The following is a 72,089-nucleotide window of genomic DNA, read 5'->3' on the forward strand; positions in this document are numbered from 1 at the left end:
CTTCTCACTGCATATACAGTAACAATTTACTGAAGTAAACTACAAAGATGAAAGCTATGAGTGCAAAAAGAAACAGTTATGACTGAAGTACTCAGTACTTACTTATATACACCAGGAGCAACATGGATCCGGATCCACCACTTATTGTTTGGAGGAATAGAATCAATGGCTTCTTGAACACTGCGGAAATTGCCATGGCCCCACTTATCGACAGTAATGGTACGTGCAACTACGTTGTCACGGTTGGCACCATCTCTATTGCTGTAAGCCCTCGACAGATTGAAACAAATCAAGGAAGATAAGAAGAGAACCAAGATGTTGAAACATTTTTTCATTTTTTTGGGGTGGGGTTGGGGGAGGGGGGTTCGTTGGAACTTGGAAATGATGCTAGAGCAAAGGACTGGGGATGGTTGTATGTAGAGGCTAGTGTAAGGTTACTCTCTTCTGCTCTTCATATACTATTAAAGAATGAAGAGAATTAATCTCTGAAATAATTTGTTTTGGAAATGAGGTTGTAGTTAGTTGGCGGCAATGACAATTAATTGCCATATTTGATTGGTCTTCATTGAAAATTTATAGACGTGAAATGAGGAATTTAATTAATATTATGATTTGGGTCTCCACAAAATCTTAAACTATAAAAGTTAAACAGAGAAAGAAAAAGTCTACATTATATTTCGGAGAAAAAAGGGATTAAAAAAGGTACTTTTAGTCGATGAAGGTGGAAATTAACAAAGTTGTTGCTATATCTTCCTTTATCTCTCTACGTAGTTCTTCTTCCCCATAATAACGTTTAATTGAAACAGTCAATCAGATTCAAGCCGAGGAGATTATCCGTATCAAAACAATGTTGGATTGGTTTAAGTGCTTGATGTTAAAAAGGTGATATACAGTTATACACCATTTACAGAGTAGGTAGGTTTGTGATTCTGGCGCCTTCTAAGTTATAACAAACTACTAAGGATCAACCTACTGAGGTTTGCTATGATTACATGACAGCAGAGAGGTGATACACCCGAATAATAGTAATTCACATTTCGCAATATGTTTAGTACTTAAGTCCATGCCAGCAAGATATTCCATCTTTAGTTGTACTGATCTTCAACCCATATACAAGCCAAAGCACCATCTTGCACTAAAATTATTATACCAAAGCTCAGCAATGTAATGTCACCAGTAGTCCCTGCAAGAGCAGCATCCATCTCTAAAATAATGAAACACATTCCTATCCCTTAAAACAATATCTCGACTAAATATGTTGGAGATCAACTTTGAGACAGTGTGACAATCATGACAAACCCGAAGGTTCTTCACTATTCTGATGGGAACACCAGCTTCCATGCTGATTAGACCAAAGGCTATTGCCAGTTTCTCACTGTGATATGAAACAGCATGTTCTTTCTCCTCATCTTGTACATCAAACAACACGGGAGATGTATTTGGTGTGTATCCTACAAGTTTCAATCTTGATCTGATCTTATCTAACATTAGATAGATCTCTTCTATTCTAGGGTGAGATTTATCTCCAGCATAGAATTCATGGATTGCACCATGGACCTCAATTGAGCTACGCCCGGGGCTCTTCTTTAGGCCTTTTGATTTCATCAGCACTCTTACCCTCCTTGCATCATCCCACCTCCCAACTGTGGCATAGATGTTAGACAAGAGCACATAAACACCACCATCATCAGGTTGGAGCTCAACAAGACGGTCCCCTACATACTCCCCTATCTTGGCATTCCGGTGGATCCAACAAGCACCAAGCAGGGTACCCCACAGCACAGGATTAGCCTTCACAGGGATGGCTTCTAGAAAGGGCACTGCTTCTTGTAAAAGACCAGCACGTCCAAGTGTATCTACCATGCAACCATAGTGCTCCATTTGTGGGTCAATGCCATAAACCAATTTCATTGAATTAAAATGTTGCCTAGCCAATTCCACGAAGCCACCATGACTACAGGCACTGAGTACACCCACAAAGGTAACTTCATTAGGCCTCACCCCATCTCCTTCCATTTGACTAAAGAGCTCCAAGGCTTTCTCAGCATGGCCATTCACGGCTAGCCCTCCAATCATGGCTGTCCACGAGAACACGTCCTTGGACGCTAACATGTCAAAAATCCTAAATGCATTTTCTATGCTCCCACACTTAGCATACATATCTATCAGTGCAGTCCCAATAATGGAATCAACCTTCATCTTGCTCTGGTCTACGTAGAGATGGATGCTTCTACCTCTATCCAAGGCTCCAATATGTGCACAGGCCGATAATGCACTCACAATGGTTGCCCAGTTGGGTTTCAAATTAGCTTTCCTCATCCTGTCGAATAAAGCCAAAGCCTCAAGAGGACGGTCACCTTGTGCATACGCAGTTATCATTGCACTCCAAGAGATAATATTTCGTACAGGCATCTGATCAAACAAATCTCTAGAATTTTCTACAAGACCACACTTAGCATACCCGGCGATCAACGTATTCCAAGACTCTGCATTTCGAATGGGCATCCCATCGAAGAGCTTCCTGGCAGTGTCAACGTCACCAGACTTGCAATATCCACTAATCATCACATTCCAAGAAACAACTCCCCTTTCTGGCATCTCATCAAACAGTTGACGAGCCTGTGCAAGAAGTCCACAACTCACATACCCGGTCAACATCGAATTCCAAGATACCAAGTCTCTTTGGCAACTAGTATCAAACAACCTACGAGCAAAATCGGTCTTCCCGCATACAGCATACATATGAATAAGGCCATTAATCGAGAATAAATCGTAATCAACTCCGGACTTAGAGATGAAGCCATGGAGTTGCATGCCTTGTTCAAATGCAGCAAGATGGGCGCAGGCTTTGATTACGGAGGGGAAGGTGAAAGAATTGGGCTTGGCGCCGGACTTGAGCATCTGGTTGAAAAGATGAAGGGATGGCCTGGGAAAGGGTGAGTTGGCGTAACCTCGGAGGATGGTGTTCCAGGTGAAAGTATTTGGGTGGGAGATCTGAGAGAATATTTTGCGGGCGTAATGAATGTTTCCGGAGTCGGAAACTGCACAAAATTCGATCAATTTGCTCGCTGCAAAAGAGTCTTCGAATAGAAGATTCCGGATCATTTGGGCATGAATTTGCAAGAAATGGGTCATGGACGTGCATGATTGTAAGAGTGCCAAGCATGTAGGGTGGTTTGACGTTAACACAGAAATCAAATTGGGCATAAATGATGGTTCGCGAGAGGGTAATGATAAAACGACGGAAAGGAATACAGCTTACAGGTTACAAACATATATTTCAGTCGGGTCTGCGAGGTTTAATTCTGTTTTCCTGACCCACTACAGTCTAAACGGTTCTTACTCGGGCCAAGCGAGCGTCCAATTAACCCAGCCTATCTTATAAATTATTTTTTATAGGGTAAATTTTTATAGTTAATTGACCAAGTATACCCTTACTGTAAAAATTAATTAACGTTACTTGTACTGTTTTTAATAATTGATTAATATTTTCCTTACTGTTATTGTTCCGTTATAAACCAACACCGGCACTAGCATCGGTACTGACTTTAACGAAATATCTCATTGTCCCCTTTGGCACTGACACTGGCATCTCCGGCACCGGCATCCAAAGCTAGATGTGGATGTTTAGGCAATGACTTGTCAATCTATAAGCATGATCTCTCTACTCTCAGCTCTGGTTTTCTCTCAAAAATTAGAATGCCCTAAGAGCTCCGCCTCGTAGCTTGAAACAAGAATGGCGGAGAATAAATGGCATCGACAACATTCTATCAATGGCCACCATCGGCGTAGCTGTTTTGTCACCTTGTGGCTTTGTTCATCTTTCAAGAATTAAAACTCTCTAAGAGCTCAAGAAAAATTCTAGAGAGAGAGAGTCAAAGAGAGCTTGCTAGAACTGGGAAAGCTGGCACAAGCACCGACTTGGCGACTGGGAACTTTCACAAGATGTCGAAGATGATGATTGGAAGATGAGTTTCATCAACATATACAAGGGATCCCGCTACACATATTTCTCTCTTGTTAAACAAAATGTCGATTAATGCAAGATTAACTGTGATGTCAATAGTGAGGGAGAGAGAGAGAGATTTTACCCAATTACGTGGTGACCACTGTCATAAACATCTTGAGAGACGAGACCTATTAAACCAATGCTGCCTCCCCCATAAACCAAGTCAAGCTCCTGTCGACCTTAGCTGTCAGCGACCTTGCCTCTGAACTGAGCAGCAGGGAACCTGAAATGGAGAAGATGAGGAAGCTCCGGGGGGAACCCGGTGTAAATGCTCCGAAGCTCAAGTTAGAATCCTTCAAATGCGAGATAAAACCAGATAGCGCAAAGTTTGCATACCATGTTCTTGGGGGGTAGAGAGCCTTTTATAACCACCTCGCGCACTCACTCCTAGGCTTCTGCCAGGTCGGGTATGATTACTTCCGTGCTTCTGCCAGTTCGGGTGTCATCACCTCTGCTGGGGCAGAACCGCCACTGCTCTTTTTGTCGGAGCCGTCTTTGTAACTGGAGATGGCGGTGGCAGGTGACGGTGGCAGGTGGCCGTTGAAGTGCGGCTATCAAGCGTCAGATCCCAAGTCAGTCAGGTGCGCCACCCCTGGATACGGACTCCTTCGGTGTCAAGTACGGTGTTCTGGAGGCGAAGTGCTGGAGCGGTGTGCGAGGCAAAGTCTTGAGTTCGGATAGGGGAGTGTTCCGAACTGCCATGAGGCGGGCCAGTTCGGGTCACTGCTTTGTGTGGCTCGGGGTTAAAGGGAGAGTTCGGGCTCCTCGAAGGGAGTTCGGTCTCCTCGAGGGGAGTTCGGACAACTGGTTTCTTCCCTTTGGTGTTTGCACCCTGGGTACGTTGCTTAAGTGCCGAGCTACTTGTTTTTTGCCACATGGCGTGATTGCGAGGTCGGGCCAAATCTTCCTTCATCAATTGCCCCCCACTCCTCGCGCTAAGGGTCTTGCCCTGGCACGGGGAGTTCGCGAGGTGTCAGGTAGATTTGCCCTGACCTTTGGATCTTGGTTCTGATGGCGCGAGGTGCGTTGTCAGGGTTCCTTGGGTTTCTTCGAGCGTCCAAAAGGTGGGAAGCGTGTCGGCCTGCCTAGGCGCCGATAGATGTGACGGCACGCGCTTTATTTCAAAATTTCAAAAAAGCGTGCCACTTGGGAGGCGCGATAGCAGGCGTCTTTTCAAGTTTGAAAAAACGTGTCGCTGTCGCTTTTATTGAGGAGATGTGCGCTGACGTTCCGTCAGTTTCGAAAAGACGTGCGTCGGCGCCCTGTCAGTTTCGGAAAGATGTGCGCCAATCACGCCTCGGTCTCAGGGGACGTGCGGTCGGTGCGGCTGTGGGCCGTCGAATTGGCATTGATCTAAGCCGTTGCTTTTCGATCACTGTGAGTATAAATAGTGGGGGGGGGACCCCAGTTGCTGTCACTTCTGTGTTTCTCTTGACATCGCGTCCGAGTTTCAGCTCGCATCCAGTTCGCGTCCAGGTTTTTTCAGCTCGCGTTCAAGGTCTTCTGCTCGTCCGAGCTCCTGTGGTCTATAGCCTTTTTCCGGGTGAGTACTTTCCTGGATCCCATCTCACTCCCCGATGTCTAGCTTGGATAGCTCAGATAGTCCTTCTAGCGGGTCTGATGCAGGTTCTACGAACCAAGTTGCATCCCCTGACAGCCCTAGCGAGCCGGAGGTAGAGCTCGATGAAGAGTTCGAACTCGTAGGCTGAGGCACTTCGGGCAGTTTGGCGTCCACCTCTCGTCGGGGTCGGATGTTAGATAAGTTTGGTCCTTCGACCATGACGCCCGAGGGGCTTCAATCCCTCATTACCTACTATAACTTGCTTGGGGAGTACGCCTATTTCATACCTTCGGGTAGCTTTCCTTGGGAACACGGTCCTGATGAGATCGTGATATTCCGGGAGCAGCTCGCCGCGGGGCTGCGATTGCCTTTTCATCCCCTCCTTGTCAAAGTCTTGAACCACTTCGGCATGACGGTCGGCCAGCTTCACCCGAACTCCATTCGAAATTTGGTGGGGACAATCTCCTTATTTTGCGAAAAGAGCTTTCCTTTGGACTTGGATATTTTTTCTTCAATCTTGATGCTTAAGAAGCAAGTGGGTCCCCTCCCTGGGCATAGGCGGGCATACTACCTGTCTCCTCACCCGGGCTTTAAGCTTTTACACGAACTCCCCAACAAGGTCCCCGCATGGAAGCGGGACTATTTCGGGGTGCGAAGTGTGCTGGGGTGGCCGTTTCAGACCGGGTGGGGGATGGCCGCTCCTGACTCCGGGGTCACGCTTGACAAAGAGACGGCGAAGGGCCTCCGGCAATGGGCGCGGCTTGGGCTGAAGTGTCAACAGTATCTGACGGAGGCCAAGCTTATTGCAGCCGGCCTAAGCTTGGGTAGGTTCTTTACTTAGAGATTCTGTCTTGCTGTTTTTCTTGCTTTTTACTAATGGTGAACTTCTTTTCGCATGTGTGATGGATTCTCGAGGGACCCGGGGTGGGCACTTGTTTCAAGGCATGAAGAGGAGAAAGCGGGTTGCCAAGCGAACTCGTGCTGAGATGCCCCAGGATGCGGAGCCCGAGGTGCCGGACTATCCGCCAGAAGATCTGCCTAGGGAGCCCGAGATGGTTCCTCCAATGCAGGAGCCAGCAGGGGGCCCTTATGCTGAGACTACTTACACAGGGGCTCCTACATACTCCGGGTCTGCTCATACGCAAGCTGGGCCTTCGGGCTCGGGGGCCCCGGGGGATTTCAGGAGTGTGCTGTCGCCGACCCATGCTCTTCAAAAGAGTAAGGAGGCTATTTTCCTCGAGGAGGTCGCGGCATGGACTGATCTCCCTCTGCATCAAGTGGCCTGTCGTGCCGTTACCCATGCCATGGTGGTAAGTGTTCTCCTTTTTTTTTGTAGAGCTCTTTGGCTTTCGTTTTGTTGGTTCTTTTGATCACTTGGTTCCTTTTGGTAGGTGAATTCTTCTATTCACGCCTTAGCGGCTCAGGTGGAGAGGAGCTCGTGGCAGGTGTGAGCTGCCGAAGAGGCTCGTCGCACTGCCGAGGAGGCTACTCGTGTTTCCCGGATCAGGCAGGCGAGGTCTCAGAGAGATGCCGAGGCCATGGGAGTGGTGGTGAAACACATGGCGGACTTGAGGCTGGATCTGCATCATCAGGTCAAGTACCTTCAGGAGGACATCAGGGAGAGGACGCAGATCTTTTCTCAAGGTATCGAAGATGCCAAGAAGAAGGCTGTCGACGAGTACATTGCTTCGCCGGGCTTTGATGATCTGATGATGGATTCATACAGGAGGGGTTTTAATCTAAGCCGGTGGATGATCCGGAATACGTACCCCAAGCTCGACATTAGCACCATATCCACTTCGCGCATAACTCATGAGATGGCCAATGCTGCTGACGGTGAGCCAGACTCCGAGGGCGAGGCGGGGCCTTCGGGTATTGTTGAAGTGCCTTCTGATAATGAAGAAATAGCTTCGGGCTTGTAAATTTTTTTTTTTAAATGAACTACCTTACTTTTGAAATGGAATGACTTTTGGTTAAGTGTTGGTTGTTCTTTCTCCCGAACTGAGCATATTTTGCCGAACTAATCATACGTCCGATCTGTTTTCTATTCGGGCTACCGCACTGGCGCGGCCTGTTTTGGTGGTGATTTTATCCACTTTGCTTGGCAGTCTATAGGTAGTATCGCCTTAGGTTGACGATGTTCCATGCTCGGGGTACTTGCTTACCCTCTAAGGTTTCGAGCTCGTATGCCCCCCCGAGTGCTTTCTTTACTCTGTAGGGTCCTTCCCAATTTGGTTCGAGTTTTCCCACGCTGGGTTCGGGTACCATGATCTTACGGAGAACCAGGTCGCCGACGTGGAAGCTCCTCTTCTTTACTCTGGCGTTATAGTACCGAGCTACTTTTTGCTGGTAGGCCGCAGTTCGGATGTGCGCGAGGTCTCTTACCTCATCCAGTAGGTCAAGGTTGGTGCGTAACTCGTCTCCGTTTACTCGTCGTATGCTTCTAGTCGTAGTGTAGGCACTTCGATTTCCGCTGGAATTACCGATTCGGTGCCGTAGGTGAGGTTAAAGGGGGTCTCTCCCGTAGCGGTTTTTTCCGTGGTTCGGTGAGCCCACAAAACGCTTGGTAGCTCGTCCGCCCACAACCCTTTAGCTCGGTCTAGTCGTGCTTTCAGTCCGCGGAGGATGGCTCTATTCATTACTTCTGTTTGACCGTTTGCCTGTGGGTGTGCGACCGACGTGAAGTTCTGACGAATTCCCATACTTTGGCACCATTCTTGGAACTTGATATCCTCGAACAGTTTGTCGTTGTCGGAGATCAGTACTCGAGGTAGCCCGAAGCGACATACTATGTTCTTCTAAAAGAAGTTCTGTATGTTTCGGGCTATAACTGTTGCTAGGGGTTCAGCTTCTATCCACTTTGTGAAGTAATCTACTATCACCACTAGGAACTTTCTCCCACCTGTTGCTGGCGGGAATGGCCCTAGAAGGTCGATGCCCCATTGTGCAAAAGGCCATGGACTGGTGAGGTACTTGAGGTCGGCAGCAGGCTGATGGTGGATATTGGCATGCTTCTGACACTTGTCACATTTTTTTATGAGCTCGACGGCTTCTACCTTCATCGTTGGCTAGTAGTATCCTTGTCGAAGTGCCTTTTGAGCGAGGGCTCTGGCCCCCAGGTGTCTGCCGCACAGACCTTCATGAGTGTCGCGGAGTACGAGCTCGGCTTCGACAGGTCGCAAGCAACGCAGGTAGGGGAGCGTGTAGGATCGTCGGTACAACCATTCGTCTATTATGACGTATTTGGCTGCCTGGCGCTGCACCCTCTTGGCTGCATTGCGGTCCGCAGGGAAGGTTCCATCTAGCAGGAAGCTCGCGAGTGGGTCGATCCAGCTCAGCTCTGCTTCAAGGACGGGAGCGACCTCTTCTGCCTCATCGAGAATGTTGGGCCGAGGTAAGTCCTCTATGTACACAGTTCTCATGGCGTTGTGACTCGTGTTGGCTAGCCGGGACAGGGCGTCGGCCTCAGTGTTCTCTAACCTCGGGATTTGCCTGATGAATTGTGATTGAAAGTTGAGCAGAGCCTCCTTTACTTTTGCCAAGTATGCAATCATAGTGAGCTTGCGTGCTTCGTACTCGCCTGTAACTTGGTTAACCACGAGCTGGGAATCACTACAGATAACTACGTGCTTTGCTCCGACCTTGTGTGCTAGGTTCAGCCCGGCTATCAGTGTCTCGTACTCCACCTCGTTGTTGGATGCCGTGAACTCAAAGTGTAGTGCGTATTCCAATTTTGTTTCGCTCGGGCCGCGTAGCACTATTCCAGCCCCGCTGCCCTACTAGTTCGAGGAGCCATCTACGTGAAGGATCCAGGGCTCCTCATCCCAGTTCGCGTTTGGCCTAACCAGGAGAGATGCTACACTGGCTGCTACTTCATGGGGTTCGAACTCTATTGGCTTGGGAGCTCCGAGCTCGCCCGAATTGGGGATCTCGGGCTCGACTAGCTCAGGGGCTTCGAGGCTAAACGTGCACTCGGCGATATAATCTGCCAAGGCTTGGGCCTTAATAGCAGTTCTTGGCTTGTACTGGAGGTCATACTCGTTGAGTTCGATGGCCCATTTCGTCAGTCGACTGGAAATCTCGGGTTTGAGTAAAACTTGCCTCAGAGGTTTGTCAGTCAGGACGATGATGGTGTGAGCCTGGAAGTACGGGCGGAGTTTCCGAGCTGCTATCACTAGTGCGTATGCTAGCTTTTCTATCTGCGGGTACCTTGTCTCTGCTCCCTGCAAAATTTTACTAACATAATAGATGGGTCGCTGGACCCGGTCTGCTTCTTTTATTAGTACCGAATTGACCACCTCGTCGCTTGCCGAGAGGTACAGTTCTAAGACTTCGCCCTCATCGGGCCGGGCTAAGGTTGGCACACTAGCGAGGTAACTTTTTAGCTCGTCAAACGCGAGCTGGCAGTCTTGGGTCCATTCGAACCCTTTGCCTTTGATTGCTTTGAAGAAGGGTAGGCAGCGGTCTGCTGATTTGGACATGAAGCGGCTTAGAGCGGCTATGCGGCCGTTTAGCCTCTGAACTTCTTTTACTTTCCGGGGTGGTCTCATATCTAGGATGGCTTTTATCTTGTCCGGGTTGGCCTCAATACCGCGCCGGTTGACAATGTACCCTAGGAATTTGCCCGATGTGACACCGAAGACACATTTGTTAGGGTTCAGCTTCATGCTAAATTGACACAGGATTTGGAAGACAGAATCTAAGTCTTGTATTAATTCTTGTGAAAACTGTCTTGACGACCATGTCGTATACATAACATTCTATCTTCATGCCAATTAAGGGCTGAAACAGCCTATTTACAAGTCTTTGGAAGGTTGCTCCGGCATTTTTTAATCCGAAGGGCATGACCTTGTACCAGTACAGGCCAAACTCGGTTATGAAGCTGGTTTTTTCCTCATCGGACTGGTCCATCCTGATTTGGTTGTAGCCTGAGTAGGCGTCTAGGAAGCTTAGCAACTCATGTCCCGAGGTCGCGTCCACTAGGCGGTCAATCCTGGGGAGGGGGAAGCATTCTTTCGGGCAAGCTCGGTTCAGGTCGGTGTAGTCGACGCACATGCGCCACTTGCCGTTTGCCTTTTTCACCAGCACTGGGTTGGCTACCCAGTTCGGGTAATGGACTTCCCTTATGAAGTCTGCTGCGAGGAGCTTCTCGACCTCCTCATCGACCGCCCTCCAGCGCTCTGGGACTAAGTTGCGTTTCTTTTGTCTAACGGATCTGACTACAAGGTCAGTATTAAGTTTGTGAGTTATCAGGCCGGGGCTAATACTGGGCATGTCAGCCGCGGACCAGGCAAAAATATCTAAATTTTGAAGTAAAAAACTCACCAGTTCGGTTTGTAGGGGTTCCTCGAGGGAAGCACCGATCTGTAGTATGCGAGCTGGGTCTATAGCCGAAGTCGGGACTGCAACCGTTTCCTCTGTGGGCGAAGCTCGTTCCTCTCCTTGCTCCGCAGGCCGCTCCAGTTCGAGGTCGTCGGCCACCTTGGTTTTTCCCTTTAGGGCGGCAACATAACACTTGCGGGACTCGAGCTGGTCGCCCCGTGCTACCCCCACACCGAAGTCTGTAGGGAACTTCATGGCCAAATAGTAGGTGGAGACCACCGCCCGCAGGATATGCGTGATTGGCTACCCTATTATGGCATTGTATGGGGAGGGGGTCGCGACCACCAGGAAATCATGGTTGAGTCTGACCGCACAAGGTCATGTGCTGACTTCCACAGGTACTGTTATTTTTCCGAGGGGCCTGACTTCCTCTCCGCTGAAACCCACCAGAGGAGTGTTCGCGGGCTTCAACTCGCTCTTTTGTAACTGTAGCTGGTCAAATGCTGATTTGAAGAGGATGTTCGCTGAGCTGCCCGAATCTACAAGTACGCGTCTGACCTCGAAGTCGCTAATCCTTAGTTTAATGACGAGCACATCATCGTGGGGGTAGTGGACCCCTCGCGCGTCATCTTCCGTGAAGAAGATTGGTTCTTCGGTCTTCGATCTTTTTGGGGGGTTCCGTTCCTCGAGGGCTGCTTCGCGAACTGAAGTCCGGGCTGCTGCCGAGGTGCACCCTGCTACCACCGAACCTCCCACAATTACATGGATGGTTCCCCGAACTGGCCTCTCTTCCGGCGGCTGTCGATGCAATGGTTCGGCAGGTCTGCTGCTAGATTCGGGGGCATCCTTTTCATGCTCCCCTTGCCGACCTGCCTTATTGTTATTATTGTTATGCTGTACAAAATTTCTTAAGTATCCGCGATGGATGAGCCCCTCTATCTTGTCCCGGAGATTATTACACTGTTCGGTACTATGACCGTGGTCTCTATGGAAACTACAATACAAATTCTTATTTCTCTCGTTCGGATTTCCCTTTAGGCGAGGTGGCCACTTGACGTATGGGGCGTCCTTGATTGTCATTAAGATCTCGGTCCGCCTCGCGTTTAACGGCGTGTAATCCGTCCGAACTGCTAGGAGAGCCCGGAACGACTGGTTCGGCTTCAGCTCTCGGGCCGGGTTTTTTCTATCAACTGGGTTGGAGGGCTCGCCTTCCCTCTTTCTTTTCTCATTCCCGCTTTCGGTTCGTTGGTTGATTTCTTCCTCTGTCCTCATGAACTTGTCCACGAGCTTGAGGAATTCGGCCACGGTTGCGGGCTGGTTAGCTACCATGTGCCACTTGAACTCTTTGTGCGTTACTCCTCTCTTGGCCACCGCGGGGTCTAACCGTGGTATCTGTAAGCATGCTTCATTGAATCGCTTGATGTAGCCCCGGATGGATTCTCCTTCCCTCTAGACTACTCCGAAGATGTTTTCCTCTATTCTGGGGCACCGTTTGCTGGTGACAAAGTGTGCGGTGAAGACCTGCACGAACTGGGCCCAACATTTTATCGACCCGGGGGCCAGGTTCCTGTACCAAGTGTGGGCTACCCCCCTGAAGGTGGTGGTGAAGGCCACGCACATGCACGATTCACTGGCCCTGGCGAGGTGCATTTGGGATTGGAAAGCGTCAACGTGGTCGTTGGGGTCGAAGGACCCATCATACTTGTCCAAAGGTGGGAGCTTGAAATCCCTGGGTAAGGGGACCGCCAGGAGTTCTGATGCGAGGGGGGAAGAAACTGAGAGAATCGGGGCAGCTCCTACCTCGTCCGAGCTTGTCTCTTCCTTGCCTTTGAGCTCTGACAGGACACGGGTGGCAGTTCGACGACTTCGCTAGCGCCTTCGTTGTTGAGTGGGCCTGGTACTGGCGCTGCTGGCCTCTGTGTTGCCGAGCTCGATGGGCCCGAAATGCTGGTAGTCTGTTGCCAGGGCACCGAATCGGTTTTCCGTGAGCGGGAACTCGGGCTTGGAGCGCCGAGGTGCCGATCTTGTGGGCGAGGTTCCTGACCCGCCTGCGAGCTGCGAGGCGGGGATGATTTTTCTCTCTCTTCGGCCTGGGGACGAGGCCTGGCTGTTAGGGGGGTTCTGGGGCCGGGAGGCATTTCCCCGGTGGGGGCGTCCATCCTGTGGGGAGGCCTTAACCGGCCTCGGAGCAGGGTGCCGAGGTGGAAGTGGTGGTTGGTTCAGCGGCAGTTGGGGGAACTGCTGTTGATAGTGATACTGGGAGATGTTGTGCAGTACTTGGTGCTAATGAAGCTGGTGTTGCTGGAACTGTTGCATTTGGGCTTGCATTGCCCGCCATGCACTGCATCAGGTCGTCCAACCGATTTTGGCTGGTTGTCAGGGGGACGACAGTTGGTTCAGTGAAGGTTGTCTCAATAGGGGGAGGAAAGGGGATGCTCATGGCAGGAAGGTTTACGGGCGCCACTGCTTGTGGCACATTCAAGCTGGGGATCCCATCCACCGAGAGGGGGATGGTGAACTGTCCAACACACACCACAGGGACTTGAAGTTGTTCCCCGGTGGTGTTTGTCTCCGTGCCACGTCCGGCGTTGCTGGAAGAAGCCATGAGTGTTGGGTTTTTTTTTTTGAAGGAAAGAGGTTATGAGAGTTTAGAGGGAGGCTTTTTGAAGCTTTCCCACAGACAGCACCAATTGATGGTGCGCAATCCGGTCGGTCTTAGCTGTCAGCGACTTTGCCTCTAAACTGAGCAGCAGGGAACCTGAAACGGAGAAGATGAGAAAGCTCCGGGGGGAACCCGGTGTAAAGGCTCCGAAGCTCAAGTTAGAATCCTTCAAAGGCGAGATAAAACCAGATAGCTTAAAGTTTGCATACCATGTTCTTGGGGGGTAGAGAGCCTTTTATAACCACCTCGCGCACTCACTCCTAGGCTTCTGCCAGGTCAGGTATGATTACTTCCGTGCTTCTACCAGTTCGGGTGTCATCACCTCTGCTGGGGCAGAACCGCCACTGCTCTTTTTGTCGGAGCCGTCTCTGTAACTGGAGATGGTGGTGGCAGGTGGCCGTTGAAGTGCAGTTGTCAAGCGTCAGATCCCAAGTCAGTCAGGTGCGCCGCCCCTGGATACGGACTCCTTCGGTGTCAGGTACGGTGTTCTGGAGGCGAAGTGCTGGAGCGGTGTGCGAGGCGATGTCTTGAGTTCGGATAGGGGAGTGTCCCGAACTGCCATGAGGCGGGCCAGTTCGGGTCACTGCTTTGTGTGGCTCGGGGTTAAAGGGAGAGTTCGAGCTCCTCGTAGGGAGTTCGAGCTCTTAGTAGGGAGGTCGGGTTCCTCGTTGGGAGTTTGATCCCTTAGTAGGGAGATCGGGCTCCTCGTAGGGAGTTCGGGCTCCTCGAAGGGAGTTCCGTCTCCTCGAGGGGAGTTCGGACTGCTGGTTTCTTCCCTTTGGTGTTTGCACCCTAGATACGTTGCTTTAAGTGTCGAGCTACTTGTTTTTTGCCGTGTGACATGATTGCGAGGTCGGGCCAAATCTTCCTTCATCACTTATAATAGTGCAATCGGTTCTTGGCTTTTGGAATTTTCACTAAAGAGTTTTAACCCTATATCTTGAGGTCTTTGGAGGGTATTCATCTAATTATAATTTGATAAAATGCTTCACATTAATTAACCTGCAATTAAAGACTGGCTTTTGGTTTTGGCTAAGGAACAACCACCTAAGTAAAATGGAGAGATAATGGTATAACTTCTAGTGTTACTTTATGGAGAGGTAATGGTATAACTTGAGGTCTTTGGCTAGAAAAGACTCTCAAGAGGTTGACTTTGAATTCTGTCAAGATATCTTCGCTGGAGGAAGGGTTAAATAGAATAAGGCTCAAATTGCAACCGGCTAAAGATGCAGAAATTAAGGATGGTTCTGATAACCCAACTGATATTTCAAGGAAGCTCCAAAAATCAAATTTAGAGGCTGAGCAGTTTAAGGAGATGGTAGAAATTGATAAATATGAGGTTTTGAAAGCAATGTCAAAGATTGAACAGGCAAAGATGAGTGTAAAAACAGCTAAGATCCGATTGATTGCAGCCAGAAATATGGAGGAAGCAACTAGAGCAGTTGAAGTTGTTGCCTTTGTAGAGATCAAGGCTCTAGCAAACAACGAGAGCTCATCTAGGGTTTTCTAGCAAAACCCTGAAGGAGTAACACTTTTTTTTAAGAGTATTCTTCCCTAACCCACAAAGCTCAAGAAGTTGATGTGCGCTCAAAGAAGGTGGTAGATCATAGATGCCATGCTTCGAATAAATGAAGCAAATATATCTAAGATCGAGATATTAAAGAAGGTGGAGCAAGTAGAAGAAGAAATTAAAATCAGTAAAATAGCTCTTAAAGAGGCTTTGAACAAAGTGGAGGCTGCAAATAGAGGGAAGCTTGTTGTGGAAGAGGCTCTCTGAGGAAATGGAGATTGGAGCATGGTCATAAAAGATGCCCATTATACAACTCTACCAAGTTCAAGAACTCCTACCCATCTTACCATCGCAAAGATTCAAGGCTAGCTACTTGATCTAAATGGACTGAACATGAATATTGATGGGTCAAAGCCTATCTTGAGAGCAACCTTGTCAATAGGACAAATATTGAGCAGGAAGCTACTTCGAAATGGAGGAGAAAGATAGCATTGAGAAACCAAAGATGTCACTGGGTTAGGTGTTAAGTAAAAAAATGGTGTTTTATCTCCTCCTTATAAGCCTATTAAAGAAGGAAATGCTCATAAGTAGTTTTCTACGAAGAAGAGGAAGTTTGCATTTGCCCAGTTTTCTCTCCTGTTGACAAAACAGAGTAAAAAAAAAAAAAAGCAAGCACTTAAGTAACTTGGTTGTTTTATTTATCCATCAATTCTTTTGTCATTTTTGTCATTCTTTTATTTCCTTATAGTTTAGACAAATTATGGTTATTTCTTTATGATGGTCCTTTCCTTTCCGTAAGATGTTTGTCATACTGTTATATTTTCATATGTATTTTGTCATTTCTCAAAGCTGGTATAGAATGGTGTGGTGAGAATAGGAAACATAGCCTGTTGTCACCATTTTAATGTCGCTTGAGCTTGGGAAGGGGAGGAGCCGAAGAGCTGTTCTTGAGGCCTCATTTGTTTTTCAGTAAGTTACTTATCCGGGTAAATGCAGTTACTTAGGTAAATTTTTCTTGGAAAACACTTACCTGGGTAAGTGCATTTACCCATGTTTTTTTATTTCTCATGTAAATAAGGCGATGACCATTTTATCCATAAAATTCCATTATTAAAATGGGCATTTTTGTCCATTCAAATGTTGGCAACTTTCTCCATAGATGGGAAAATTATTTACCCACCTAGGAATTCATCATAAGCTTGAGGCAAGATTATCATGAGAGCTTGATTCAAGCAGCTAGTTGGCTCATGTCCAACCCAAGGGAATGAAGATGGACTTATATAGACAAAGCTCAAAAGTAAACACTTATATAGACAAACATATATTTATTTATACTTGTCCAATTTATGTTGATTTTATTTTACATTATTATTTTTATATAAATATTTGTTCATATTTTCTGTTTAAAATTTCTGAGTTCTTATTTAATACCTCTTTATTATTTTATTTAATAGAAATTTATTTATTGGTTGAATGAATGCAAGCATCAGAAGGAGGCCCTCCCTTAGAAGTTTCTTTAGATAATTTAAGACTTTACCATCAAAGTTGGGCAACTTGTTTAGGTTAAAGGCATGCTAAGACCTTTTCCTTTTTTTATTTTTGCAATAGGGGGCACAAGCCCAAGTGCTAAAAGCCAAATATCTAAGACCTTGTGTTTTTCTTTTGACATGATATCATCTCTTTAATGTTGTATGCCTCCTTATATCCCATTTATGACACCGTGTTTTAATATTTTAACCACATATATCAAATTTTCAGTTGTCACGTGCAAATCACGTGCATAACTACTAGTTCAATAAGAAATAAAAATGGGAAAGAGGAACCCATCAATTTGAGTATATTTCTTAAGACCAACACAACAATAATTCTGTAGAAAATAGAGTAAATAATTCTAGTTGTTTCTCGCCAATATATTTTCCTATTTTTAATTTTCTAATGTAGTTACTGAATTTATCAATCACGATTTCTTATGGACAACAATTGTTTCACTTTATATAGAAAGGGAGAGAGTTCAGATAATATTGAAGCATTCATGGAAGATAGCTAATTTAGTGGTGCTTTTAGCTAATTTATCGATCGATTTTCTAGTATTTATGGTTGGCTTTGGATCAGTTTTTTTTTAGCCATTTATAAACTGATCAAAATCGAACAAGCCAACCACAGGTATATATTAATATTTTATATTTTAAATATATTTTTTAATATGATAAAGTGGGAAAATTCCCATATTTCTTAGTCTAAAATATTATATCATAGGTTAAATTTTTAAAATTATCTTTTAATGATATTGTAATTTTTAAAATTTAAATTTAATTTTTAAGTTTAAATCTTTTGAACCGATCGATCAAACCGAAAATCGACCCAAACCGAAGCAGCCCGAGTCGTCCAATTTTCACTAATGGTCAATTGGTTTCGAGTGACCAACTCCCCAACCTAACTAGGTCGATTTGGTTGGTCAAACAACCTACAACTAAATCGAACCAACCTGTGAACACTCCTAATTTTAGCTAAATTAATATTTTAATCTCTAATAAATAACAATATTTTAACCTTCAATAATTATTGAACATTTATAGCAAAAATACACAATTGTTGAAAATATATTGATAATTAAAATACAATAAATACTAGAATTAGTCAGTAAATAGTGTAATCTCAAATAATAGTTTAACCTCTAATAAATATTAATCAATAAATTATAACAAAAATACAATAAATTCATTAAGTACAAAAAATTAAATAACAGTAGTTATTGAAAACTTTTGTTAAATAACAAACCAAAAATAGACTTATACGCAATCATTAAAAATATATTTATCACAAAAAAGACTGTAAATAATTACTGAAAATACAATAAATATTAGTTTTAGAATATATAAATATATAATAAATATAGATTAAGATTTAAATTTATAATTAATAAATATTAATTTTTTTTAAGTTATTTCCTAGAATCATTAATTGCTATAAGTGAAATTAGTTATTTATAATATTATTTAGTTATTTAAATAATACCATTATTTAAATTTTGAAATTTTAATTAATTATTTAATTTAACAATCCATAAAATTATAATTTATACCATTATTACATAATTTAGTTATTTTAACTACTTGAATATATATATATATATATATATATATATATATATATATATATATATAAAGTGGGTGAAAGGATAAATAGGAATTATAGATAATTTATGAGATAAATAGGGATTAGATATAATTTAGGAGAAAGTGGGGGAGGTAGTTTAGGAGAAATTTTAGGAGAGGAGATTATTTAGGTTATTGGGAATGTGTGTGTGTGTGTGTGAGAGAGAGAGAGAGAGAAAGAGAGAGAGAGATTTTAGGTAATTTTTTTATGGGGAAGGAGAACATCTCATTGGTTGTTTCAAAAATGACATAAAATAAAAAATTCAAAAATTCAAAAAATAAGAAAATTCCTAGACTTCCTCTACTCCACCCCCACCCCAACCCTAGTGGTAGGGTAGGTTCAAGGCGAGGCACCCATTCCCCGTCGGGATGGGGAATCCCCAAATTTTCCCCACCTTGAGGCAACCGCCTAAAATAATATAATATATGGATATTTTACAAATAGGATTATGGGCATTTGAGAGTATTTTAGGAATTGGATTATGACAATTTGGGGGTATTTTATAAATGAAATTATGGGATCTTAGGATTATAAGAGTATGAGGAAAACATAGAGATATTTTAAAAATAAATATTAAATATACATATATTTTAATAATTTATCATCGGGTTTGGGGAATTATATGCAAACCCCATCCCTAATTTGGGGTAAAAATATTTTCCTTGTCCCCACTCCATCTCTACCCCATCCCCATTTAAGAATTGAGAAAACTTGCCTTGTCAAGGGTAGGGCAGTGTAGGGCCCTAGTTTTATAGGTAAAATTTCCATCCCTACAATTCTAATAATTTTCTATAACTAATTAACTAACAATAAATTATAATATTTTATGATAATTTTCAAAAATTTATTGAAATTGCTATTGATTAGAAGTAATGTATAGTAAATTAATTATTTACAATAACAATAAATTAATATAAACTATTTACTTTTAAGCCTAAATTATTTACTATTAATCAAAGTAAATGTAATTATAGTAAATTAATGTAATTATGATAAATTACATTGTTTTTAATTAAAAATAAACCATTTGTTGTTAATTAATGTAAAACCATGTACGATCGAAGTCAACCAAGTGGTCTACATTGGTGTGGATAGACTTAATAATTTTCCTAAATTATTTAAAATTTATTTATTAAAATAGTAATAATGGCTTGGTATTTAAATAATTATGAAAAATTTTCTAATAGATTAATTTCCTAATTTTTTTAGTAATTGTTTAGTTGAATAATAGTAAATGGATTATTATTTAAATAGTTTTGGAGATTTTTTTTCATAGATTAATTTTTTTAATTACTTATTTAAAAATAATTATGGATTATTAGTTAAAGAGTTCCATAAATTACTTGATAATTGTTTAACTATAAATATTGATTATTTTATAGAAACTAGTAAATTATACTAATTAGTAATATCTTTTATCTATAAATTATTATTGTAAAAATTTAATGAAAATGTATTAAATTACAATGATCAATGCAAGTTACACTAAATGTTGAAATTTTGAACATTTATGAAGAACCAAAAATTATTAAATAATGGATTGTTTATTAATTTTTTATAGATTATTAAATTATTTTATATTTGTTAAATAACAAATTATTTCTGAAATAATTATTTCACAATTTTTGGTAGAATATTTTCAGAAATTTTTAATCATTTTCATAACTAATGGATATTTAACAATAGATTAATATTTAACAATAATGAAAGATGACATGAATATATAGGAAACATCGAATTTCTCTTTTTTCCCTCTCTTTGCTTGAAATCACGACTATATACATACATACATACATACATACATACATACATACATACATACATACATACATACATACATACATACATACATACATACATACATACATACATACATACATACATACATACATACATACATACATACATACATACATACATACATACATACATACATACATACATACATACATACATACATACATACATACATACATACATACATACATACATACATACATACATACATACATACATACATACATGCATGCATGCATACATACATACATACATACATATATATATATATATATAGTTTGATTTTGAAAACCAAATCTTAATAAATTATGGCCCTATTTTTATGGGAGAGTGGAGAGAATAAAGGGGAATTAGATATAGCATTGAATGAGAGGATAAAGCATACATTGAGATAATTAAGGAGAGAAGTTATGTTGTTATAGAAAGTGAGAGACGTGAGTTGTGGGGGAGAGAGAGAATCCAATGGGATCGGAGAGAAATGAAGAGAGAGAGAAAGAGATAGAGAGATAGAGAGAAAGTGTGTGTGTGTGTGTGCTGAGATGGCAGATTGGGAGTGGTGGGAAGGGGAGAGGAGAGGGAGTCAAGCAGAATGCAAAGTTGGGGTAATGGTCTAATGGAGCAAGGAGAAGCAAGGTGACCTGGACCATCTTGCTAAATATATAGATAGTATCTTACATTTCTTAAAGATTTAGTATCCTATGCATATGATATAATATTTTACTGAATATATATCTATATAAATGTAGTATATATAGCATATATATGGTATTATATATTAATATATACATTAATTTTTTACATGTATTTTCTGTAAATTTGAATATAAAGTTAAATTAAAATTTTAATTTTAATTCATATTGGCTAGCTCGGATGTCCAGCATGGCACGACCCAAGGTAGGCCTTAATGTTGTTGATGCCCTATAATTCATCTCTATCCCAACCCCTCTTAAATGGACACTAAGTAATGTTTGATGAAAATTTGGAAGGCCTAAGATAGCTATTTTGTAGAAAAAAAAAAAAAAATTCTACTAGAGCTTCTTTCAGTGACTTTTCAAGAGATGCTTAGGGTCCGTTTGGGATGGTTGAGCTGAAAATTCAACTATCTTGGTTTAGATTAGAGGCGAATCCAGGGGAACCATGGCCCACTATATGACCTATAAATCCCTACTTATATATTGTCTCACCATGTATATTAACACTCAAGTCTAGCATTTCATCAATTATCTAGACCATGTAATGTCATGTGCATTTTAAACATTGAAAATTTCCTAAACTTATCATTGCATATTTTATGAGACCGTTTGTCCTCTATGTTTATCAAGTCTGTAGAATCCTATTTCTTAATCCTTGCTTTCCCATTTTCATTTTAAAAATTGAACGAACACGGTGTTGAAACAATACAACAATTTGTGTACCTTTGCAGATGAGTTTCCCAAAGAGGTATGCTAGTTGAAGCAACCGTATCCATCTATCATTTTGTAGTGTTATTTTCTTAGCTATTCAACCCACAAATGGGCATTATAGTAAATTTGCCATTCTTCGTAATTTCGTAAATTTGTCATAGTTTGGTTAATCGAACCGGTATTATCTGTTTTTGGAAAACCAATAACAAATCAAATTGAAGCCAATTGATTAATCGGCTGACCGGTTTGTTTAACCATTGTTTTTTCATTTTTTTTTATTTTTACAATATATATTAAAATATATATATATATAATAAAAATTATAAATATATATAATATTATATTTTAAATAATATATCATATATTATAAATATGTAATATATAATGCATATTTATTAATTTATAATATATAAAAATATAATGTATAATATAATATACACAAATATATAGAAATATATGTATACCAGTTAGTTCGGTTAATCATCGGTTTTCTATATTGGTAACCAAAATCGAATCAGCCAGTTCAGTTAACCAATTTTTGGTTCAGTTTCTGTTGGTTTGGTTTTTCGGTTTTTTTTTGCTCACCCCTAGACGTGAGTGTTGATTTATGAAAGTATATATCTTGTTTTTTTTTAATATCTTGTTATAGGCTTATAGCTAGTGAAAGATGAGGCCCATGTCACTGCCCCAAATTATAAGGTAGGGTACCTCCATGTAGTTTTTCCTTCGCTGTATTTGGTATTTTGGTTTGAAAGAAAAGATAGAAAAAGGAAAGAAAAGCTAAGGAAACCTATACAAGATTCATGAAGGTTTCACTTGCTTTACCTATGTTTTCTTTGGAACCAAATACACCATTAATAATTCAAAGAGGTGAAAGCAAACACAGCGTTAAAAATGATTAATGGGCAATTGGACAATGGACTTGGGTCCTTGGTTTGTTACCACTCATAGCGGTTTTTTGGCACCGGAGTGTTTTACAATCGTTCTGATTCTGCTGATGCCACATCAGCAATTAAATGGTATCGATAAAAAAAATGCATATGAAAATGAGTTTTACAATTAAACGGTCAAAAAATGATTTTGCATTGGTAATCACAATTGCATTTTTTACTTGAAACACATTTTTTGATGTTTCTTGAATCGCCCCACCGATTCAAGAACGGTAGTCCCACGTGGATCCCGTTGTCATTCGAGTAGGCAGTTAGCCACTGGATTTAATTTGATACGGTGCATCGCATCTCACCATATATAAACCCAAACAACTATTCTAAGATGTGGAAAACACTCAAAAGTCAAAACCCCACCAAAAGGGTTTTCCATCCTCTTCCTCCTCATTTCTCTTCTTGCCATTGTGAAGCTCATAGGCCTCCTTGACACTGAACTGCAAAGTAATCCAAAATCCATTTAGCCGGTTTGGAGCTCAGCCCAATTCCACCATTGCTAGAATTTGTTGCCGATTTGGGTATTGGAAGCACTAAGGGTGAGCATGAGTTGATTTGGTTTGGTTCCATGGCAAAATCCGGAACCTACCCTATAGGGGTCGGTCCCAAGTTTTTGAAATCGGAGCCTACCCTTTGAAGATCGGTTATAGGGTCGATTTTGGCCTTGGTGGTTCCGAGGTTGGTTCTAGGGTCTACCTGTGGAACATGCTCTTTGTTTACTCTCCCTCTTAAAAAAATGAAACATGTCCTTTAAAAAATTGATTTTCAATAATGGTAATATATAATTTAAAACTTATATTATGTTTATTGATTAAATTGAGTAACTTAATATGTAGCTTATTATAACATATTAACATATGATTCAAAATTTATCATATTATAATTTAAATCTTATAGATATTACATTTTATATTATTTATTATACACATTCAAATATTAAAATGAAAACAAATTATCAAATTACTTAAGTAACTCAATAGTCAAGTAAAACCATGGCTTTTGTAATAATGAGTGCTTAAGTTCAAACATTCACATTCTTAGAAATATTTTGACATTTATTTCAAGGCAATTTCAGTTCCAATGTTGGTTCCACTAAGGCCAACAAAGGCCACGTCCATCAAGGCCAATCAAGGCTAGTTCATTGGGTTGGTTCAGGTAGGGTAAACCCCTAGACCTTGGAACTGACTTGGGTAGGGGTCAATTCCAATAATTTGGAACCCAACCCTACCTTATAATAGATTGGGTAGGGTTTGTTCAAGGCCGACTCGAGGTAGAACCTACCCATTTGCTCACCCCTAGCAAACACCAACCACTTCATGCCGTCATACTTCCAATACTAATATTGGTTTTTTTTCTTGTAGTCGATGTTGCCATTTCCTGTGGTTGCTTCTACCAGTTTCAATAATTTGAAACACTCCAGTGCCAAATGCCTATATAATTTATTATAGGTCATCTATATACGGTCCATCTCAAAAAGCCTATACTCCAACAATCCCAAACTAGGGTTGCAAGTTGGGTGGCTTGGGCCGGGATTATAGTTAACCCAGGCCTAACCCTAAAATTTTGGCTTAAGGCCCAAGCCTAAACCAAGCCTAAGGTCAGGCCTGGGCTAGGCTTAGGTTGGTCAATGAACCCACTCTAAAATTATATATATGCGTGTATTTATGCAAATATGTATAATATATATATATATATATATATATATATATATATATATATGTAAATGTGTATGCAAAACTTACACACACACATACGTACATACATACATACATACATACATACATACATACATACATACATACATACATACATACATACATACATACATACATACATACATACATACATACATACATACATACATACATACATACATACATATACATATATATGTATGAATGTGTATAGTTGGGCTGGGCTCAAGCCAGGTTTGAACTACCTAAGGAATAGGCCTGGGCCCAACTTGAAAAATAAAAAGTCTGACTTCTTGAGCTCGAACCTAGCCTGAGGATGAAAAATCCAAGCCTAGCTCGTATAAAATTTTGGATTGGCCCAGTTCAAACTCAGGCTAGGCCTGCCCAAGTTGCACCCCTATCCCAAACGGGTAAAACTAGCCTTCAACCCTTCCAAACAGGCCTGAAAAATCCAAGCATTAACTCAAACTTGTTTCCCATGTTTGAATTTGGGGTTTGCATTTAATTAGACTTCAGCCCTAACCCCATTCATGCACTTGTAAAGGATAAATAGTGGGATCACTTGCCAACAAAATATGTCCAACATGCTCTCAACATGATCTCACACCACTTTAGATTCGAATTAGAATATGCTCCTCACACAGGGCGCCTCACACTAAACTCACAGGCACATCTCACCATGCATTGTAAACATCTCCCCGTGAATAATAATGTATAAATAGAAGAGATATTCCCAAGTGGGATGTAGTGATGTACCTATGAAATCCGGTCTCGATGATCCATTTATGCACCTGTAACTTTTTAGATCAAGTACCAAGTGCCAACGAAATATGTCACAACACCCTCTTAACATGATCTTACACCACACATCTATATCTATATCTATATCTATATCTCTCTCTCTCTCTCTCTCTCTCTATCTATCTATCTATCTATATATATATATATATATATATATAATTGGTCTGTCCATGTCAGCAGCCTTCTTCTTGCACCAAAGGTATACTGGTATTTATCTATTTTCTCCTTTTTTATATTTTCCTATTTTCTTTTGGTTTTTTAATTCCACGTCATATTCAAAATCTAACCAATCAAATGCAAGAGACATTTGGTTTTCCCATATCTCTTGCCAAAGGCAGTGGAGCTGGCCAATTAAATGTAGGAGAAAATTGTAGTTTTCCAATGTGTCTCGAAACATAAACCCTACACGAGAGAGAGAGAGAATCCATGCCTTCACCTACATTCCCAAAGGCGATGATCTCACCACAAAACTAGGTAACCATGGAGGAAGGTCTCGCAAAGGCCACAGATCGTCATCTTGGGGGGCCATGGATGAGCTATTTGACACAACAAACAAAGGTAATTGGCCACATTTTTTTGTAGGTATGCATTATCTTTTTCTTTATTTCTTTGACACACGGGCTCTATCACCACATTCTCTCACTATTTCTCTTTATGGTGCTTCTCTAACATTCTCTAGCATCCAATGGTGGGGCTTGACCCCAACTCTCTATCTCCCTGGTCACCAAGCACATGGGTTTTACATAGAGCGGCAACCTTCTTATTGGAAGGCTACTCACAGTAGTTTCAAGTGTTGTCTATATTGTTGCAGATGGGAAAGACAACAACAGGATGCGATAGTTGGTTCACTGATATTGTTGAAGAAGAGATTAGAGAGAGCATAAGGTGATCAACGTAATCTAGGAGTTAGGGAAAAACACCCCCCATAAACTTGTAGGCTCAAGCAACTATTTTCTTTTGAGTTAGGTCAAACTGAGATATGTACTATGCCCACACATTATTATGATTAGACTCGAAGTCTAATTGGGTATCAAACATTTGGAGTCCAATGATGGCTTTAAGGGATAAAGCCCAAGCTAAACAACCCCTAATAAGCTCAACTTGGAAGTTATATGCATATATGTTAAATATTATTATAGAATATTTAAATAACAAAAATTATATTAATATATATAGAAATGTTATATATATATATTTTATACTATACTAGAATTAATTATAAAATTTTTATAATTAACACGTGCCTCTTTATGAATAGAAAATGTGCAAGCCCGACCCAACCATCGGGCCTAGATCTTGAGCTCGAGCACAACCCTTATATAAAGCCCGAAGCTCGAGCCTGAAGTCTGATCTGTACACAAAATGTCTTATTTTTAGTATACTTTTATAAACTAATATTATATTAATTTAGTAATAATTTATTAAATTAATAAACTAATTTATATATTCTAATAGTAAATTGATATTTATTAATATATGTATTATATTTATTATATATGTAATAGTATAATACATATCGGGCTAGAAATTTTTATATATGTAATAGTATCGGGCCAAGGTTATTTGAGAAAACCTGAGCTCGAGCCCACGGGCCAGAAATTTTGTCCAAGTCTGAAAAATAACAGGTTAGGCCGGGCCAGGCCGTTAGGCTACCCATCCCATGAATAGGTATAATTGTATATATAAACAATTGTATACATAAAAAATCATATGAAATAAAAATTGAAACATATTTTTCAATTTTTTTTTTAAATGGACCTCTCATAGCTTGACCCGGTCTACGGCCTGGCCTGGCCCAAGGCCATGGACCAGCCCGGCCCACGGCACGGCACAGGCCCATTCGGGCTCGGGTTGTGGGCCATGCTAAACTGATCCTCAAATTATCCTAGGGGAGGGAGGTACAGATCGAGACGCTCTATGGTCCGGCACGGGGCATGTGAGTCATGTCGTGTCAGCCCAACACGACCTAATTTACAACTCTACCTGAACCCGCCTAATATTGGGGACAGGGTGGGGAAATTCAAGGGTTCCCCATCATTGATAAGGAGTGGGGTGCCTTGCCCCTGAACTCGCCCGACATTGAGGAGTGGTTGTCTTGCCCTAAACTCGCTTGACACTGGGGATGGGGTGGTGATGGGGTAGAGTCTCTTGACTATGGGGTAGTGAAAAGGATGGGGTGCCTTGCCCTTAATAGACATGTTCATGGGCCGGGTAGCCCGATGGCCCGACACGCACCCCGGTCGGGCTTGGTCATGTAATTAGGCCCGTTGGCCTAACATAGTAAGCCGACTGTGTTTTGGGCCGGGCTCGAGATTTGTCGAAAAAGCCCGGTCTGAGCCCAGCCTGGCCCGACTCAGCATTATATATTTTATAAAATATATAATATGTATTTTATATATTATATAAAAAATATAATATTTATTAAAATATATATATTTATAATTTAATATATATATTTTTTATTATTTTCTTTATAATCTCTCTCTCTCTCTATTTAACCGCTTCAGTAGTAGTAACAGTATGGGCTAAATTTCGGGCTTGGGCCTAGGCCCGGGCTTCAGGCTTTTTATGAGGGCCGGGCTTGGGCCCAAGTTGTAGGACCGATGGTCGGGCCGGGCTCGGGCTCGGGCCTTAGAAAAATCTGTTAATACAGAGTGAAAGCCCGGCCCGGCCCGACCCATGAACAGGTCTAGCCCTGAACCCACCCCATTATCATTCCTATATAATTGTTAATTATTAGTGAAATTAATAAAAATGTTAGATTTTTTAATTATTTTTTTTATTTAAATTTAATCAAAATTTCATTTAAAAATAATCAAAATAACAACAATTATTAAAATTATTACAAATTATTAATAAAACTAAATTTATTCATATTAAATTAACAATAATGATTTTCTATAAATCAACATTAAATGAAAATATAATTATTAAAATTTTAGATATTAACAATAACTTTGAATACTTTTAGTTATTAAAATTATTAATAAAACTAAATTTATTAAAAAAATATTTATTCATATTAAATTAACAATAATGATTTTCTATAAATCAACATTAAATAAAAAATACAATTATTAAAATTTTAGATATTAAAATACTTTTTAGTTAATTAACAATAAATTTTGATTATTAATTATTAATAAATAAAATTATTAAATCAGTCTTATTATAAAATTGGGACCCCGCCGTGTTCGAGATGTGCAGTATCAAATGATGTTGAGAGATCCCATATTTGATACTCTTGGTCTCCAATCGCCACCACTCATCTATCATCCACTTTTGCTGGTCAGGGGCTATTCAGTAATTAGACATTTGGTGGCATCAGTTATTCAGGCGTCACGTCTATGGAATATTTTTTAGAGGCATCTTTCTGTATCCGAGTGGACCGAATACCTATGCAAGGTCACAAAAGGCCGTTAGAACGATGTGGGCACAAATTTATCCTCATAAAAGTCGATCTCGTGACAGAGACGTTTACAGCCCTCTCCCATCTTTCCTATATAAGGCCGGAATCCCACGCCCTTTAGCCTATTGTTTTTTGATTTGGCCTTCTGGATCTGGGTTCCAGGGCTCCAGGGTTTCAGTTCTCGAATCCGAATCCCCTTTAATATGTCATCTGTGACCGCACATCTGGTGGGTCTCAGTTTCATCGTTAGGTGTGCAGACTGTGGACATAGATTTTGTTGGAATCTATTGCAACAGTGAGTTTACGGCAGGACAGTAGGAGGAGATCTCCGCTTGAGATCGGATCAGCTATCTCTATATACGGTCCCAATAACGTCCCAACAATATGTTGCAACACTGTTGAGAGCGTTATGTTGGTAGCAGATCCAAACCAACTCCCAATTCCCAACCTGCGCCAATCCAACCTTGGAGACCCCGCTTTTCTCTGTACTGTACCATCGCAATTTGCAAGCGGACGACTTCTCTTCTGATTCTCCATCAACCTGTTTCTCCTTCCATCTTCGCGCTCCTGTACCTTCAAGTCCACTCATCTCGTTGTTTTAGGGTTTGCAATTGTTCCTATTTTATTTTAAAACACTGTCTTTAAAGATGGATAGACACAGGGGAGAACGATCTGGAAGTAATCCAGATTCCCACCACAACCGGCATTCGAGAATGTTTTCGCGGTCGTCTGAGAACCCCATGAACCACCACCGTAATCCTAACTATAAAGGTGGGTTCTCTGGCGGAGGGCGCCACCATCATGAACACCGTCCTTTTAACAGTCCACCCAATTACACGACTGGAGGTGGCGGATTCCGGTCAATGGGCAGTGGGGATTTCGGCTCTGGTCATCCGGTTCCTCTCTCAGGGCAGAAACGTGGTTTCCCATTCTCCGGTCGAGGTGGGTCTCCAGGTAGGATAAGATTCTAAGGATCCTCTTTTGTTTGGTTGTTTTTCTAGCTGGGAGTTCCAGTAATGGAAGTTCACTTGTTTTGCCAATTGATGATCTTGGTATATTGTGCCCTTGCTAGCGAAAATTTGGAAGGCCTTATTTTTTAGCAACGAATTAGAATTTTTATCTGATTTAGTTTTTTTTTATTTAGTTAATTTGAACTCCAATTCTGTCGCTTTTTTTTTTGTTGTCTTAATGTTTTCATGCTTTTTATTCGTTTCTGGGATGTCTTGATGTCGGATGATCCTACCATGATAGTTTATTGTTGTATATGTGCGCATGTGATGTTTACTTCTGCAGATAGATTAACTCCATCTGTTTGCTCCATTACTCAAAATTAAACATCAAACACGTATTTTAAGCGAGCTTCCAAAATAGGGTATTAGCTGGATGAGGATGACATAGCTATAAGCATAGTTGACATAGCTATAAACATATTCTAACAAAGAATTTGTCACCATTAACGGATGAGGATGAAATCATACTTCATGAAGCCATGAGCTGAACTTCAAAAATTAAAAAAAAAAAGAAACCCTCACACATGAAGAAGAACCAAACTGGTTCTTTCCAGAACTGGAAGTAATCAATGATGGTTGAAATCTAAGCCACCATCTTGGTTCCTGTTCTCCCAATTGCATTATGTGGAAACCTATAAATGGGTGCCATGTCTGTTGTTGTGGAACAATTTGGCCCTTAAAGCCATTTGGAAAACTTTAGCTCCCCTGAAAGTCAAGTTCCTCTTGTGGGTGGTTGCAAAGGAGAAGTGCCTCACCAAAGAGATGCTGATGAGGAAAGATTTCAGCCTGCCATACGTGCTTTGTCCTCTATGTAATTTGTTTTATGAGTCTTAAAATTACCCCTTCATTCACTGTAATTTCACAACAGTGGTGTGGCAGCACTTTCTCAGGCTGTTAATCTGAGCTGGTGCTGGTTGGATTCAGTCTCCTACTCTCCTTGTTACATGGGTGGAGAGTCCAAGGCATGCCCAAAGAAGGGAAGCAAATTTGGTCTGTTATTCCCTCTACAGTCCTATAGGTGATCTAGTTAGAAAGGAACAATAGGATCTTTGAGCAGAAAGCCAAGTATGAGGCTGGGGTAATTAGTTTTATAGTGGAGGAGCTGGTTATCTATGCCTGATGTTTTTGGGGATGCTTTTTGTTCTGGTTCTTTTTTGAGGGTGAACTTCTTTGGGGGGCTATAATTTTGTTCTTTTTTGTACAACCTCTTTGTACATAACCTTATACTGTTGATATTTAATACAATACTTTACTTTACCTTTCAAAAAAAGATCCTTAATATAAATTCCATGTCTGACACCTTCTCCATGTATTGCCCTTGTGGTTTCTGTGCAACATAATCTTTAATTTAGTGGCAATGATAAATAAATGATACTTTTTTGCTATTACCATTCTTCACCTCACTTTATATTCTCATGTCATGCTATTTTTTGGATAATGGCATGCTATTTTGTTTAATTTACTAAAAATATTCAACGGGGAATGAGAATGGCAAAAAGTGGGCAGTAATATGCTCATCCATAAAAGAAGCTAGACCTTCATTTTATCTTACCAAACCTATTTTTGCTATTCTTAGAAAATTTGGACTTAGATGTTAGTCTAGTTTCCCATGATATCACTAAGTTGGTTGGCTTGTGTTAGTTTAGTTATATTTGTTTTAGGTTCCATTACTGCTTCAGTTTTATAGATTTCCTTAAAAAACACATAGAAGACATTCCCTGTAACTTGCTTTTTTACAATCTTTTGTAACTGATGGTTTTGTCTATGGGTTTTCTCATCAGATGGACTATAAGACAACTTATGTGATTTGCTACTTATCCTTTTTTATAATCCTTGTTATGGGATTCACTGAATCTTGGTGTTATTTTGGATTATAGGCTCATCTTTGATAGCCTAAGTTCTTATAAGTGAGTTTATATTGATTTGTTTCTATTCATATGCTATATGAGACAACTGTATAGCCCTGGGGCAAAAAGACATGAGCATGCATTAATGTGTTACAATTATCCTCATACATGTTTCATGTTTACCTACCATTAGTTTGTATTTCTACAGACTGTCTACATGAAACAAGATATCCATGCATCTACGTTCAATTTCAGTTTGTCAGTTCACTTTTTGCCCATGGATTATATTATTCGTTTATATTTTTCTTGAAGCTGTGTTCATTATCATTGCTATTCTGTTCTTCCTATCCTATATCAAATTATTGATATCGTTATAATTCTCAGATAACATCAATCGTGGCACTTTTGCCAAACTTTTTGTTGGCTCTGTTCCAAGGACAGCCACAGAGGAAGATGTAAGGCATTCTCTGATTCTTTCTTTAGCATGCCAGAAGTATGTTGATTTGGTTCTGCACAGAAAAGAAGGGATATAATGCCTTTCCACATCACTTTCACATAAGAACTCTCTCTCTTTCATATTGTTTTCATATCATTAACATTGATCAAAGAGAATTTATTAATATAAAAAGTCTGTTATCAGAAGGGGACATTACAATGATATAGAACAAAAAGATGCTGAAGAAAAAAACTAAAGAAGAGTATATACGTAAAAAAAAAACAATACAATTATCAGCCCCATATTGTACCCCCAGCACTATTGCTTCTTGTAGCAATTTCTTATTCATAATACTTACCTTATTAACCATTGTTTTGACATTTTTCCTCCTGTTTCATTGCTGGCTTCACCGTTTCCAAGGGGAATGGTTTAGTTCTCTAATATCTTTTTCATTTTTATATGAAAATTGTTTTGATCCTTTGAATTGAAACCTAGAGGGTTTATTGTTCTGTAGCATTGGTTGGTTTATGGAAATTGTAATCTGTTCATGTTTATCCGGATATTATTCTATTGAGAAGATTGTAGATTAGTCCTTGTTATGTTTAGAGACCAAGGACTTTTATGTTATTTTATTTTTGAACATCTTCACTTCCTTTTTTTCCCTTCTCCATGTCACCACTATTTGTCTTGCATCATTCTATTGTAGTCTTATAAAATATTCTCCACTGTTCCAATTATTCTTATTTTATGTCAGATTCGTCCCTTGTTCGAGGAACATGGAAATGTTATTGAGGTTGCTCTGATCAAGGACAGGAGAACTGGCCAGCAACAAGGTATGTGGAATGTCATTTTCTATGAATTGATTGTAATTTAAACCTGTTTCTTTTCAGGTCTCCTGAGGGGTTGGTGGGAACGCCAATAAGCTCATGTTCGTCTCAGTTAATTTTTGCAACAGTTTCTGGGGTTGTTGTTTTTGGTTGCCAACCTTCCGTTTATGCCCTTCCTGTGAACCCAGAAGAAGGCAAGACCATGGAAACCTACTAAAAACTGGTTATGCATAGCAGTTGGAAACTTGGAAGGCAAATAAGTCCTGTTCTTGTACCACTTGCTGCAGTGATGACATTTCACCTTCATTGCCCCAGCAAGTCTTTTGTAGTGGAACTGTGGAAGAGGTCCATTACCATAGTTGTAGCATTTTATTTGTCAAGATGTTTACCCATGTACAGGTCTTGTACAGTGACAAAGTAATACATTGAAACAGAGTCATCTGTTTGTTATCTTGGAAAATAGGGTGAGATTATTCTTTTAAAGGCTTGAAATGTCTGTATGGCACAATGATAATATGTGATGGTTATGGATGGTGCCTGTTATGTCCATGAAACAGAGTCATAATTTTTGATGATATTGGAGTTTTGGATGGTGCATGCTATTTAGATTGTCTTATCAAATGTGGTTGGTCCCTAAATCTTGTCAAATATCTTCCCATTGGTTCGTTATCCTTCATGGTATAATTTTAGATTTTTCTATGGTTGATGAGATTATGGAAGTGAAGCTTTCTTATGGCATTGTTAAAGCTTCTTTTTCTTAAATTGCAACCATATCCATTGATATTGTTTCCCCTGCTAAATCCATAAAACATAATTATTTATAAAATAAATGTAAACTGTGCACATAATTTGAAGCTTGTGTTTTTGTTGCTAGGATATTCAATCAAGGATGTTGTTGTCTTATAGCGCTGATCTAGATCTTTTTGAATTGAGCAAGGGGAGGAGCAGTGGCTTGTATATATAGCTTGAGTTTTGAGTATTCGCATTTGTTATTCACCATGGGATGAGATTGTAATAAGTTAGGGTTTAGTTTGCTATCCTAATCTGTGGTTGGAACTTAGGAAGTTCTAACTATGTGATAGATAAACACTTATGATTGTTGTGGCCAAATCCATTTCCCATCTAAAGCAGCAAAAGATTGTGATGCGTTGGCCTGTCTTTCTAATTTGTGGTTGAACATCCAAACTTAATTGATAATCAGGTGAGACAGATTAATGATACTACAACTGAATTCTTGAATCCCTCGTGCATAAATTGGTCATACCTTACTTTTCTTTGAGTGCCAATCCTATTGAAAAAATGGCACTGCAGCTTCCTCAGAGGATTTTGGTGTTGGTTTATTTCTGATTTTATGTTGGGATATTCTGGTAACCATTTGTGGTCTCAGATGCTCAGGGAACAGTCATGCAAAGTATTTTGGTTTGGTTTCCCCATGGATTTTGCTGTTGTTTATTATATTGAGGCCTTTTTCCTCCTTTTTATTTTTCTTCCCCTTCCCCCTTTGCTGGTATTGGATGTGGATGCAAGGGACTGCGATCTACTGGTACCACATGGATTGGATGCAGATCATTTAACTATATGTATTATGTTAACTGTCATGTCTATGTTTGGAATATGGGCATGCTACTTTATGGTAAGCGGAGAGTGGTATTTTTTTCCACTGTTTTAAAAAATGATGCATTATGGGTCGTTTCATTGGTAGAGAAGTTGATCAGTGTTACAGTGCCCTCGCTATTCATGGTTTATACAATGTAAGCATTGGTTGAATATATTAAACGTCAGCACTTGTATCCTTCTTCTCTGGATGCATTGGAATATGAGTTCTTATTATTTGGGTTGTTTCATTTGAGATACTGATGCTTGCAAATTGGGATGCAGAAGATTTCTTTGAATTTTTTGGTAACTGGAGTTGCTATCTTCTTTCATTGTCTTCTTGAAAATGATGCATTATGGGTTTGTTTCACTAGTTGAGCAGTGTAACGACACTTGCAATTCATCTTTTATGCATGTAAGCAGTGGTTGAATACATAACCATCAGCGCTTTTAACCTTCTTCTCCATGATGTGTTTGGAAACAGGAGTTTGTGTTATTTGGGTTGTTTCATTTGAGATCCCAATGCTTGTGAGCATGAGATGCAAGAGGTTTCTGCAAATGATGTGATTAACCTATAATGTCGTGGAATATATGTTGTGCATGAATTTTGATATTTTGTTAATGGTTCCTGATGAATTTTTTCTTTGTGGCTAGAAATTGGTAAATTAGTTGCTTGTTGTTGTGCTTTTGGCGGACTCTATGTCGTTTCTGTTTGATGGTTGAGAAGGACATCTTTTTCTTTTTCTTTTTCTTTTTAATTATGATAAGCTGCAAATTTATGAAACAACCATCGAAATGAACAGGGTTTTCTGCTTTAAGTCAAAGTTGAAGGATCTTTGGTCACTACTAAATAGGTATTCTTGCAACATTAATACGCAAAAGCGATGTGACAAATTTCAAGTTAATAAAGTTATATTGCTATTATGCAAAAGAAAGGTGCTTCGTCAATTTATTGGTTTTTGGCTGTTGGTCTCTTACCTCTCGCCAAGAATAAGAGGGGCATTGGGCAGTTGCAAGTTACATCAGTTAACTTGTTTACAGGCTTTGCATTTTTTTCTGTGAGGATTTACTTTCTACCTTCTTTCTTTTTATGCTATTTTTTTTTTTTAAATTTGCCTACAATTTATGATTTGGGTTTAAAATGTTCTGCAGTTTTTTTTATATGTATATATATATACATACATATATATATATTATATATATATATAATATATATGATGATGATTCGATCAAACAGTTTAATTCGTATCAAAGGTTGGTGACTGCATCAATCTTAATGTGAAGGTAGGAAATTGAATGCTGAAAGAAAAGTAATAATTATGGTTATCAATTTGGATATCAAGACAGGCTGGGATTGTGGTCTTTTATAATGACTGATTGGGTTATGATTCTTTTGGTCTTTAACTTCGTTCAGATGACTCACTGGATTAAAGTTCATGCATAGCATGGGGGTGTAGAAACTGTGCTTCATGAATATGGATAACCATGGTAAACTAGAAGTCAAGAAATGTGAGTCAGGTTTTTGGGAGTTATTTGTTGATGTTTGAGATCTGCTTGTATTGGAACCGTCATGGATGATATTTAATTATTATGGATTTACTATTTTGAAGTTTCAAGCATTCAACATGCTTTATAACTTTTAACTGGCAATTTGTCTTAGAGGAGCTCCATAACTCCACCAGTGAGCTGGAAAAAGGATGAGGATTGTGTCAGGTTAGCAGCAGATTTAAAACTACTGCGAAACCTTTTTTTTTGTTTTTTTTGAAAAGGTAAGGTAAGCTACTGCAAAACCCTTGTTAACATGGATTCTGAAGGCACTGAACACAGCTGAATGGGGGAACATGATTCTTGTAGCTGGCTTCATATATCTGGGATAAAGCTTTGTTGAGTTAGGAGCTCTAGAAACTTATGTGCATGATGCTCGGGCATTTACTTTAATTTGTTCTGAGATGATAATGCCTATTTTACCATTTTTTAATTGTACTTGTTCATAGTTGTTATCGTTGCAAATTTATGGATATCCATTGAGTATGGTTGTTCAGCTTATAATGCTAAATAGTCCTTTGTCCGTTGGTCATTTTGTTGTGGAAAGGAAGCCACTAAATGTTGGTGCTGTCTAGCAAGGTGAAAGTTGGAGGTTTTCTTTTATTGGAGATCAGGTCATTAGCAGTGTGATCTTTAGTCTTCACAGTTCACACTAGTGCAAAATCGTACTGGTGAGTTTAGGAGTGATCTTCATATATCTTTTCTGTTTCTTCCTAGTTCACACTAGTGTAGAACCAGTGCTATGGTTCATCTTTGCTGATTGATCTACATGGATCAGTAATATTTTTACTCTGTTGGTTCCTTTCTTTAGCAGCTTGAACATTAAATTTTTGTCTATCTACTCTAGCTCAATTTGATAGTTATACACAACAATTTGATGGATCCATTTCTAATCTTATTACTTTTCCTAGGTGGATGAACTGTATCGGTTTAGTAGTCGAACAAGACTACAACCTGTCTTAGGTTTTAATCAGAAAATAAATAAAGATTGAGAAGAAGAGGAGAAGAGGAGAAGAGAATAGGAGAGAGAGAACACGAAGAAAGATTTCAGAGAAAAGAGAGAGAGAGAGAGAGTTCTAGCTAATAACCGCCCCACTCTTGTAATTTATATTCATATTCTCATAACTGTAAAAGGGCTGAATTACCCTAATTGCTAACATGGCAAAATAATAAGATAAAAACTAATAACATAAAGCTGAAATAAACTACCAACTACTAACAACTGAAAACTAACATATCTAACTGCCTACTACTGTCATATGAACACAGTGGGGACCACACCAGTGGGGTCCACATCAGTGTTCTCTACAGGTTTCAAGCTTATAGGTCTAATTTGATAGTGGTAATATTAGATACCGGATTTATTTATTTTTTGTTGTATATAGAATATGGAATTTTCTTGTGGATGTTGTCCTTTTTAATATTCTAAACTAACCAAAGGTATGGATTTCTTATTCCTTGAACTTAGGAAAAATTCTTGTGGATGTTGTCCATTACTTGGCCAGCCAAGAACTAAAGCTTCAACTCTATCTGTTATTATGAATATTATAGGGGCTGTAATTTTTTTTATGGAACTTGTGACTTTATTTTCAGCTCAACCTTAGCTGTTATGATGATGACATCCTTTGTATTTTGTTACAATTTTAATGCATTTAGTTGAGAAGCAACCCCTCTTCTCAGTTCTCACCTTTGATAAAATTCTCCTTATCTGTTATCAGAAAATAGATAACTCCGTGAAATCAACTGTTGGGAAAAAAATCTGTTGCATCAGATATGATCTTATTTATGTATAATAATCTTGATATCTCATAACCTCATTAAGAAGTCTATTAGTATGTTGGTGGCTGTTTGGGACAACACCCAAAGGTATTGCAATTGCCTAGGCATTTTGGAGGTTTATTTCCTACAAGACCAAATAGGCAGGTAGAATAGATATAAACATCACAGTGACAGCACTAAAGTTTTATTCCCCTTTTTATATATTGATACCACTTTGTCCCACCCACTTTGGGTTAATTTGCTTTTACATAGAGGTGATACTTAGGCCTCTTAATCCTTGTGTATGTGTTTACTTTGAACTAGGGAGATTATTTGGAATCTCATCATATTTCTGAAAATCAGGTGTAAGTGGTTATTAAATCATTTACTGATTTTAATTTGTAGATTATTTGTTTATAATTAACATGCAATTATGTAAGCATCTAAGCCTTGTCTCAACTATATGGGATTGGCTACATGAATCCTGTATCACCATTCTGTTCTATTCAGGCCTAACCTTTGGCACTTTTACCAATATAATTATACATACACATTGTAATATTTGTATGTATTTATTATTTTATTTTTGTCAACTAGATGATGCCTACTTGTCACCTAGGTGTTGATTTGCCTTGCCAGGCCGGGAGTAGATTGCCCCCTAGGAAATGCCTCTTTGTTTCCAAGTGGCTCTTGACTCACTATGATTTAAGTGATGCTCCTTTGTTTGTAGGATAACTGTAATTTGTGAATCTTCTTAATTCCTATTGGTCAAGGATGTCTTGGTGCATATTATATGTATATGTTACCCAGATATGACAAGGACAAGGTATTGGAAACTTAACACTAAAAACTTCAAAGTCTGACATGATTCGGCACCCATATACAGAGATATCCAGGAATTGGAGCCACACATGCCAAACCATATTATTGTGATTACACAATCCTTTTGTTACTGGTACAAACAGAAAAAAGGAGAGATTGACATTCTTTATTATCTCTCTCACCTCATGAATGGTTCTCAACGTTTAATTTATGTTTCTTGGTGTGCGCTATAGGTTGGATTGTGCTCCATTTGCTTGTGCATCCCTAACCCATCCGATCAGCTTTTTATGATCTGCATTTAATGTTAAGCTTGGATTATAGTGGTTGGTTAGCATAATCAGAGAATTGTTCTAATAATTCACTTGATCTGTTTTGTGACTTAAAATGTAAGCTGTGAATAATTCAAGTGGGTGTGTGGTAATGATCCAACCAAATATTTCTGGTCCTTGGGAACAGGAAAACAGCTATTTTATGTTTCTGGGAATACGTGAATAACAAAAACGGTTTCATTGAAACACCACCAAATGCCACCTAAATATCCTAGATTGTTCAATCTTTTTCCTTGGTAATTTAATCATACAATTTTTGTTTATATCAGTAAACGTCCATCAACTGCAATATTTATTCTGCAATGATACAGTTGGTACATATTTATAAAAAAAATGATATAGTTGGTACATGGAATATCCTAATGGAATCAAGTCATGAACATTCACTTCTACAGGATGTTGTTTCATAAAATACGCAACCTCTGAAGAAGCTGACAGGGCCATTAGAGCTTTGCATAATCAATATACTTTGCCTGGGGTGAGTTATATTGCTACCATGTGCCATAGTAGTTTCCAAACTGGAATTCTATTGTTTGATCTATTCATGTTTTACATTTCCAGGGAGTAGGTCCTATCCAAGTCAGATATGCTGATGGTGAACGGGAGCGACTTGGTAATTTCGTAGGACCTTCAAAATTTTATTCTTTTTGAACCTCTTATGTATTTTTTCTATTTGACGAGGTCCTTTTTTTTATCAATAAAAGGAGATTTTATTAAAATCAAGTTGAAGTATTACAATAAGATGGGAGTTTTCTCCATCCCAAAGACTGATATATAATTTATAATGTTGCCCAAAACATTTGGTGCCCAGCTGACCCTTGTTTAGCCAGATCATCTGTCATCCCATTTTCTGTTCTTTTTTCCCATTTAAAGACAACATTCAGCTCCCTTGTTATGCTTTCTATTTTCTAAAAAGTATGTCTATAAATCCACGGGATTTGAGAGTTGCATTTTGTCCAAGAAATGACCACCTGAGAGTCCCCTTCTACCTCCAAGTTGTGGAAACCAAATTTCTTAGCAAAATTCAAACCATGGAGTAGTCCATGCAGCTCAGCTGTCAATGCATTACCATATGCCAAGGTTCCTGAAAACAAAGCTAACACCTTTCCTTCTGTGTCTTGGAATACTCCACCCAATCCGGCTGCATCTTGATTGCCAATATAACTTCTGTCAAAGTTGAGTTTAACAAAGTTGGTTGCTGGGAGTGTCCAGTCCACAGTTACTCTTGACTTGAGCCAATAGTGCCACTTCCTTCCAGGTTCTCAAAATGTTGTTTATTGAGAAAATTTGGAAATCCTCCAGGGTCTTCACCCAATGTACAACTTTAATTTTAATTGTGTCAATGATTTCCACCTCTGTTCTACTCTTCTCACTGAAAATCCTCCCATTCCTTTCTTCCCAAACAGTCCATAACATGGTTTCTCTCACTGCTTTCCACATAATTCTTCCCCTTTTCTTTGGCTGTTTCAGGAAATTTGGATCAAAGAGACCCACCACATCCTGTGGAGGAGTCCACCTGCACCTAAAAAGAGAACAAAGATGCTCCTATACACAAAGTACAAAAGGACAGGTTAAAAAAATATGGGAAATGGTTTCACCATTGTTTTTGCAGAGGAAGCACATCATCAAGTGCCTTTCTTATGCAGTGTACTTTCTAGTTTCCACTGCATGGTTGTGCGTTGCATCTCAATTACTTAGGCACATATGGTCTTAAAAGTTGTTGGGTTTTGATACTGTATGGTGTTTTATTTGATTTGATTGTCAATAGTTTTGGCCAATTTTGGTCTATTCATGTACATATAGCCATCTTGATTTGTTTGTGAGGTAGATAATCAACAGATTCTAGGTTGAAGATTTGTTGAATATTAGCAGCATATACATTGGCAACCCAAGCAGTTGGATCTGTCCTAGGTTGAAAATTTCTGTTGAGAAATTGAAAAAGGTCAAGAGAAATCAATAGCGTAAGTGGTGTCTTCAATGTATGGTCCCCCACCATAAAGGAATCACATGCATTATTGATATGAGTTATTTACAATTACAAGTAGGTCTTCATGAGGGACTGAATAGAAACCACATGAAAGTAAAATAAAATACAAGTTCTCGTTATATGATCGAGAATTTTTTTTTTTTTTTGTTTTTTCCTTATTTTGATTTCCCAGCCTCATGGTGCCTTTGTGAAAGATTTTGATGAGATTCCAGTGATCTATGAAGTGGTAGATATTGTGAGCAAAGCAAAGATAAGGGGTTTAGTCTTCAAGTTGGATTTCAGATAATGCCTATGATCGCAAGGATTGGGGTTCTGTGGGGTCTGTTCTTTAAAAGAGGGGGTTTAATGAATGTTAGATAAGTTGGAGGATGTATTTCCTGGGCTCATTTTTCAGCTTTGGTTAACGGGCCATCAAGGGGATTCTTCTAGGCTACAGAGAGTGATCTCTGACCTAGAATTTGAAGACGATGCCATCATCTTCTTTCAAAGCAGAGATGACCTGGATGTGGGTAAAATAGATCTTACTTTGTATGGAAAGAGTCTACACGTGAAGGTATATTTATTTTCAAAAAATTAGCATCACTACACTGTAAAAATTGAACAAAGTTTTGCATGTTAATGAAATAATAGAGTTGATAGTTTGACAAGGAAAATCATAATAAATTCTTTGACTGAACACTTTTTCTTATGCTATTTTTATAGATGCTTTTTGATATTTTAATTGTTGAATACCAAACCAACCTGTCAACTTTACATCTCTTTTGATGATGGCTTATTGGTAAATGCAGTTGAGTTTAAGCTGTTTGTTGGTTGCTTGAACAGGCAAGCTACAGAAAAGGAAGTTGAGGAAGTACGTAACATGTCACATATATTTGCATTCAAATTTACTCCATCTTTTCCATTTAGAAAAATGGCCTGTTTCTTCCTTTTTTTTCTTTTATTTTCATTGCTTTTTGCACTCTATCCCTTGAGAAATACAGTTCTTTCTTTCTTGGGCAAACTTTTCTAACCAAAAAAACCAACTTGCTGGCTTTATGTAACAATTTGCTTTGGGCCAAACCAAACATTGGCTATCTAGTTATTTATTTTGCTAAGTTTGGATAAAACTTGTATGATTAGTTATAATTTATAAACTGAGAGGATTGCACCCCATTTTCAATTCTCTGCTGTTGGGGATACAGCAAATTTTGCAACAAAAGCCTTGGGCTTCTAAGGTTCTTTACTGTTCATGTTGTGTAACTATTTTTGTTGAGTTCCTTTTCATATTTATGATTGATGTTTTCTATACCAGATCTTTTCTCCTTATGGTCGCGTTGAAGATGTCTACATCATGCGTGATGAATTAAAGCAAAGTCGTGGTGTGTCCTGTTACACTTATTCTGATGCCAGATTGCCATCTTTTCTATCTAGTCCTTGAAACATGTGTCAATGAGGATCCTACTAATTGGCTACATTTCTATGTTATCATAGATCAAATGTTTACTCAGATGATTATAACCATTGAATTTTATTTTGATATGATGTTTATCTGGGAGAAGAATTCTTTAAGCTATATTGTTTCTGTTGTTATATTGTTTGAACTTAGCATTGGAACATTTTCTTGTAGGTGCATATCAAATTGCTTGTGAATTAATATTCAGACTTTATTCTTTATACTCATATGTTGTGATTTATATATTTTCTTATTTCTGATATGTTTGTACTTCTGAAGGATGTGGGTTTGTTAGATTCTCTCATAGAGATATGGCAGAAGCAGCTATAAATGCTCTTAATGGAATCTATGTGATGAGAGTAAGATTTCTTATTCTTTTTCCCTTCTCCTTCTATTTATGACTTCATCTTTTGTCATTGTTCTATTCCATTTTGATGGATATCCATTTACTTTCTTCTGTTTTCTTCTACATAGGGTTGTGATCAGCCATTAACTGTTCGGTTTGCTGATCCTAAGAGGCCTCGTTCCGGTGAATCAAGGTTTCTATTGATTTTCTTTCTTCCTTCTTCTGTATATATAGTTCTCTAGATTGGATCTGATAAGTCATGATTATGTGTAATGCACAAGAATCACATCTTCCATATGCATGAGTTGAGAAGGACTACTAAATATATTTATCAAAAAAAAGGACTACTAAATATCAGTCTCCTTCCAAATACTCAGTTCAATTTAGATTTTTACTGTAATCAGATGATGAGCAAATTGGTTGTGATTTTAGTTGTTCTATATATATATATAACCCCACATGATTTGTTAGTGTTACTAAAGTGGGAGATTGGTAATCAGTACCCACATGCTCTTACAGTCCTTGTGATTTTACTATGAAGTTTCTTCTTTTTTTTTTTTTAAAACTTTCTCAGGGGTAGTCCTGGATTTGGCTCCCGATCTCAAGCACCATTAGAATCTAGGTCTGTGCATAAATTGAAATGAAATATAAGGCGTCATTTGAGTTTCTTTGTATACTCTGCCTTTGTTCTGATATTTAACTCTTGCAGGCCAGAACCCAATTTTGGTGAACCGATGGGTGGGCATGTTTTTCCTAATGCTTGGCATCCAATGAGTCCTCAAAACTTGGGACCAGCTTCACATTACAGTCCTCATAGTTTTGGGAGTAATTTGGTTTCTAGGGGTGGTGCTCTAACAATGCCTCCAGTGACTGTAAGTAATCATTTGATCTTTCTGATGAACATTGTTCAGTTGCAGCCTTTCTTTAGGAAGACTTGTGATGCTAGCAGTAATTGTAATCCTGAACACAACATCAGGTCATATTGTATTATTTGTTCTGTCCAATCTAGAGTTATCTTACTGTCCATGCCAAAATAATTGCTGAGCAGAAAATCAGGCCATTGCATTATTTTTTCTGTCCAATCTATAGACATCCTCCTTCTGTTTTATTATAACAAAGCTGCAAAGTGATTGGGACAAAAAATGAGCCTTGGACAGGGTGATAAGGGTCATTTCATTGGGCTGAATTTTGACCTAGGAGATCATATATGTGGGAACATTAAATTTGCAATGTTTTTTTCTGATATTGTGTTTATAGATGGTGACTGTTATCAAATGCAATTGTCTGGTCTATCTATAAGAAATTCCCCAGCTGCAGGGCTAGGCAACACAGGAGAGCCCTTAGTTTGGCATTACATACAGAGTTTGATGTAATGAGTTGCTTTTATAAACTTAGGTAAGATTTTATGTATGTTTGATCCTTCAACTAATAAAGCTATAGGACATTGCATATATTCAAATCAGGATTTAGTGAAGTTGATAAAAATGTTATCAGCAAATTGCAAGTTTTTTCCTGATAACAGTATCTTTCTTCAATCAACTTTAAAATATAAGTTCTTAAAAATCAAGATGGTGCAGGATAACCTGCTTCAGTATCAACTGATGTAGGGCTAATTGCTTTGTTACCAATAGGTGTAGGACTGACAACTCTGGTACTAAGTAATGTAGGACTGGAATGATCCAATGGTGAGTCTGGGAAGGTAATGATAGGCTAGGAAGGAATTAAGGTTGATTTTAGGACTAGAAGTAGGGATTTGTTGGAGTTGGGAAGGTTCTGTGCTATTTGCCAGATTCTCCTTGGTAAATATCTAGTGATAATAAACAAATTGTTCAAGGATAGGAATTACAACACTTTATTTGTACATGAGAATCTCTTTTTCTATAGCAGGGCTGGGGGGTATTGGTCTGCATGTGCAGTGTTTTTTGTAACCCTGTGTACAGCATCTTGTTGTACATGTTTTTTGTTTTCCTTCTTTTTTTTAATGATATAAAACTTTATATGTTCTCAAAAAAATCTAGTGATATAAAATTCAACAAAAATTTGTAGAGATGTTTACGATGATGGATATAGGGTGGCTTAATTTTATGGCATTTTGAGCAAGTAAATAAAGTATCAAAATTCTGGAAATAGGGTTTTAGATGGAGTTTTGGGTTGGAATTTAGGATGAAAGGTAATAGAGATCATGTCTGCGTCCAACTATGAGAGCAATCAGATGGTTTTGACACAAAAGGATGATGCCAGTTGAAAAGGAAATTTTTGTTTTTTTTTTAATTCAAAATAAATAAAAAATGTACTCATATCAGCTTTAGAGGCTGCTTGTTAGCAGCTGGAGTGGCTGAACTGAATGGCTTATTACTTATGGTCGTTAAAATAATTAAATAGTAAAATATTTGAGAGTATAGTAATCCACCCAATTTCAACTTAAGCCATTAAAGAGCCCAGTAGCTCACAACATCCTTAACAACTTATTCACTAAAAAAACAAAGCAATAAGTTGTTCGTTAAGCCATTTCATCTGTTATCAATTAGTCTTTATAAATTTGCACATGACTTAGTCTACTAATATACATCCGTATCAAAAAATATTTTTAAATTTAGAAAAATTATAGAAATAAAAGTATTAATAATAGAACAATTATTTTAGTACTTAAAGTTTATAAATTTGCACAGAATATGTATTTTGAAAATTTTATATAATTTTTAAATTATTAATTAATATTTTAATTTACATTAAATTACAACATATTTATTATTTACAAAAATAAAAATTGTTTACAAATTATTCAAGAATATAATATTAAATTGAATCTATCAAATCTACTAATCTACATTTATATACAAAAGATTTTTAATTTTAGAAATTTATAGAAATAAAAATATTAATAATAAAATAATGATTTTAGTAGTTAAAAATTGTGAATTTGCATATGATATGTATCTTAGAAATTTTAATATATTTGATATAATTTAGGTTGAGATTATATATTTCATAAATTATTAATTGATATTTTAATTTATATTTGATAATTTAATACTCAATTGACTTCTTTGTTAATGTAAAAATGTAAAAATAGTAAAATAGAAAATAACTGATATAATAATTAAAATATAATAGGAGCATATGTTTTGCAGTTTGGATTCTTGATTGATACATTATCAATAAAATTGTTTGGTATCTATGCGTCCTATTACATTAATTGTAATATATTCTTTCATATACATCATTAAAATATACATTTTATATGTATTTATACATTATTTGTTGTTATTTCACCTTAAATTTAATATTATTAGTATATTTATGAAATTTTTATATGTTTTCCTATCGTATCCAAGAGTTTCTATATTTTTTGTCTGTACCCATGCGTTTCCAAAGCGTATCCGTATTTGTATCTGTATCTAGGTTGTCCGATATGATACCCGACACCGATACTTTAATCCTTGCTTTCAGGGCATAGACCGTATCTCCACCACCTTACGGTGCCAATATAACTTGTATATTCATGTGTGTGGGGGGAAAGTTATTAATTGGGTCAAGTAGGTAGGCTCTGTAGACAAGTCCACCTATTTCTTCCACATGGAGGAAGCTCTGAGTGATCAAACTATCCATGGGATAGGAGATCCTCTGGATCAGCCACATTTTCACTCCCCAATCTACATAAACCATGTCCAACCTTGTACTTGAGTTTTCTTTAAGTTACATGTGCAATGCAAAATTCCAATACAAAGTGGTTAAAGCTGAAACTTGTCCCATCAATAGAGGCAGTACACCATGTTGGTTTGTGTTGCCCTAGTACAGCCAGACTTCCGTTCTGGTTTATCTTTTCCAATGCTACTCCAACCTATTTGCATGGAAAACCAAATTGAGTCAAGCCTAAAATTGGGTTGGGCTAGTAGGTCCATCCTATTTAACCTATCTGTTTGCTCCCTAGATCCCATAGAGGGCCTTGCCCCAGGGTGTTTTGGCATGGTGCTGTTTATAGAAATCAACACAAGTAAGTTATGTCTTGTATGGCTAATATGGTTTTCTGGTTGTTGTTTTTTTTTCCTTTGTTTTTTACATGTTATGGGTGATTGCTAGAAAACCAGGTATTGCTTGTGTCTTTTGAATTTTGGCAACACCAGAAAGAGCTAGCAGCTAGAATATCTGGTTTTGAAATATTTGTCCTCATATTTTGAGAACATTTTTACTGTTAGTGTGTCTTATTGCTCCTGTTTCTTTAGGGCGGTCCCCTAGGACTTCCTACAAATGGTTCTCTTCCAGGGCTTTCAGTTTTACCTTCTTCCACCTCACAACAGGTAATGAATTGAATTGTATTTGTTTTTATGATCCTACTCAATTCTTTGATTCTTTCATTAATTTAAATCTGAAGTACTTCTGTGGTCCTTTGTAATAGATTTCCAACCCATCTATACGACTAGATCAATCAGTTAGTCAGAAAATATCTCCACTACAGAAGCCGCTTCAGTCCCCCCAGCATTTGCCACCTTCCCTCCTGCTGCACCCTCAACAAGCTCTACTGTCTTACTCACAGCCACAAACTTCTCAGACATCAGTGCAGCAACCTGGTCAGCTGCAGATTACTCAGTCCTCTGGTCCATCCTTTAGTCAAGTTCTGCCATCGCAACAACCATTTGGATTGAGTGGTCAGCTGCCAATTTCTCAGCCTCAGGTCCAGCAGAGCTGCTCTATTTCTCAGCCTCAGGTCCAGCAGAGCTGCTCTATTTCTCAGCCTCAGGTCCAGCAGAGCTGCTCTACTGTAGTACAACAAACCCCTCAGAACTCACAAAAGCAAGCTGTCTCTATCATGGCAGGCCAACAGCAGTTGTCTGCTCCTTCCATCCAGCAACCCCTGCTTCAGCCTTTACAACAGTCATCTGCTCAATTTTCTCAGATGTTATCTCAACAGATGCAAGTTCCACAGGCAAGCTCTCAATCATCACGACAATCGTTTTCCCAGTTGCAACAACACTTGAATCTGATGCAGCCATCAAGTCAAAATCTGACCCAACAGCAGAGTTCCCAGGCTAGTAAACAACAGGTATTGCAGGTTTTGGATGATCCGTCTATGTTTACATGTCAATACTACTGGCAATACCGGATGCCTTTTCAGTAGCAAGGATGGTGTGGTGATGCTTTAATGATATATTTGGCAAACAATTGGAGTTGGACCTACCATTCAATGGTCTTCTCTGGTGATATCTTATATAAGGTTTAATCATGATGGGTTTGAGTTGCATTGTGTTGTACCCAAACTTGGCCATTGATAGCTAGGCCTGGGTCTGCCTTGGAAAGTTTATGGTCCAAAACACTTTAAACAGGGGCTGGGTTTACCATTCCAGGCTTGAACGTGCCACAAACTTGGCCATTGATAGCTAACATAGCCCATATTTTTTTTTGATCAGTAACTAACATAGCCCATATGTTAACAGGGTCAATTAGGTAGCTAATGCATTGTCCTTTGGGCCTATGTAAATTAAGCCCATACACATAAGCTTCCTGAGCCTTAGAGCCCATTGGGCTGCACCCAATAATAGAGGCCCCTTATTCTGATGCCAAGTGATAACCAATTGAGTTAACACAAGTTAAAAGGGGGCATGGTAATCAGGGTGGCCAATCTGGTTTCCGCTGTATTTGGGCAAGGATCTGTAATCTTTTTTCAAGCATTAATAAATGACTCATTTTGCTGATAAAAAAATTGAGTTAACACAAGTTCACAAATGCCAGTTATCTGGTTTTATTCATTGTCTTGATAGTGAAAGAAAATTGAGACTGGTGGAACCTAAAGGATCAACTATAGGTGCCTATGTTTGCCAGTATCTAATAATCTATGGTCTACTGTTTGATATGAATTGCAGGTTGTTGTTTTATACCTTTTGTCCTAAACTTTCTCTTGGCAATTGGCATGTTGCTTCTTCTCATAAGTCTGTTTCTTGTAAGTGGTTCTAAATGATTTTGTGAATGATAATACCTCTTTTTTGCAGCCTCAATGGACTGGAACTGTACCACAGACAGCAAGCAGCATTCCTGCAACTTCCCAAGCTGCAGTGGCACTTTCAACTGCATCTGCTGCTTCAGCTGTTCATGCAAGTACACAGACAGCAGGTCCTTTAACTTGTAATTGGACTGAGCACACATCGCCTGAGGGATTTAAGTATTATTATAACAGTGTAACTAGTGAAAGTCGGGTAAGTGTCTCCTCAGTTCCCTCTGTTATCCTTTTTAGTCTCTGCCTTGAAAGATGTCACAAATGCTTGCCAAAATGAACATGTAGTGGGAGAAACCTGAGGAGTTGACCTTATTTGAGCAACAGCAGCAACGGAAAAAGCCATTGGTTCAGCAACTTCAAGCCCAGACACAGACACAATCACAAATTTTGTCTGCCCAACAAATTTCTCAAATACCACAGGCACAGCTCCAAATACAGCTACATAATCAGCAGCAATTACAAGTTCAGCAATCTTCCTTTTCTTCTTCGGTCAGTCATGTGCTGCTTGGTTTATCATAATTTAAAAGCGTTAGTTCTTTCTGTTGCCTAAACCCATAAATTTGATCCCCCATTTTCAGGCTTCCACTGTAGTCAGTCATCAAAGTGTTCAGGTAAGTTCTTGTTTTTTACATAATAAGCAATGGTTCTATATGGGATATGATTGCTATTAAAAACATGTTACCATTCATCTTCCTTTGGTTAATAAACTCTTGTTATTACTATGTTTTACTATTTTAAGGGTATCCTAGTTTATAGGCTTTGGGTTCTTTATATATGCACATGCATGTATACATATGTGCATCAGTGCATGAACGAAAGGCTAAATGTTTAAAAACCTCAATTGGAACAAAAACAACACTTGAATAGTAGATACCTTAAAGCCTCAGGATTGAAGATTAATTACCATGGGGCTTGGGATCTTTTGTAAAATGTTTCATGACCAAATTTTGTTATTGGAGCACCAAGTCATCACATATTGCAAGATGGTGTCCGGGATCAAACTCCAAAGATTTCTTTGTTGAAGATGGAGTGCTGGTGTGTCTCTTAGGCCTTCCCTTTTTGGGAATCTCACATTATCAAGATGGTGTCTGGGATCAAACTCCAAAGATTTTTTTGTTGAAGATGGAGTGCTGGTGCGTCTCTTAGGCCTTCCCTTTCACTTGTGGAAGCAAGAAACTACTGAAGCCATTCTCTGATGTGTGGAGGATCACTAGGAGGTGTCTTTTGGGGAGACCTCTTTTCAGCTTCCATCTTATTGAATGGAGTAAAACCTGAGGAGATTCCTCGGAAGATAAGGTGCTAGTTGAAGGACAATTTTACTCAGTGTGGCTGGCTTCATCCATTGAATCTGTGCTTTGGAAAGAGGCTCGTAGGGAGGGAGATGAGGAGGTTGAAGAAGAACTGCGTGGCAACAAAGGATTGGATGGTTCAAACAAGAATAGCACTTTCACTAAAATGGAAAAACAAATGTTGGAGAAACAGAAAGGTAGCATTCAGGGGGAGGGTCTTATGCGTGTAGAAGCAGCAAAGGGTCTGGAGGGCGGCAGGTCCTTTGCACAGGTTGTAACTGGCGCAAATGTCTTTTTCAAACATGGAGAAGGTGTTGGTTCAGGGAAGAACCGAACCTAGGCTTGATAAAACCAAACCGAGCCTTGGGTTGAACGTGCGTGACCCTCTTAAAAGTCACGTGAAGCCGCAGATAATTAAGAATGGGCCAAGTGATAAGCCAAAACCCATGCTGAAGGAAATAAGCATTAGTAAAGGCCCAGTGGGCTTCGGGCGCTTTAAAGAAGGCCCTAAAAATTCAGGGGCGGAGGCTTTAGTTGGGCCGCAAAAATCAAGCCCACCTAAGGCGGGTAAGGTGGATACAGGAAGCTCAGTTCAGGGGCCCATCTTAACTTAAAAGGCACGTGACCAACCATGTGCCTTCGATAGATGGTTATTACCATCTATCTTCTTCTTCTTCAAGTGCAATGAACCGTGCAACAGGGAGCCTGAACTCGGCGCTCTATGGAGCTTCGGAACAGTGGGTTCCAGCAGTAAGATTAGAGCAGTCATCGCCTGAAAAACGCAATCCAAGTTGTATTAAACGAAGGGAGTTAGAGGAAAGAAAGAGGGAGCTCTCTCCGTTTGAAGTTTTTAGCGGTTCTGAATCGGATGATTCTGAAAGTCTGGGCAGAATCGATCTTAGCAGATCAAAGGATATTTCTGAAGAAGATAACCTTGGAACGGAAGTATTGTTCCTGGAGGAGGAGGGAGGTGATTATCAAAGTTTTGAGGGAGGCTTGAAGAGTTCGATGGAACGGCAGAAGATAGTTACGGTTAGGACTCAGATTTTGTCTACACTGGCAAGCGAAATTAACTCCTTACAGGTTATGGGTTTGGAAAGGAAGGACTCTACTGGACTGCTCTGTGATGTATGCCTATAGCTAGACAGCAGTGGAAGACTAACTCAGATGCGGAAGTTGACAAGTTGTTGATCTCCTATGAAAATTCTTCTAAGCAGATTAGACCTCGGGAGACAGATTTAGACTTGCCTCCCGATGCCCGTTCTGATCCCCTGAAAGAGTTTCATTTGGCTCCTAACAATGAAGGTACTGTTGTCAATTCGGTTTTTGTTACTGATGCTCTTCCTGTGGTTGAAACAGATACGCCAGCATCCCGAGAGGAATCTTTAGGTGTGGATGAAAACAGAGAGCTTAGCATTGGTGAAGGTGAGAGGAGAGAGGGAGAGTTGGAGGTTAAGAAGAAGCGGGAGGAAGAGTTAGAAAAAATATGGGAGCAAATTAGTGCGTAATTGGAGGAGTATAAAGCAAAGGAGGAGGGGTTAGAGGGTAGGGATCCTGATGCAAATCCTCAGAATAAGGAGAGAAACAAAAGTTCTAGGCTGGGGGGGGAGTGAGTAAAGGCAATGGGTCGGCTAAAAAGTTAAGAGGGGAATGTGAGAAGGAAGAAGAAAAAGAGATCAGAAGTGGAGAGACTGTTATCAGATATAGAAGTTGATATCAAGTTTAGTGGAAGGGGAGAGAGAAGGAAGGGTTTTTTATGAGTTGGAGCTGGGTACGTAAGGGGCGTTTGAAAGGAGTCTTATTATGAAAATCATTAGTTGGAATGTGAGAGGGTTAGGGAGTGCAAGAAGGAGAAGGGTAATCAAAGACCTACTGAGGAGAGAGAAGCCTGATATAGTCATGGTACAGGAAACTAAATTGGCAGGTTTGGACAGAAGATGGGTCAGGAGTGTGTGGAAATCAAGAGGAGTGTGCTGGACTTTAGCTCCCTCATGGGGAGCTTCGGGAGGTATAGTGACCTTGTGGAGAGAGGATGTTGTAGAATCTATGGAAGAACTTATAGGGAGATTCTCTGTGTCTTTAAAATTAAAAAATGTGGAAGATGGATTCATTTGGGTGTTAACTAATGTCTATGGGCCAAATAGTTATAGGGAAAGGAAGGAAATGTGGGAGGAGTTGTTGGAATTCAAGGCTTGTGGGGTGGCCCATGGTGTTTGGGGGGACTTTAATGTAAAGGTTTTGTAATGCATCAAATAACCCCCAAAGATTGATTACTACAAGTATGAGAAATTTCAATGAATTAATTAACATGTGTGGGCTAAAGGAATTACCCTTTCTACAAGCTAACTTTACTTGGTCAAATTTCCAAGAAAACCCCCTTTGTTCCAAACTTGATAGATTCCTTTTTAATGTAGAGTGGGAGGATCATTGGAGGAATTTGGTGGCTAAAACCCTTCCTAGAGTTACATTTGATCACTGCCCTATACTATTAGGTCAAGGTGTTCTAGGCTTTGGCCCTCGATCCTTTAGGTTTGAGAACATGTGGCTAACTCATTCGGATTTTGAATGAAAGGTTGGTGAGTGGTGGAATGAAGACTTGAGAGGGGTTAAGTGGAAAGGTGTAAGGTTCCACAAAAAGTTGAAGAGACTAAGAGCAAGGATTAAAGAGTGGAATCGGGAGCATTTTGGAAGGGTAGAGGATCAAAAGAATATTTTGATGTCCAGGATTGATGAACTAGACTCCGAAGAATTCCAGGGAGTTATGAATGAGCAAGAAAGGATCTTGAGAAGTAGGTTAAAAATGGAATTGGAAGAAGTTCTCCTTAGAGAAGAGATCTCATGGAGGCAAAAGTTAAGACACAAATGGATCAAAGAAGGGGACGACAATACAAATTTTTTCCATTGGGAGGAGAAGAAAAAATCAAGATGAGATAGCAAAAGTGTTGGTGGATCACTTTAAATCAATTGCAGGGAAGCCTTTGAATAATAGACTAAGGCTGGAAGGTCTAGATTGGCCCAGGCTGTCTGAAGAGCAAGCAAGCTGGTTAGAGAGGAGTTTTGAAGAATAGGAAATTAGACATGTAGTGTTTTCAATGGATAGATCCAAAGCCCCTAGAACAGATGGCTTCACCATGGTTTTCTATCAAGACTGCTGGAATGTGGTAAGAGAAGACCTTTGTGTTGTGTTTAAGGAATTTGAAGTTAATAGCAAAGTAAGCCCCGGTGTCAATGCCACTTTCATAGCTCTAATCTCTAAGAAGAAAGAAGCAAAAAATCCTAAAGATTTTAGGCCGATTAATTTGGTGACTAGCATTTACAAAATCTTGGCTAAAATGTTATCCTTGAGGGTTAAAGTAGTGCTACCCTCCATCATTAGTCAAGCCCAGGGAGCTTTCGTGCAAGGGAGACAAATAATAGATTAGATTCTAATAGCGAATGAATGTGTGGGGGATATGAGAAAGTTTGGAAAGCAAGGTTTTGTTTGTAAGCTGGATTTAGAAAAGGCCTATGATCTTGTGGATTGGAGCTTCTTATTAGAGGTCCTAGGGTGTTGTGGGTTTGGAGTTAGATGGTGTAATTGGATAAAGGGATGCATAAGTTCTTGCCATTTTTCGGTCTTGGTTAATGGGGTAATCAAGGATTTCTTCCCAGCTTTTAGAGGGTTAAGGCAAGGCGACCCCCTTTCCCCTTTTCTTTTTACCCTAGTTGCAGATGTTTTCAGTAGTTTGATCTCTAAGGTAGACAGGGAAGGTGTAGTGAGAGGTTGGAGGATAGGAAGGAATGGGATTAGGGTGACCCATTTACAGTTTGTTGATGACCTAATAATCTTTTGTGATGGGGGTGATAGAAGAACAGTAAGTAATCTCAAATCTTTGATAAAGCACTTTGAGAGAGTATCAAATCTGAAAATAAACTTGGAAAAGAGCTGTGTGGTGGGAGTGAATTTGGATGAGAGGACTCTTGAGTCGGTGGCTGAGTTTTTAGGTTGTCCCATTTCCTATTGGCCTTTACAGTATTTAGGTCTTCCTCTAGGAGCCAGCCCTAAGGAGAGCACCTTTTGGGCCCTGGTTTTAGAAAAGTTTGAGAAAAGGTTAGCCTCGTGGAAAAGGAACTATATTTCTTCAGGGGGTAGAGTTACTTTACTGAGAGCTTCCTTAGCAAATCTGCTGATTTATTACTTCTCTGTGCTTAGGATTCCTGTCAGGGAAGCCAAGAAATTAGAGAAATTAATGAGAAATTTTCTTTGGGAGCCAGGGGAGGAAAAAAATGATCACTTAATAAATTGGGGAATAGTGTGTAGGAGGAAAGAGGAAGGTGGATTGGGACTGGGGGATTTAGTTTTGAAGAACAAAGCACTCCTAGTAAAATGGTTGTGGAGATGGCCCTTAGAACAGGAGTGACTTTGGCATGACGTGATAGATAGTATACATGGCAGTTTGGGAAATGGATGGGATGTTAGTGTATCGTGTCGAGCCACTCTAGCAACTCCTTGGGAAGCAATTCAGAGGATTCTTCCTCTTTTCCTCAACTGTATGAGGTATGATGTCAATTCTGGTACTTCTGTTTTGTTCTGGGAGGACATCTGGGTGGGCAATTCTGCCCTTAAGGACAGTTTCCCTTCTCTCTATTACATTTCTTGCTACAAGGGTAAAACAATCTCTCACTTTCTTCCAACATCTGATTCTCCATATTCTTTGAGTTGGGACTTAGGGTTTCGTAGGGGTTTGAGGGATCATGAACTCTCGTGTGCTTCAGACCTGTTGTCACTACTTGAAAGTGTTTTTCTGGACCCTTCCAGCTCTGATTTGAGACTTTGGTCTCCAAACCCAAAAGGTTACTTTACATGTGCTTCCTTTTTTAAGCCCGTTTGCTCTCCCTTGGGACAAGTGGGTTTCCCAGCTAAGGAGATTTGTTCTAAACCTGTACCTCCTAAAATTATTATGTTCTGCTGGGAGGTGTTCTATAGGAAAATCAACACTTCAGACTTGTTGCAGGAGAGAAGGCCTTCTATGTGTTTGTCTCCTAATTGGTGTGTACTTTGCAGGGCTAATGGTGAGGATTGCTCTTACTTTTAACCTGTCCTTTTTCTGTTGCTATTTGGGGTTGGATCTATGCTTTGTTTGGTTGTAGATGGAATTTGACCACAATCATAGATCAGATCTTTGATCCTTCCTTCTTTGTGTGGCTCACAAAAATTGGTAAAACAATGTGGAGGAGCATTAGAGCTGCTGCTTTGTGGACAATTTGGGAAGAAAGAAATGCGAGGATATTCCAAAAGAAAGAGAGGAATGTTCAGAATGTAAAGGATTGCATTATGACCAGAGCAATCCATTGGCTGAGATCATTAGATTCCTTCAAATTATATTCCTTTAATGACATGTTGAGGAACTGGATGGCTGTGGCTAGTAGCAGTAGCAGAAATAACAGGGTACCAGATGTGTGGGTACCTCATTCAGAAGACTGGACAAAGCTGAATTTTGATGGTAGCAGCCAAGGAAATCCGGGTCAATCAAGGATTGGTGGGATGCTGAGAGATAAAGATAGTAATATTTTAGCTTTATTCTCAGGCTCCGTGGGTATAGGAGACTCTATTAGAGCTGAGCTTCTAGTGGCAGTACAAGGCATTCAGATTGTGGACCAGTTAGGAGTTCAAAATTTGATTATTGAAGGAGATTCCAAAGTTGTTGTGGGTTGGCTAAAAAATCCAGATTCAGTGATTTGGTGCTACAGGGATATTATGAGGAAAGCTAAAAGGTTCTCAAGGAACATGAATGTTAATTTTCAGTGGGTGGGTAGAACAGCTAACACCATAGCGGATGGGTTAGCTAAACAAGGGGTATCAAGGGAATGCTTATTCTGGGCAGCTTTGTAAATATTTTGTTACTAGTCTGAGGTAGTACATTGTTGTTGTTGTGGAGAGGCACCAGCTTGTGCCCCTCTTTTGGGCAGGCTGTATTGTAATATCTTATTGAGTTTTTGAATAAAATTTCAATCATTTATCAAAAAAAAAAGTCATCACATATTGCATCTGTATATGACGTTGTTAAATATAGCTTCTCTTGTGGGAACATACATATTTAATATTTTCAAGGGCTCAAGTCTGCACCTCCTTGGATGTTTAGCAATAAAGTTTGATCCCCCAGCTTTTATACCCATCAACAAATAAATAAAAAAAATAAGATAATAAGACAGGTAAATGACTATTGCTAGGATTTGTTTTCTAGTACACCTTAGGAACCTTTAGTGCACTGAGTTGAGTCAGTTGACACAATTTGTCTGTCTGGTAGGCGGTAGCATTAATCATAGTTTAAAATGTCCATAAATTTCCTAATATTCCCAAGACACACTTCCATTTCCATGGGTAGCGACATGAAATTTTACTGGAATTGAACGTATTCCCCAGCAAACACTACTAGCACCATGTGATGTATAAGAGATAGTATTATAACATATGTTGGTGACAATATTGTAGATATGTAGAGTAGCAATGTTATCACCTGCCTAGTGCACATTGTTACTACTTTGTGCCAGCTTGATATTCATTTCAAACATGAAATGAAATATTAGTTGTCTAATAGATAGGTTGATCTATTAGAATCATTTGCATTTTCTATGGGTTTAAATTTTAGTTGAACTCATTCCATCATGTAGTTTTGAATCTTAAGGTTAGAAGACAACTGCACAACATATTATTTTGTCTATAACCTTACTTTCTTAACTTTGTTTAATGATTTGAAGCAAGATAATAATTTATAAAGGTGTGTCTATGGTTTTATCATTTGATAAAATATCATTATATTATCATATATAAGCTTGAACCTAGTTTGAACATTGAGCTTGAACCTTAGTTTCATACTAATTTTAGGTCATATTATCATATATAAGCTCTGCTTAATGGCATTAAACAGAATGGAATGGCGAAACAGGATTCATGTAGCCGACTCCATATAATTGGGATAAGGTAGTTTGATGTGTTCAAACTACCTATCTTGTGTTTCTTGCATGTTATGAAAATCATAAAGCATAGAGAATGTTGAATCAAATAGTATCATGAATCTTATCATAAACAATAAGATTAATTTTCTCATATAAATTTGTAAAAAACAAAGAAGACCAGATTAAACTTAAATATGTATGGGATATGACTTTACTCCATTTTTAATCCATATCTATTGCATAATGCAGTTTAACACTTGTAGACTAGAAGCATAAGATAATGTGATCAAGTTTGATTAATCCACATACAATGGCACTTGTATGATGGAAGATAAACTCAGCTAGGTATTAGATAACCTAAATATATCATATTCCAGCAAGGTTTTTAAAATAAGAGACCTTTGAGAAAAACTAGAAGAAACAAATATATGACAGTACAGAACTAGGTCTCAATTGAATATATTCAAATTGTATGAAGTGTATAAATTGTAAAATGTGCAAGTCAAATAGTAGGATTCAAACGGTAATTAGATGTTTGCAGTTCACAGAAAAGAATTAAGCCAATAAGTTTTGAACTGAAACCCTTGGGCTTCATATTGTAAACCATAAGACTTTTACAAATATGGTTTCTTAATAAAAAGTGTTTTAGTTATCAGTGGAGCATAAGGCTCATCCTTTTACAAATATGGTTTCTTAATAAAAAGTGTTTTAGTTGTCAGTGGAGCATAAGGCTCATCCTTCTAGGTTTTGGGACGAATTGTTTTCAAAATCCCATTGGGAGTCTGAAAGGGGTAGCAAGTGGGGAAAACATGATTCACAGGACTTTGTTGTTTTCCATTTGGAGCCTATTACATTTAGAAAAAGGGAAATAGAAGGTTTTATTCTGCCAGTGGTAGTGGAATGCGTTACATGATCCCCAATCTAGAAAACGGAAAAAAGTTGTTCTCCAAGTTTTTTTTTTTGATGAGTAGTTCTCCAAGTTTGATTGTTACCATTACTTTCCACAATGAGGTTCTGGATAGTTTGGGCCACTGGCATTAATGCCAGTATCATCTCTAGCTGTATGTTTTCCAGATGATATGGCTTGATCAATAGACCATCTCATTCTGGATCTATCCAAATTATGGTTGAGTGCAAAAGTTGGCTAGTGGTTTGAAGGTACAATCCCTTGGTGAGAAGGCCTTAAATTTGAATGTGTATAATTTGGAGTCTGGTCCTCTTTGCATAGTAGTGGCCAAATTGTCATATTGAAATAACCCTTGTGTGATCTTTGTTTTGCAATTGGAGTTCGTATGTGCTGCTGATGCTTCGTTAGTGAAAAATGGTGGTGATATTATCCTGATTCGTTCAGGGCCTTTGGGCTTGGTGTTTGTGATAACCAAAATTCCCTTGCACTGACTGATGCCTGTGCCTGTAACAATCAGGAAAATTGCTGGGTTCTCAGCAGCTCCTATCATAATGGAATATAATTTCCTGGCTTGTTCTCAGTATCTTAAAGTACTTTGAGAGTGTAAATAATTGGAGGCAACCGGAACTGGTACTTTTGGTTGTTGTGTATGAAGCAGTTAGTGATAAACAATCCTATGACTACTAATAGTGTATGAAGCAGTTAGTGATAAACAATCCTATGACTACTAATAATGCAGTTCTTTTGGGAACCAAGCTGAATATCATGTATCAAGACAATTGCCATTAATTGGATGCTTTGGTTTTGCAGGAACTTGGTTATGCACAATTGCCAACAGAAGCTGGGTCAGTTATTGATCCTGCTCGCTTCCAACAGGTATTTGGTATTAACCCATTTCAAACTCTCCACCCTTAATCTGATGTCATCATTTGAGTTCATTGTGTCTGCAACTACTGCAGGGAGTTCACGCTGTACAGAATTGGATGTGGAAGGGCAATTCTGCAGGTTATTTACCTTCTTCACATAGGATTAGGAATGTTAGAGTTGGTCGAGTAAGGGTAGATTAGTCTTTTCATCATGTTTAAGTTATATGCTGATGTGGCAACCTGATATTACTTCTGTAGTTCTCTTGTTCCATACTTAAGTGGGGGAAGTTTAGTCATTGTACACTAATTACAACATAATGCATATTATGGTCGACTAGTAGGGTTTAGCCTCAGTTCGACTGTTTTTTCTTCTTCTTCCCCTTCTTCTCTCTCTCCTTCCTTCTCTACTGGTTCGAACTACTGAAACAAGGAAGATATGGGCCAATAATTTTTAGTTTTTTTTTTCAGTCACAGAAAAATGAGGATATATTCATGGGGTATTTTGTTGTCCTTGATGTTCAGCTCATTGGTTTGATTTTCAGAATGCATTATTTTTAAATAAAGTAGGAATTCTTATCCATCAATGATGGTCCTTGCATGGAATAGCCAATTTATTGAGCTTTAACCTAGGTGCTTTGCAAACAGAGCTTGGGAAGCGTTAGCCAAAGATTTTGGGAATATCAGCCACACTTTCTTACTGTCCAAAAAAATGATGTTTTTTATACCTTCTGAAGGGCTACATAACTTGGAGGGGGGAGGCAGCCTATCCCCCAACCCAGGTGCATGCGGGATTCGACCCCAAGTCTCCGCTATGACCAGCAGGAGACCTTACCAACCAGCTGGTTGGCACCCTGCAAAGAAAAAAAATGCTGTTTTTGATTGTTAAGATAGTCATCTGGTTGGAGAAACTTTGCTAGGGTGTTCATTAATTTGGACCTTGTTGTATTATTTGTTGCCCGCTGCATATATGATAAAACCACAATTTAAAGACACTTTCCCTTGTGCTTATTCTGATGGAAACTTTGTCCTTCAGCAGGAACCTGAAGTGGAAAGGAGGCATCTGAGGCAGTGTTCCAGCAGAGAAGTGTCGTCATAGATTTAAATGGCGCTCCACCTGCCTGTGGTAGCAGGAAAGCAGGCAGGCAAGCCTCGTGGTGGCTGCATGGGTAAAGCAATGTGATGGCAATGCTTTAATTTATTTTCTTGAGGTATATCCCTCATGAAATTCTATTACTCGGACATTTATTGCCTCAAATGGAAAACTGGAAAAAGAGAGAGAAAAGCAATGTTATATGATTGTCTCTTCATAGTTCTTACTGAGAAAAAGAAAAGAAAAATAAATAGGTTGTGAGAATGCTCAAATTCATAGTGTTGAAGATTGGAGGGGAAATCCTCAAATCCAGGGGAGGACAAAAGGATTTTTAGCTCTATTTGTCTTTTCAAGTTGTGGTGGGGTCGGGTTTTTTTTTTTTTTTGAGCAAATTGTTATTATAGACATTGATTTAGCTTGTTCTGTGAATGGGTGCCAATATGACTGACCGTCCCAGGTGACACCGTGAAAGCAGCCTTGTTGGTCACTCTTTAAGTAACATGAATACTAAAATCTGGTGCTTAATTGCTAAAAAAAAGGCATAAAACTATAAGCATATAAGCAAAAAGCTATTTGGTTTGTGTTAATAATATATTGCAATCAGTATCTAAACTGAGGTGGGCATTTGGTAAATTTGGGTTCTGATTCTTGGCAAGCCAAAAAGTTCTTATACGAGCTCTGAATGGAGCGAGTATGCAAGGTGGGGCTCCAAGTTGAGTGGGTTTGGGTTAAGCATTTGTTAAAATATATAAATTATTTTAGTGGGGTATTGCACTTGCACTCGTAGGTAGGAATGCTTGGAACCTTTTTGGACGAATTTATTTGTTTATTATGAATATTTCAATAATCAGTATTATATATTTTTATTTTTTACATAATTTAAATTTTTTACATTAATCATTAATTGTTAATATACTTAATTTTAAAAAAATTAATAATAAATTATCAAGTGTAATAAAAAGAATAAAAATTACTAAAACAATTAAGGAATGATGGGTCTTAGTCTATATTGCTATCAGGGGTGGTAGATCTACAACTGTTTTTTTTTCCTTGTATTTTTGAATAAAAAAACATTTATGCAGTTTGAAAATTCATTGATAAGCATTTATGCATACTTGATACTCGCCGTTCCGTGTTGATGGGAATGACACTGAAAACACTGGCCATTTCTCCGGTGAAACATACAAAGTAGGCTTTTTGAGTTATACATCGTCAGATGATTTTGTGCATGGAGGACTGCTCATCTGCAGAGGCTGATATGGGTCGTAGTTTCATGGTACCAAATGTTCAGCAACAGTATGAATTTTGGCGCGAGAAGGATAAGGATCAAGGAGCCCACTGCTCAGTCTTATTAAGTATTAACAGCAAATGCAAAGCATCACTTAAATTATTCAATCAAGCTAAACTGCTATAGTTCTGAGGTGGAGTGCAGTTTATTTATCCATATTTTTTTTAGTCTATTTATTCCTAATTTTTTTTAGTCTTTTATATATATATTTTTTTTGTTTTATAATAAATTAAAAGGGTTTTAAAAAAGATTTGAAACCCAAAATACGTGTACTAGTATATCTAAGCATATCTGGATACATCTAATACGTCCAATACTTTAATCCTTGCTAACAATGAAGAAATAGAAGAAGGGAGGAGGTTAATCTTCTTTTTCTACTAATGGAACTCCTGTTTCTGTTTCGTCCCAGCTGGGCATTTTGTAGTGCACTGGATATGCAGTTGGACTTTTTTCACTCTGCCACTGCCATTGCATAGACGTGTTTTGAATGCACTGCATGGAATCAAGGTTCAAAATATTGATATATCGGCTTATATTGGAATTTTTTTATGTTTTATTTATTTTTTTTCAAAACCGGTTTAGGGGGTCGGTTGAAGTTCTGGCTACTCTCTAAACCATGGTCTGACCCGATACAATTCCTGTAAGGACGTATTGGAAAGCCACCGGCACAATACAGGCCGATATGTATCGATACTTTGAACCTTGCAAGGAACAATTGCATGGAGTTGAAATTCGATCTTTAATCCACAAATATTGAGCTTAATTTGGATATTCAGGAATGTTTTTTTTTTCGTTTTTTCTTTCCAAAAACTGCCAATAAAAATCATTGATTACGATTCTGAAAGCACTTGTCTGGTTGGTGATGTTCAGTTTTGTACCCGTGATATTTAATAACCACTAAAGTTGTATTTCTGTTATGAACTATGAACAGAAAAAAGAGGGAGAAGGGGAGTATGTGCACTTCAAATAAAAAAAAAAAAAGGGAAGTGATGTAATCTATATTTGCTAACTACATCACATCCCGCTGTTAAGCTGTGAAGTTAGTGTGAGGGGTGCTCTGTGAGAAGCAGTTCTGTCCTTCAAACAAATCTGGAATTGCTCCTAAGGCTGTGTTTGGAAAGAGTAGAAATACAAATATGTACAGTGCAAAGTCTTGTACTTATATTTCTAAACCTGTGTTGCACCGTATATATTTGTATTTGTGCTCCTTTCAAACCAAGCCTAAGACTGTGTTTGGTTGCAAAGCAATTTTATTTATACTAGTACAAATGCATGGGGGTGCAAATGAAAAAAAATGCAAATTATCGTTTAATTTTGTTTTGGGTTTTATTTGATTTTGCTTCATGTTTTAATTTACATTCAAATCATTTGCACTCTCATAGTTTTGCATCAGTGCACATTTATTTGCATTGCAGCCAAACACAGCATAAGACTCAGTTTAGATGGATTACAAATACAAATATATAGAATGCAAAATCTGATATTTTATATCTACTTGTACTGTATATATTTGTATTTGTACTCTTTCTAAACCGAGCCTAAAACTCAGTTTAAAAGGAGTTCAAATACAAATATATAGAGTGCAAATTATGTATTTTTTATTATTTTATATGTATTTATACTGTACATATTTGTACTTTTACTCCTTTCAAATTGAGCACACCAATCTTACGGTGCTTTCGGTCGTATCCATTATGGTTACCTGTGTAGCCCCAATTTACAAAATGAATTATAATGCTATGGAATGCTGACACGTGGCAAATTATATATATATATATATAGGTCCACAAGATCTGGAGAAATCTGGATTGTCGAGTGTCGAAGATCATTTATGAACTCATAAAGTTTTCTAGGCACATAGTAATGTAGATTAAAAATGTCAAATCCTGATATCTGATACTCATCTGATTGGCTCTTCATTTCATTACGAAGGCATTCGTTCAGTACTGGTGAAATACTATTTGTCTGTTACATATCCCTAAACTATAGGCACCTAGCCAGAGTCAGATGTAGACCTGACAAAAAGTTAATCCAAACCATGAACCCGACCCGACATGAAAAATCAGGTCCCGTACTGAGAGGGAACATGACCTCACCCGAAAAGTTTTTTTTTTTTTTTTTTTTTAATTTTTGGTAGAAAACAGTTGACATTGATCCGAACGATTGAACGATTCGAACGGCTAAACTGTTCGAAGCATTTGAACGAGATCGTTAAATCCATATTTTTGTTAGAAAATCATTGACTTAATCAAAGACCAAATGACTCGATTGATTGAATCATTGATCCATCTGATCTATTGGTCAATTTAGAGTTAAGTCCAACTCAAAAACTTCGGCCCTGTTTGACGTGTCATTCTGCACGATTTATCGGCTACTTAGAAGGTTGACAGATTGCGTGGTGGTCTTTTTCTATTTGGTTTGTAGGAGATTTAACTATCAAAAGATATTGCAACGAAAAGACGCGCAAAGCCCGTTTTGGGCTATTTTCGGGAAACTCTAAGTGAAGCTTTTCGATTTTTTTTTAACTCGTTTTTGTACAAAAAGACATGCTTTAACTAAATGGTCTTCAAACTGTTGATACAAAAGCTCACTACGTCTTTTGATTGTCATAACTTTTAGAAGATCTTTGAAAAAAGACTTGCCAAACGATATTGAACCTCACCTGATTACTAGGTTATACATTATGCACATAATATCATTATTATTATTTATTAAATACACCATACAAAATGTCATTATAAGGAGAACAATTAATAATAAGTTAAAATTATGTAATGAAATTACAATACAAACCTTTTATCATATGGCGGTGATGATGATGATGATGAGATCTCCAAAATTCATATGGTAAATTGCTGAAACATTCCCTGAGGTTTGGTAATTGCAATCACCTCTCCTGGTCTTTCTGACATAGTTGTAAGTCGATCCCTTTGGTAGAATCTTCTAAAAAGAGGCATGAAAATATTCAAAATACCCATATAATTACTTTTAATAAAAATGTTTATTTTTTTAAATTTCTTATCTTTTAAATTTACCCTTTATATCCATCAAAGATAAAGCTGTAACTTTAAATTCTCTTCATTTTAATTCATAAAATTTGTATTATATTGCAATTGTATCAAAAAGCTCAGGGGAGATGATTGCAATTGGGAGGTTTCATCAATCTACCCACCCTGTATTAACTAAGGACTTATTTATATATGTTTGTATCTATGCATATAAGCCAAATATTGAAATTAAAGCAAGAGATAGAAAAATAGAGAAACCATTCATTTCGTCAACAGAAAGATAAAGCAATGGACCATGCATATATATCAGAGCCATCCTTTTGAATCAAGAGCCACTCCACATTCCCCAACGCCAAGGTGTACAAACACCAGAGTACTATTCATTTAATGAATCAAAATCCCAAAAGAGGAAAGAAGACCATAAACTGTAGCTAATGGGTTGCTGTCAGTTTCTTATTATTCCACATTTCTATCAGGAAAAAAAAAAAAAAAAACTCATTAATGAACTCCCCAAACCAACAATTTTCTCTTCACAAATCTCAATCATCCGATCTTTAATTAGTTTTACTGATCGCCATCCTTGACTCAGGTACATGATCAAATTCCTAAATTTTTATAAATGGTTCCTGTCTGAGAAATGAGAATTCCCGGTCAAAGATAAAAGCTGGAAAGTTTCTACTTATACCAACTTACCCCAACCAGTAGACCTAATCCTATGAAACCCACCAAACCTTACTACAATACTCGCATTGAAATCAATGCATATTCCTTCAACCAAAAATACAAATATATCCGACAAATCTAATTAATGAAAGCAGAATGCAAAGCCCTGAGGTTCCAATTAATGTTGAACAATATATCTAAATAAATACAAAAATAATGCTAAGAACCTAATTAGCAGGAAACTAGTAGCTCAATATATCTATGTAATAAAGTGAGTTGTTCTAGCTCTCAGGGTGATGTTCATAAGTCAGTAATTAATTGAGAGGAATACATGCCCAGCAATTAACAGAAATGTTTTTTTCCTAAGCACTTCTCATATCCGAAGGGACTATGTCTTGAAGAAGGCCGTGGTCTCTGATAAAAGAAGTTGCAGAAGTGAAAAAACGTCTCTCTGGTACGAAAGTAGGAGCCAAAGAAACACTAGAATTATAGTTGAGAGAAGGTGGTAATAAGTTATGGAAATAGGGTTGCTGCTGTTCTTGAAAGTCATGATGAGGTTGCGTCAATTGCATCGGCGCCATGGCGAAGGCCGCAGCGTAGCTGCTGGAATCCGGAGAGATTCCGGTGGAGATTCCACGAGGCATTACAGGGCTCGGATGTGTGTGCTGACCTTCGTACGTTGTCACGACAATGGTCGGATCATCCGACGATCTCTCCACTCTCTTCTTCACACCACATGTGGCAGTGGTGCAACGGTAGTAGCTCCTGTAATATACAAAACCAGAACCAGAAAAAAAGAAAAACAAAAAGCACAGTTAAAGATAATAATAGCCAGCGAAAAGCAATAGCGATCGTCTCCGCCATGTACCGATCCAGTTCCCCACCGAGGAAATAAAGATTTGACACGATAAGAAAATCAGGAGAGTACCTCGGAAAGGGGCTGTTCTTTACTGCTTTTTGCCCGTACTTTCTCCATCTATACCCGTCTTCCAGATGATCAACCTCGCTCTTCGTCATGAAAGCAAATCTCGGCTCTTTCTGCCGTTTTTTATTCTTCTTGTTGGATTTCAGTCTGAACCCACAGCGAATAAAACACAATATTGATCGTTTCAAGTATATAAATTAAGATGAAATTACGAGCTAATAAAACTAAGCTAAGAAATTAAAATTCGTTCAGTGTACCAGCTGAAACACTTACTGGTTCTTAGTCTTCTCCTGCTCCTCCTCTTCCACTGCTTTAGACTGTTCATCATTTGCTGCTTCAGTCGATGATGACGAAATGGAAGAAGAGTTGGGCGTTGCAGGCAAATTCAATATATCGGAGGAGTACTCCCCGACTGACACTATGGGTGGCGGTGATGGCATCGAAGGTTGCTGTAGTAAATCGAACATGGATGGGGTAAAATCTTGGACTCCCAACAAATCCATGAATCCTAGAGACCATTTTTCACCTCCGAAAGGCGTGTCGAAGATGCTGGATAAAGCGAAGTTGGTGGGAATCTGATCCGAAAACGCCGTAACTGCTGCTCCAATGGAATTCTCTGTCTCCATTTTCTCTGCTTTGTGCGCCAATAATCGATCAAAAAGAGATGAAATTAATTCATCACCATCTCTATATAGCTCCTTGTGGGTTAATTGTTGTTGCTTTGCATAGTTGCTCTTGCTTGCTGCTAGTGTGGCTGTTGATCTCTCTCTCTCTCTGGTTCTCACTTGTCAAAAATCTTGTTGGGAGTCTTGGGACATGGGAACGAGAGATTAATTGAGAAATGGGAAAGAATGTTGTTGGGTTTTTATTAAGGTGTGAACATGGAGGGAGAAAGGTTGTGAAGACAGGTTGGCTAGGTTGTCCAGTTATATTTGACCGGCGATCAACGGTCAACCATATCTATGGACACCGTAATGGGGAGGTGGCAATGAATGCAGGAGGAGGAGGGTGGCGCCCACATGGTCTCGACTCTCGCTCTCGCTGGTCGACGCTTTCATACACACAACACACGCATTCAACTGCTCAAGTTCGGCTGGATTACTGAGTGAGTGTGTGAAGTGTGAACGCCTGAACGCGTTTCGGTGACTCTTCGGGTTGATTTTCGGCCTAAAAGCTGGAACTGGATATATTACCTCCACAATCCTCACTCCTCTCAAATGTGAAATCTGAACTGAATGATTGCTTTCTCCAATCCAAAGATTCTCTCATTTTCCCTCGGCTTTTCCTTTCTTTTCTTTTTCTTTTTCTTTTTCCTTTTTAGTTTTTTTATCCTTTGGGGTTTTTACTTTTGTTAGTTTGGATGATAAGGTAGCTTGCGAGACAGGATATAAAAATGTATTTGCATGTACTAACGTGCATAGATTGGACAATCTTATGAATTTTGCATTGCATCTGCATGCATGTGCTACGTTATATCTTATTAGGGTAAATTACAGATTACTACCCTCTATTTTGAGATAGTGCCTATTACTCTCTTAAATTTTCATTTGTAACAAAGACCCCCTTCAATAGCAACTGAGCTCACATCTGTGCCCCACAAGGCACATCCACACAGCACATCCCCACCTTGTATTAGGAATATCTCTCAGTGATGTCTCATCATCTCCCGTACTGATATCAGGAGATGTTCCCAATACAAGGTGGAGATGTGCTCTGGGGCATTGTAGGGTGCAGATATGAACTCGTTAACAATTAATTTGAACAAGATTTGTGTGATTGTGTAAACATTTATAAATTCCCAAATTATCCTTTTTCTAACATTTTTTAAACTTTTTTTTTACTGATTTTCATTTGTTATTGATTTAGTTGATATTAATTGCATGTTGTATTTGTTGAAATTGGAGGTTCTTATAAAAGTTTTATTTGTTTCTTGGTTTTTTGTTGCAATTTCTCAAATGGATATTTTGGTAAATTAATTTCTTCCACCACTCAACTTAATGGAAAGGAATTTTTGTTGTAATTCGAAAATTTAAGATGATAATTGCCACTAGCCTGGAGTATAGGTATAGGGTATAGGGTATAGGGTAGTATTATGTAACTTACCCTTTCATTAATAAAATTGATATCTATGAGGCATCTGAGACGCCCAAATAGGTCAAAGTATACCAATCAAACGAATCAGGTTGATTGATCGAGAGATAACAATTATATTGTATTTGGGAAGAGTACAAATAAAAAAATATTTGGTTTAATAAAGATGCAAAGCTGATTTGATTTTGCATTCTTACCAAATGATATGATAGATATAAACACAAATATAACCAAATGCCTCGGAGGAAATTTCCAGGTAGAGTGAGAAGGGCATTTCAGTAATCTCCTAATCCTGGATGGTGCTTTATGTTGTTAATTTACCTAAAAGCCTGCGAGAAATGAGCCAACGAGCGTATGGGTCTGGGTCTGGGTCTGGGTCTGGGGGAGATGGATTTATCAGTCACGTCCCGTCTGTCTGCTAAAAACCGAAAGAGGGAAAGTAGGGGGAAAAAGAGAGAAAAAAAAAAAAACGTGTGAAATTGGGGCCGGGTATCCGAAACCCCGTGCCCGTACAGAAGTCGGTGAAAAGAATGAAGAAAATAAAAAAAGCATAATTAGCATTGAATAAAATTAATAAATATATTTCTACTGAAACTAATAAAAAAGGAATAGTACGTTACGTGTGAAAGAAGCTCTGGTGTTCTGCTTATCTGACACGATTTTACTACACGTCACTGAACTCGGTTTCCATTCGCCAAAATTTTAAACAGTTGGACGGGAGAACGGGGTTGTGGGACCAATAATAACGTCCCACGCCAGCAATAAAGTGGACGTGGCCCACCATCACTGAATTTCTGGATTCACCGCCATTTATTACCGGCGTAGCAGCCCGCGCCGTGACACAGTCATCAAATTCAGTTAATTCCCGTTCTCATTTGGCAGCACCACTCCTGTGTTCACCTCCTGTTCGCTGTGCCATCAGAAACTCCCCTCCCAATTTCCACAAAGATTGAAACATAAAAGAGAGAGAGAGAGGTAATGATGATTGATAAGTGAGGCTACCACTACCTGAGCTATATGCAACATACATCCGCGGGGGGTAGCATCATATGTGATTTACAGAGTATATGAAGTAAGAGACTAAGTAGATACCATGATCAGAGTTTTTATTTACAGAGAATCTCCTCGCTGTTATTTGATTATTTGTATTCACCTGAATCTAATTAAATAAAAGAAAGCATACAAATACATTGATAGCATGAAATCTGGCCACACATTGGGAATATCTTTTATATTTTATATTTGTATGTTTGAATAATGGAGAGATATTCTTGGTGTGCAATTAGATGCCGTGCTGTTAGCAATATATTACGGTTTTTGCTTTGAGGAGCCTGGTCACTTACTTAATGCAATAGGATTCTTTACAAGCAAAAACTTTATAACTCTTTGAAAATATGGGAAATCGGTATCTAACTATAAATTTAACATACATGTGTAGAATATATTTTATAGGAGATCCGGCTCTCACTTAACAACTATTTATGCAAGTTCTGAAAATTTTATAGGCATGATATGATGAATGGCAAAAGGGCTGCACCATCAATACTGGATGATTCTGATCTCCTCCTACCCACAAGAATCCTATTCGCACCTACCCACATGATATTACAACTGTACATTGGGAACATCTCTCCATAAATGATAACATGCAGATATTGGAGATGTTCTCAATATACAGCTGTAGTGAGGCATGATTAGGTGTGGGTAGGAGATAGGGATGACAATTTTTCCCATCTTCGATGGGGACTCGACCTCCCTGACCCAATGGTGTCGGGGATGGGGATATTTTTGTTGGGGTGGGGACAAGAACGGGGGTTAATAGGAATCTCCGATCGAGGTTAGGGTCGGAGATGGGGATTGAGGTCTCCAACCCGCCCCAACCCTGATTATATATCTATATATATTTAAATGTTATTTATATTAACTAAATATATATATATATATATATATATCAAAATATATTTAAAACTTTTATTTATTTTTCAAAAAAAAAAATACTATTATCTAAAAATTTTGGAAACTCGGCTCCCACAGAAAATCCATCCTCATTGGAGAGCGGGGATGTAGGACAAAATTTATCCCCCACAGGAATCGAAGACAAGAATGGGATTCATTTCATAATTGGGGGCGGGGGCGGGGATCACATTGAAATTCCTAGTAGGAGATCAGAGCTCACTGGGGACACCTCTATTGATGTCGTCGAATCAAATTCCCTCATCACGATCCAAGTCATCTAACAGCCTAAATGCCCAAGTTGGAAAATAAACAGTCATTGGAGCAAATCATGGAGTTGTGGACCTAAGTCATGGGCAATTAAGATCCAACATTTCTTCAGGGAAGCCAATCAACTGTCTCGATTAGCTATTAATGATGCTTATGGCACTGGTTACTGCACACCATATCTATCATAAAAATTAAATTACTATATTTTGTCTTTCCCGCATTATAGATTTTCTCATTTTATTAATATATACATGCTTATAAAGATAATATTTTGATACAACAGTAACCTTGACTCAATATTTTAAAAATTGACTTGGAATGGTAACTGTTTTGACCACTCATTTTTGGGTCAATGGTTCGACTGTCGGATCTGAATGGATTAATCTGTGATATTTTAAAAAAATAAAAAATAATTAAAATAAAATAGCAATTTAAGGTGAAATGGAACCAATACCTTTGACTGGTTTCCGGCCAGGCCAAACCGCCCAACCATATGGGCCAATAACAGTTTGGAAACCTCGCTTTGACCAATAAAATTCTTTATGAATTTTGATGAATAACAGCTGATTGATTATCATTTTTTTTAATACCGGTTGAATAATTATAATTTTTTTTACAATACCATATTAGTACGTATCGATCCGTACACTAGTTAAAAAAACTCCAATTTAACAGTGTTTATTAAAAATTGACTAATGAGTTTGGGAGGTTGAGAAGGGACAAAAATAAATAAATAAAATATTATTACTCTTTTTTCAGCTTTGGTGTGAGAAATAATGAGATCACATCAGTCCTCACAGCGCGTGCCCTACATGCATTGAGAATATCTCCCGTGCGTACTTGTCATCGGGAGATATTTCCAATACACGGTTGGGATGTGCTGTGGGGTGCCATGTGAAGTCGAACAAAAAAGTAAGTTGGCATTGTCTAAACTCAAAGGCGGTTCATGGTTGGAAGAAGAATGCAGTGATCCGATCTCCAGCGGGAGTTGGAGTCAAAACCAAAGGCCCAAAGCCCTAAGTTTTAGTGAACGTAGAGTTTTCTCAACTCTCAAGTACGTACGTACCGGCGGAGGATGCCCCACTGGCCCAGTGGCTACTGGCTAGCAGTTGGCTACGGATGGATGGTGGTGTCCCGACCAAACACCATGCTGGTCTGTCCTGGTCAAAGCTCCCAACGTTTTCAAGTTTGAACTTTGAACTGAAGAGTGTGTGTCTTTGTTTGTAGGAAAAGCTAACGTGGGTCCTCGGTCCACGGTCCACTACTCCAGTGTTCGTAACTTAATATATATGGTCCCCCTTTTTACAATTAAAGCTAAGTATGAAAGAGGGTGAAGATCATCATATTCATACTATGCATGATTCTCTATATGAGAGTTACACTTCTTCTACTCGTGCTAGTACGATAATAAGAGACTTAAAAGCTTTTCTGCCTTTATATTTATCGTGAAAGATAACATCTTCCCTTGATTAATTTTCTTTTACCCCAATTAAATTGCAGAGTAGACAGCAGTAGATGCTGTAAAAATTGACAAGGAGAAATTAACGAGATCGACTCCTATCAGGACAAATTTGTGCCTACACTTTTCTAACAGCCTTTTACAACTTTGTATTTGAAATATCTTTTCATGAAATAAAGCACACAAGTACGATGATATTTTTAATGTAAGGCAGTAAAAACTGCCCGAATGAATTTTGCCCTGAATGAATCCGAACTTGAAATTAACATTTATTCACATTTGAAAGTGGTTTGCTATACATGGAGCATTTAGGGCAAACATCGACCATGCTCAGTCAAAAGGGTTATTTGATGCCATTAGACTTACCCAACCACAAAATTGTATTTAATATTTATGTCAAAGGTATTGATCACACTGTCATAGGCTTCTATATAAGTTAGCCTGACAACATGAGAGAGAGAGAGAGAGAGTCCACTATAGTGGCAGTTGGTTTAAGCGTGACTGACTTGACTTGAATAGGAAAGATGGAGATTGTTGACTTTGAACATCAATCAACAAAGTTGTTAATAGAATTGAAGTGAAGAAAGAAAAAGACAGCTTCTACGTGAATTGAAGCAAGAGATAATTTCCCAAGTCGCTTGTTTATTATACATTTTCTTTATAAAAAAGGATTAGGCTATGATATCAGATGAATCAATCAATCATAATCCATCAATCAATCGACATCATAAAAATAATAACCAATCAGATGAATTTTCATCAAAATTCACGGAGATTATAATTAATCAAAACCTTTCTAATACCATGTTTTTCCAGCATCATAAAATATCCCTTTAAAAAATTCACATTGAAAGATATCTTCTTTCTAAGTTTTGATAGATATAATAAACGATGAGGCCATATTTGAAATTAAAAGCAGGGATGAATGAGGAGGATGGCACATGACATAAGTGGAAGTCAGCAACTCTATATAATAATAATGCAAGGTTTTCCCGCAGTCAAATACAAAAAAAAAGGACAACATGATTTAATATTTTGCAGGCAACGACAAGAATCAGCCTTGGATAACGTCGAATCCGCCTTCCACTACTGTGTTGTGTTTATCCCATTTAGGCATTTATTTATTTATTTTTCATTTTATATTCTCTTGATAAAGGC

General features: G+C 38.7%; 3 protein-coding genes and 2 pseudogenes across 17 annotated transcripts in view; 2 read left to right on the forward strand and 3 right to left on the reverse strand.

The window, feature by feature from the left end:
• LOC104598753 (putative pectinesterase 29) overlaps positions 1-335 on the reverse strand; it is a 2,368-nt gene extending 2,033 nt beyond the window's left edge. The window contains exons 1-2 of the mRNA XM_088900432.1: positions 103-335; positions 1-7 (exon numbers count right to left, since the gene is read on the reverse strand). The exon at positions 1-7 is cut by the window's left edge and continues 153 nt beyond it. Coding sequence (XP_088756558.1) covers positions 1-7; positions 103-335 — 240 coding nt within the window. The remainder of the gene's footprint in view (positions 8-102) is intronic.
• Positions 336-706: 371 nt separating this feature from the next.
• On the reverse strand, positions 707-3,356 carry LOC148801825 (pentatricopeptide repeat-containing protein At5g66520 pseudogene; annotated as a pseudogene). Its single transcript, XR_016083638.1, has one exon. The product of XR_016083638.1 is annotated as a pentatricopeptide repeat-containing protein At5g66520 pseudogene (transcript).
• LOC148801826 (WEB family protein At2g38370-like) lies at positions 3,210-15,748 on the forward strand (annotated as a pseudogene).
• Positions 15,749-28,653: 12,905 nt separating this feature from the next.
• On the forward strand, positions 28,654-59,613 carry LOC104598752 (flowering time control protein FCA-like). 14 transcript variants are annotated; one of them, XM_010260941.3, is made up of 19 exons: positions 28,654-29,219; positions 31,507-31,577; positions 32,313-32,391; positions 38,828-38,910; positions 38,994-39,045; positions 41,208-41,269; positions 41,711-41,777; positions 42,131-42,210; positions 42,326-42,390; positions 42,772-42,819; positions 42,907-43,069; positions 46,421-46,495; positions 46,594-47,238; positions 48,182-48,385; positions 48,472-48,675; positions 48,765-48,797; positions 58,129-58,194; positions 58,278-58,323; positions 59,221-59,613. In XM_010260941.3, exons 1-19 carry the CDS (start codon positions 28,913-28,915, stop codon positions 59,226-59,228), a joined length of 2,358 nt encoding a protein of 785 aa, XP_010259243.1. In that variant the 5' UTR covers positions 28,654-28,912; the 3' UTR covers positions 59,229-59,613. The 14 variants fall into 14 exon arrangements, with proteins under 14 accessions (XP_010259243.1, XP_010259242.1, XP_088757029.1 ...); XM_010260940.3 differs by having other exon boundaries at positions 59,218-59,546; XM_088900903.1 differs by lacking the exon at positions 58,278-58,323 and having other exon boundaries at positions 46,594-46,869; positions 46,903-47,238; positions 59,221-59,413.
• Positions 59,614-64,339: 4,726 nt separating this feature from the next.
• On the reverse strand, positions 64,340-66,006 carry LOC104598751 (WRKY transcription factor 23). Its single transcript, XM_010260939.3, has 3 exons — positions 65,432-66,006; positions 65,162-65,305; positions 64,340-64,998 (listed from the first exon to the last, which is right to left on the reverse strand). Exons 1-3 carry the CDS (start codon positions 65,782-65,784, stop codon positions 64,596-64,598), a joined length of 900 nt encoding a protein of 299 aa, XP_010259241.1. The 5' UTR covers positions 65,785-66,006; the 3' UTR covers positions 64,340-64,595.
• Between the last annotated feature and the right edge of the window lie 6,083 nt (positions 66,007-72,089).

The sequence above is a fragment of the Nelumbo nucifera genome, chromosome 3 (assembly GCF_055504915.1).
Source record: "Nelumbo nucifera cultivar China Antique chromosome 3, China Antique-T2T, whole genome shotgun sequence".
In the NCBI taxonomy this organism is placed as follows: domain Eukaryota; kingdom Viridiplantae; phylum Streptophyta; class Magnoliopsida; order Proteales; family Nelumbonaceae; genus Nelumbo; species Nelumbo nucifera.

What these genes read in the sequence shown, in the direction of transcription:
- LOC104598752 (XM_088900900.1), top strand. Translation starts at nt 28,913, where the DNA reads ATGGATAGACACAGGGGAGAACGATCTGGAAGTAATCCAGATTCCCAC. An exon ending in CGGTCGAGGTGGGTCTCCAG is followed by an intron (nt 29,220 to 31,506) that starts GTAGGATAAGAT and finishes TATAATTCTCAG; the next exon opens with ATAACATCAATCGTGGCACT. An exon ending in AATCTTCCTTTTCTTCTTCG is followed by an intron (nt 48,676 to 48,764) that starts GTCAGTCATGTG and finishes CCCCATTTTCAG; the next exon opens with GCTTCCACTGTAGTCAGTCA.
- LOC104598751 (XM_010260939.3), bottom strand. Translation starts at nt 65,784, where the DNA reads ATGGAGACAGAGAATTCCATTGGAGCAGCAGTTACGGCGTTTTCGGAT. An exon ending in CAGGAGAAGACTAAGAACCA is followed by an intron (nt 65,306 to 65,431) that starts GTAAGTGTTTCA and finishes CTGTGGGTTCAG; the next exon opens with ACTGAAATCCAACAAGAAGA. An exon ending in AAGAACAGCCCCTTTCCGAG is followed by an intron (nt 64,999 to 65,161) that starts GTACTCTCCTGA and finishes TGTATATTACAG; the next exon opens with GAGCTACTACCGTTGCACCA.